At 33.7% G+C, this 72,089-nt stretch overlaps 4 protein-coding genes and 1 non-coding gene across 11 annotated transcripts; 3 read left to right on the forward strand and 2 right to left on the reverse strand.

The window, feature by feature from the left end:
• Positions 1 to 25,831: 25,831 nt before the first annotated feature.
• On the forward strand, positions 25,832 to 31,420 carry LOC118039463 (probable serine/threonine-protein phosphatase 2A regulatory subunit B'' subunit TON2). Its single transcript, XM_035046167.2, has 12 exons — positions 25,832 to 26,161; positions 26,412 to 26,503; positions 26,862 to 26,924; positions 27,027 to 27,125; positions 27,424 to 27,582; positions 27,712 to 27,783; positions 27,924 to 28,056; positions 28,714 to 28,778; positions 29,527 to 29,602; positions 30,163 to 30,264; positions 30,377 to 30,569; positions 30,956 to 31,420. Exons 1-12 carry the CDS (start codon positions 26,023 to 26,025, stop codon positions 31,191 to 31,193), a joined length of 1,431 nt encoding a protein of 476 aa, XP_034902058.1. The 5' UTR covers positions 25,832 to 26,022; the 3' UTR covers positions 31,194 to 31,420.
• On the forward strand, positions 30,715 to 30,830 carry LOC118039469 (small nucleolar RNA snoR104). The gene has a single exon (XR_004685924.1). It is a non-coding gene; the product is annotated as a small nucleolar RNA snoR104 (small nucleolar RNA).
• LOC118039464 (uncharacterized) lies at positions 31,351 to 34,234 on the reverse strand. Of its 4 annotated transcripts, none has more exons than XR_012170559.1 (6): positions 33,800 to 34,234; positions 33,402 to 33,527; positions 33,239 to 33,296; positions 32,585 to 32,838; positions 32,366 to 32,465; positions 31,351 to 31,768 (listed from the first exon to the last, which is right to left on the reverse strand). XR_012170559.1 is itself a non-coding variant. In XM_035046169.2 (5 exons), the coding sequence occupies exons 1-5, from the start codon at positions 34,159 to 34,161 to the stop codon at positions 32,438 to 32,440; spliced, it is 828 nt and encodes a 275-aa protein (XP_034902060.1). In that variant the 5' UTR covers positions 34,162 to 34,232; the 3' UTR covers positions 31,770 to 32,437. The 4 variants fall into 4 exon arrangements, 2 of the variants coding, with proteins under 2 accessions (XP_034902060.1, XP_034902059.1); XR_012170558.1 differs by having other exon boundaries at positions 32,366 to 32,476; positions 33,800 to 34,213; XM_035046169.2 differs by lacking the exon at positions 31,351 to 31,768 and having other exon boundaries at positions 31,770 to 32,465; positions 33,800 to 34,232.
• Positions 34,235 to 36,604: 2,370 nt separating this feature from the next.
• Positions 36,605 to 43,747, forward strand: LOC118039465 (anaphase-promoting complex subunit 7). Its single transcript, XM_035046172.2, has 19 exons — positions 36,605 to 36,786; positions 36,867 to 36,935; positions 37,007 to 37,057; positions 37,146 to 37,277; positions 37,574 to 37,636; positions 37,722 to 37,837; positions 38,482 to 38,566; positions 39,502 to 39,561; positions 40,249 to 40,294; positions 40,694 to 40,767; positions 40,855 to 40,905; positions 40,988 to 41,188; positions 41,269 to 41,313; positions 41,443 to 41,536; positions 41,708 to 41,853; positions 41,975 to 42,204; positions 42,351 to 42,411; positions 42,557 to 43,143; positions 43,244 to 43,747. Exons 1-18 carry the CDS (start codon positions 36,718 to 36,720, stop codon positions 42,641 to 42,643), a joined length of 1,680 nt encoding a protein of 559 aa, XP_034902063.1. The 5' UTR covers positions 36,605 to 36,717; the 3' UTR covers positions 42,644 to 43,143; positions 43,244 to 43,747.
• Positions 43,748 to 47,116: 3,369 nt separating this feature from the next.
• LOC118039466 (uncharacterized) lies at positions 47,117 to 54,247 on the reverse strand. Of its 4 annotated transcripts, XM_035046173.2 has the most exons (17): positions 53,957 to 54,247; positions 53,776 to 53,863; positions 53,508 to 53,598; positions 53,266 to 53,424; positions 53,068 to 53,145; positions 52,741 to 52,845; positions 52,073 to 52,139; positions 51,919 to 51,980; positions 51,545 to 51,684; positions 51,332 to 51,458; positions 51,120 to 51,234; positions 50,582 to 50,670; positions 49,669 to 49,752; positions 49,207 to 49,557; positions 48,360 to 48,875; positions 48,209 to 48,268; positions 47,117 to 47,634 (listed from the first exon to the last, which is right to left on the reverse strand). In XM_035046173.2, exons 2-17 carry the CDS (start codon positions 53,811 to 53,813, stop codon positions 47,551 to 47,553), a joined length of 2,166 nt encoding a protein of 721 aa, XP_034902064.1. In that variant the 5' UTR covers positions 53,814 to 53,863; positions 53,957 to 54,247; the 3' UTR covers positions 47,117 to 47,550. The 4 variants fall into 4 exon arrangements, with proteins under 4 accessions (XP_034902064.1, XP_073267264.1, XP_034902065.1 ...); XM_073411163.1 differs by having other exon boundaries at positions 53,776 to 54,246; XM_035046174.2 differs by lacking the exons at positions 53,776 to 53,863; positions 53,957 to 54,247 and having other exon boundaries at positions 53,266 to 53,344.
• Positions 54,248 to 72,089: the final 17,842 nt, after the last annotated feature.

The raw sequence follows: 72,089 nt of genomic DNA on the forward strand, positions 1-72,089 counted from the left end.
GATTATAAGATTGAATATAGAAGGGGCAATGACAACCTAGCTGCAGATGCCCTCTCTAGAGTTTCTCACAATGAGTTGGGTGTCTTAACCCTTTCTTCCATTTCCACCTCTATCATGGAAGACATTAAAAAATTTGGGACACTGATCAAAACCTGCGGCAACTTATAGCAGACCTCACCAAGGATGCTAGCTCACATCCCAACTACTCATAGGTTAACTACACGCTTATTCGAAAAGGAAAGGTGGTAGTGGGACAAGCACCAAACATGCAAAACCAACTTATCAGACTCTATCATGAATCTGCAGTAGGGGGCATTCAGGAGCTACGGTAACTTAAAAAAAATTAGGGCAAGTGTTCTATTGGAAGAAACTCCAAAGGCTGGTGAGGCAATACGTTAGGGAATGCCCAATTTGTCAACAAAACAAGGTTGAAAATGTCAAGCCTCCAGGTTTGTTGCAACCGTTACCAGTGCCCTATGCTCCTTTTATAGATATTAGCATGAATTTTATTGATGGGCTACCTAAATCAGAAGGAAATGAAGTAATCTTTGTGGTGGTCGATACGTTTAGCAAGTATACCCACCTTATGGCCTTAACCCACCCCTACTTTGCCATTACAGTAGCCAAAGTCTTTATAGAAAATGTGTACAAGTTGCATGGGATGCCAGCAACAATTGTGAGTGACAGGGACAACATCTTTCTCAGCCAGTTTTGGAAGGAGCTATTTAAACAGCAGGGGGTCAATTTGCAATACTCTACAGCCCATCATCCACAGTCTGATGGACAGACAGAGGTGGTCAATAAATGTATCGAGGGCTACCTAAGATGCATGACAGGAACCATCCCTGCACAATGGGGATGATGGCTGAAGGAATACTAGTAGATCCTAGAAAGGTTGAAGCAATGTTGAAATGGGAGAGGCCTACGAATGTGACTGAGATTCGTAGTTTTCTTGGATTGGCAGGATATTACAGGAGATTCATTGAAGGGTTCTCCACTATAGCTATCCCGATGACTCGACTAACACAGAAGGAGACAAAATAGGAATGGACCGATGAATGTGAACAAAGTTTCCAGGAGCTGAAAAAGAGGCTAACAACCGCACCCGTGTTAACACTTCCATCTGGGTCTGAAGGATTTGTAGTTTACAGTGATGCTTCAGGGAGAGGATTGGGTTGTGTTTTGATGCAGCACGGTAAAGTGATTGCCTATGCCTCAAGACAATTAAAAACTCATGAGATTAATTATCCGGTGCATGATTTAGAATTGGCAGTTGTTGTATTTGCTCTCAGAGTATGGAGGCATTTTTTGTATGGATCCCGAGTTCAAATATTTACCGATCATAAGAGTTTGAGGTATCTAATGACGCAAAAGGAGTTGAATATGCGGCAAAGACGTTGGGTGGAGTTAATTAGGGATTATGATTGTGTAATAGAGTATCATCCGGGGAAAGCAAATGTGGTTGCAGATGCCCTTAGCCGAAAAAATAAGATGATAGATGTTGTTTTAGATGACAATGATGAAAGAGAATTGCTTGAGTTGAGGAAGTTAAATGCTAAGGTAGAAGTTGGACCTAGAGGTTCTTTAATTGCCCAATTGCGAGTAAGGTCGATACTCCGGGATAAAGTATTAGAAGCACAACGAAATGATGACAAAGTCGGCAAAATAAGGGATAATGTGAAGTCAGTAGTTGGGACTTCCTTTCAAATTCTGGAGGATGGAATGATAGCATTTGGAAAATGAATGTATTTACCTGATGATGAAGCACTAAAAAGAGAAGTGTTGCAAGAAGCACATGAGTCTAGATTTGCAACTCATCCTGGGAGTACTAAAATGTATCAAGATTTAAAAGAATGTTACTGGTGGCCGAATATGAAGAAAGATGTAGCTAAATATGTGGCTAAGTGTGGTGTATGTCAGCAAGTAAAGGTGGAGCAGCAGAAGCCTGCAGGGCCTTTACAGCCATTATTGATACCTCAATGGAAGTGGGAAGACATTTCTATGGACTTTGTATTAGGTCTGCCTAAAGGGAAAAGAGGCAATAATGCTATTTGGGTCATAGTGGATAGATTGACCAAGTCTGCTCTCTTCTTGGCTATGAGAAAGACAGATTCGATTGATAAACTGGCACAATTATATGTAAATGAGGTAATAAGATTGCATGGAGTGCCAGTGTCTATAGTATCAGATCGGGATCCTAGATTCACATCTCGATTATGGCCAAGCATACAATGGGCTTAGGGGACAAGATTGAATTTAAGTACAACATTTCACCCTCAAACTGATGGGCAAACAGAAAGAACAATTCAAACCCTGGAAGATTTGTTGAGGGCTTGCATATTAGAATTTGGGGGCAATTGGGAGGATCATCTACCATTGGTAGAGTTATAATAACAGCTACCAGGCAACTGTGGGGATGGCACCGTATGAAGCCTTGTATGGAAGAAAATGTCGAACGCCATTATGTTGGGAAGAGGTAGGGGATAGGAAGTTAAATGGACCTGAGATGGTTCAAATCACCACAGAAAAAGTGAAAATCATAAAAGATCGAATGAAAGCGGCTCAAGATAGACAAAAGAGCTATGCAGATGTTCGAAGACGACCTCTTGAGTTTAATGTGGGTGATCGAGTATACTTGAAGGTCGCTCCCTGGAAACACATGTTAAGATTTGGAATGAAAGGGAAATTGGCCCCGAGGTATATTGGTCCCTATGAAGTCCTTGAAAGGATTGGATCGGTGGCTTACAGATTGGCCTTGCCCTCACATCTAAATAAGATCCATGATGTATTCCATGTTTCGATGTTAAGAAAGGTTGAAGTAGATCCATCTCGAGTCCTACCACAAGTTCCTTTGGAGATTGCAGAAGACCTGACTCTGGAAGTGAAACCAGTGAAGGTGCTGGATTATAGTGAAAAAAAACTGAGGAATAAAAAAATTCCTATGATTAAGGTGTTATGGAGAAGTTCGCAAATCGAAGAAGTAACGTGGGAAAGAGAGTCCGAAATGAGAAGGAAGTATCCTGAGTTATTCATAAATACTGGTAAGAATCTAATTTCGAGGATGAAATTTATATAAGGAGGGGAGGATGTAAAACCTCGGATAATATTATTGATATTAAGAAAAGTCAGGATTATAAAAAAAAAAAATGAGGAAAATGGATAAATTAAATTATAAGAATGATGATATATTTGAGAATTTGAATTAAAATGTTTTGTTCAAGTGTTAATATATATAAATAAATAAATAAATATACAGGAAAATGTTAATGAGATTTTTTTTTAGAAGTGAATTTCATGAAACTAAAAGTACCAACGAGTAACTTAGTGAAATTCAATATAACCCGGGCAAGATTTGGTATAAACAGGTATCAGGATTCGAGAAATTTTACCCAAAATCTTAAAAGTTACTGTTGAGGGATATAGAAGGCATTAAAAAAATAAGTGAAAGAAATAATGTGGGCTAAAGTATGTACACGGAGGGAAAGAAAAAAAAAAATTAGGGACATGGATGGTATATTTAAAAAAGTTAATTATATATATATATATATATATATATATATATATAAGTGAGTGCAAGTGTGTGCTGGAAGGAGAAAGAAAAAAAAAAAACCAAACTTACCTTTTAAAGAGGAAGAAGAAGCATTCGGCCAGGAGAGGAGTAAAAATAATTCAAGCAAGGAAAAGTTTAATACAAAAGTATTAAAGCTTTGGCTATTATTTGGTAAAGTGCCCTTACACTTTTAAATAAGATTCTTGATGAATAAATACTTTAAATTGATTGAACTTTGTGAAATGAGGAATTAGGGTTCATGATAAATTTTGGGGGAAATTATAATTGATTGTGAAATTGTGTTAAGATTGTTGAAGTGAGTAGAGAAAGTAGGAAATTATGGAAATTGAAGCAAAATTTTAGGTGTTCTTGAAGAAGAGATTTTTTTTGGAAAAATAATAATAAGAAGAATAAAATTTAGGAATTTGAATTAGATGATGAGATTGTGTAGGAAAGAGATGATATTAATGTTAAAGAGAGAATGGATCATGAAATTTTTTATGTTTACCTTTAATTTAAATTTTTGGTAAAATAAATTTAAATAAATACATTTAAAGAATATATATATTGTTTTGAATGATTAAATGTTATGTGTTACAATGCGGAAATTTAAGAATAGGAAGGAATTTTTTCATGTTTCTCTCAATTTTATTTTGGCAAATGAAAGGATAATTGGAAGGATTTTATTTATTGAGTGTTTCGATATGGAAAGTAGATTAATGATGTGATATACATGTCAATTCAGGAGAGGCTGCCAGGCCGACACCACAGCAGGGAACTACTGCTCGAGCTCAGTCGTCAGGTAATTACACGATACCTGAATTTAACATTAGACAATATGTATTTTTTTTTATCGGATTGATTGTGGTTGATATATTAGAAATTATTATGTTGTTTACTTGAGAAAATAAGATATGCGATATTATGAATTAATTCCTGAATGAAAGGGATTAGTGCCCTGGTGAATGAGCGTTGTAAGAAATTGAGTCCCTGGTTAATGGGATTAATACCATGGTGAATGGGTAAGTTGTTGAACTAATTCCTGATTTAATGGAATTAGTGCCCTGGCAAATGGGCGAGATGAATAATTAATTCCCTGGTTAATGGGATTTGTACCCTGATGAATGGGTGAAATGTTGAACTAGTTTTGGACTGATGATAACCGTGCTTGTTGAATGGACTGGTAGATTATTCTGAAATTTAAGTGATATATAATAATACTAGATGAGCAAGTTAATTTAATGATCTTTTGACAAAATTTACAAAAAAAAAAAAAGGGAAGAAAGAAAGAAAGTAGAAAGTGGAAATAATGTTATAAATGTCTTTTATTTTTATTTGTCTAATTGAATTATTGTATTAAATCTATTTTCAGGTACATCCCCCTACAGGACTGAACAGTAGATTAGTTCCTTATATTTTGTTGAATATCATGTTGTAATGAATGAATTTATCCTTTTGTTATGTAATATAATGCGTCTACAATTTATCGAAAGCTTTTTGTGTAGTATAATCTATATTATGAATTTCTTCTTTAATTATGAACTTATTTCGATTACAATTTCGTTAACGATCCTTATTTATAAATCTTTGAATTATGTAATGCGCTCCAGTTACCGTTTTTAGAATAATTCTTTAGATTGCATCCATGTAAGTATGGGATATTGAATTGTTTAGACATATGTGAATTTAATTATTGAGAAGTTGTGATGTAATGAGAGGATGATGTCCTGGATGATAGGACAAGTAAGAGATTTGTTAATTGGGGATTGTGGAAGAAGAGTCGATAACTTGGTACCTAATAATATAGAGGAAACTCTACCGAATTTTTTATTGATTACAGAAAAAATAAAATCCCTTATCTTAATTGAATTATCATGTCTTTACTATCTGTTTTGAATACAAATTTTCGGGCTGTTACATTTGGTATCAGAGCCCTGGTTTGGGTTCAAGAATTGAATTGGAATCTGATGAGTATCAAATTGGTTCAGGGTAGTGCACATAAGACAAGGTGAATGGCAGATCGCTCTCCAGCACGGGAACTGGTTCAAGAACCCGAGTTCGAGCATAGCGAGAGAGAGGATTCTTTGAAGGATTCAGTCTCTCACATACCTGCAGCGCCTCATCTAAGAGAGGTACCTCCTCCAACAACAGCAGTGCCAGCGACAGCCCCCGCGCCATATTCTGATCCGGTGTTTATAGCCCAGATTGTGAGAGCTGTAATAGAGATGATGCCTCAATTACCAGTACCGACACCTCCAGTGGCACCAGCAACACAGATACCGCAAGTTGCCCCTACATCGGTGGATAATGTGGTTACACTAGTTCGGGTAGTGAAGAGTATGCGGGAGTTGGGATGTGACTCATTTTCAGGAGAGCTTGATGCTGAGATAGCAGGTAGATGGTTACGTACGGTGGAGGACATTATGGAACAGATTTGGGTGACAGAGGATTTACGAGTAAATTGTGCCACCTATTTACTATCAGACAGAGCACGATCATGGTGGGATACAGTGCGATCTAGGAGGCCTGCGGGGTCTTGGACATGGACTGAATTTAGAGTTCAGTTTGAGAACCAGTTTTACTCATCATATCATCGGAAGATGAAGGAGCAGGAATTTCTAGCTTTGAGGCAGGAGGGTATGACAGTACTTGAGTATGAAAGAAGATTTCATGATCTTTCCATGTTTGCTCCACAATTTGTTCCCACCGAGCAATACATGATTGATAGATTACGGGATGGATTACGCCAGGATTTAAGACAAGGCCTAATAGCACTTAGATTTGGGACAACCAGAGAACTTATAGAGGCAGCGCAAGCTCTTGAGGCATGTATAGTTGAAGGGCAGCAAAGTCAGACAAAGGTGGGTAAAAGGAAGGATATTGATTTTTCCTCAAGTAGACCTCCTTTTTCTAAAAAGGGTAAGGGACAGTTCAACCAGTTTAAGAGGAAGGGAGGAGCAGTATCTAGGCCTATTCAGAGTACTGGTGCTGGGACTACTAGTAGACAACCATCTTTTCAGGGAGGTTCTACTGGAGGGACATCAGGATTAAATGCTTTATCTTATCCCCAATGTGTTCGGTGTGAGTAGAGACATCCAGGAGATTGTTCAGTGACACCAGGAAGATGCTATATTTGCAGGGCTGAGGGGCATAGATGGCGTGATTGCTCTTATTTAGGCAGAGGATGTCACTATTGTGAAGGACAGGGACACATCCGTAGAGATTGTCCACGAAGAGCTGAGTTCATACAAGGACAAAGACAACAGACCCAAAGCCAGCAACAGTCTATCATTGTGGATAGACCGGGTAGACCAGCACAGTCGGGGGCTAGTGGAAATAGAGGTTGGCCTAGGATGCAGGGTGACAAGACCCAGGGCAGAGTATTTCATATGACACAGGAAGAAGTCAGAGTCGCCCCAAATGTAGTAGCAGGTACTTTACAGTTAAATTCATTACCTGTACATGCATTGATTGATCCTGGGGCTACACATTCATTTGTGGCTAATAAAATTGTGGGGAAAATAGGAAAAAAAACCTAGCAGGGTAGATAGAGGATTTATGATAAGTACTCCTTTAGGTGAAGTTGTAGTCATTGATGTAGTCTACAAGGGAATTGGGATTAGTATAGATGGGCTCGAGTTGGGAGTAGATTTAATTCCCTTGGAATTACAGGATTTTGAAGTAATACTAGGTATGGATTGGTTAAGTGTATATAAGGCTCAAATGGACTCCTTTACAAAAACGGTGACTCTCCAGGGACCGAATGGAATGAGAGTGATTTTTAGAGGGGAAAAGAACGTTATACTGAATTACATCATCTCGGTTATGACTGCAAGGAAGATGGTTAAAAAGGGATGTGAAGCTTACCTTGCTTACGTGTTAGATTCGAAAGAAAAAACTGGAGAATTGACAAACATCCCTATAGTGAGAGAATTTACAGACGTGTTCCCAGATGAATTACCGTGGTTACCACCAGATAAGGAAGTGGAAGTTTCCATTGATGTACTACCCGGGACCACACTTGCTGCTCAACCACCATATAGAATGGCGCCTGCGGAATTAGCTGAGTTGAAAATTCAGCTACAAGAATTACTGGATAAAGGATTTATCCGTCCAAGTAATTCCCCCTGGGGAGCTCTAGTATTATTTGTAAAGAAGAAAGATGGGACCCTTAGACTCTGTATTGATTACAGACAATTAAATAGAGTAACAGTAAAAAATAAATATCCACTCCCGCGAATAGATGATTTGTTTGATCAACTTAAGGGAGAGAAGGTGTTTTCGAAGATAGATCTCAGATCCGGGTATTATCAATTAAGAATAAAAGAACAAGATGTGGTAAAGACTGCATTTAGGACTCGGTATGGACATTATGAGTTTCTAGTAATGCCATTTGGGTTAACAAATGCACCGGCAGTGTTTATGGACTTAATGAATCGGATTTTTCGACCTTATCTGGATAAGTTTGTGGTAGTATTCATAGATGACATTTTGGTCTATTCCAATTCATATTTGGAACATGAACACCATTTGAGACAAGTGTTATCAACCTTTAGGGAGCATCAATTGTATGCCAAAGTAAGTAAGTGTGAGTTTTGGTTGAAAGAAGTAGTTTTTCTAGGACAAGTAAGAGATTTGTTAATTGGGGATTGTGGAAGAAGAGTCGATAACTTGGTACCTAATAATATAGAGGAAACTCTGCCGAATTTTTTATTGATTACAGAAAAAAAAAAACCCTTATCTTAATTGAATTATCATGTCTTTACTATCTGTTTTGAATACAAATTTTCGGGCTATTACATTTGGTATCAGAGCCGAAGACGGCTCGTCTTAAGATGGGGGGATTGTAAGATCCCACATCGGAAGCGAGTGTCCAGAGCCAGGGCCTTATAAGTGCATGCTCACCTTGACTAGTAAGACGCGTTTTGGGAAGTTAGGCCCCACGATGGGCTCGCTTCTGCAAGAACAAACCCGTGCGGGCCTGTGGGACTCAAAGCGGACAATATCTTGCTAGTGAGGTGGGGTGTTACAGAGGTGGTCAATAAATGTATCGAGGGCTACCTAAGATGCATGACAGGAACCATCCCTGCACAATGGGGATGATGGTTGAGCTCCTGTGAATGGTGGTACAATACGAACTACCACACCTCTACTAAAAAACACCCTACGAGATCTTATATGGAATGGCGCCTCCAATTCACATTCCCTATACACCTAAGGACTCATTAGTGGAGGTTGTGGACCAGTACTTAACTCAAATGGAAGACATGTTCAAGCTCATCAGGAGCAACCTCCTACAGTCTCAAAACAGAATGACACAGCAAGTAAACAAGAAAAGGAGCGAAAGAATGTTCTCTGAAGGTGACTTAGTTTATCTAAAACTACAGCCATATCAACAACAATCGGTTCACAAATGAAGCTCTTACAAGTTATCAGCAAAGTATTACGGTCCCTACATTATCATCAAGAAAATTGGAACAGTAGCCTACAAACTACAATTACTTGCTACTGTTGTGGTACATTCGGTATTTCATGTGTCCTAGTTAAAGAAACATGTAGGCAATCATGTTGTGCAGTATGATATTCCTGTTCTTTCAGAGAAATCGCTACTGCATCCATAGAAAATTATTGAAAGGAGAATGGTTAAAAGAGGGAATACTGCAATAACCTAGTACTTGGTTCTATGGAAGAACTTACCTTTGACAGAAGCAACTTGGGAAGATACGGAGGAGTTTAGCTGGCGATTCCCTCAATCTCACCTTGAGGACAAGGTTTATCTCATAGAAGGGTCATTGTCACAAACAGAATAAAAGCAGGTGCGAACTTAAAGAGGGAAGTTGAAGTAAAGCTTGAAGTTTAAATACAAGACCTAACGACTGCGTTTTGTGCATTTTCATTTTTAATAACAGTAGCCCAGTTGGCAGGACCACGTGATTAATGCCATGCTGACAATTGCATTTTTGTCTTTAAATTCCCTAATGATTGAAACAAAATGTGTATGGAAAAATATAACAAAAGTCTTAGATCCTCTCCTCTGTCCTTTCTCTCAACACGTCCTGAGCGTGTAAACCCTTCTTCTTCTTTCTCTAACTTCCTTCTCCTTCGTTCTTTCATCATTCTATTCAAAGCTTCTTGTTAACCTGCAGCAGTCCTGAAACGTTGCGTTTCACGTCCATCATCGAGTTTGATTACATTAGAGTTGGAGAGCTTTACTTCTTTTGGTGCTTTAGATTCAAAAATAAAATACTGAACGGTGTAATGTTCTAGAGGATGGAGGCGAGCCAGCATCTTCGTCGGCGATGGAAGTGATTGTTCGCAACGAGGACTTGAATTTGGCCTTTTGAGGTTTGAATTTGCGGTTGCGATTGGTGTTAGGGTTTTACGGTGAGGCTTTGTTAGCGTTAGGGTTTTGGATTTTAGGGCGGGAAATTGCTTGAAGAGAAAAGAAGGTAGTTATTGTGGACTATTATGGAATGTATAATATATAATAAATATTTTAAGCATTATTATAGTGTTATAATTTCCATTTTAATTATTGTGTATTATTTTACATATATAAATAGAAAAGGATCGGCAAAATCAAAGTTAAGCTTATTAATTATTTTTAACTTGGTATCAGAGTTTTTTGTCATCAAAACTCCTCTCCCTCTTCCCTTTGTAGCCAGTTTTTTCTCTTCCTCTCCTAAATGGATTCTACTGTTGTTGCCGCTCACTTTTCCCTCAACACCAGTGGTGCAACCCAGCTATTAAGCCATCTACAAGCTGTTGTCGATGGTGTTCTTCCACAACAGCAATAACCTTCACTTGCAAAACACGTTAATGACTCCTCCTCGCATGTTTCTGTCATTTCTCTACACATTATAGGAACACAAACTCTAGCTATCGTCTCTCTATCTAACACCCACCAAGTTGTTTCATTGAAACTTACGAACACAAATTATCTTTATTAGCAAATATAGATGAAGCCCTATCTTCTTGGTCAAGATGTTTTTCACTTCTACGACGACTTAGTGTCGTGCCCCCCATCACATGTTTCTAATGGTTATGTTAGTTCTTCTTTGATAAACAACCCTTCTTTTTTTCATTGGAAGCAACAAGATCAACTTATTTTGAGTGCATCACTCACCTCTCTCTCTCCGTGGATGTGTTGCATCTCGTGGTAGATTGTCATACCTCGCAATGCATTTGGCGCACTCTTAAGAAAGCTTTTGCGTCTTCGTCTAATTCTTGCATCATGCAACTTCATGGTTCCTTTTAAGATCTTCAGCAAGGTGACTCATTGATTAGTATATACATGCAGTTAGCAAAATTGTTATTTGATGAATTAGTTGTTGTTGGCCGACCCATGTCTCTTGAAGATTTTAATCTATATATATTTTATGACTTTCGTGGTGAGTTCAAAGACTTGGTAACGAGTCTTATAACCAAGGCAGAACCGTTGTCATATGTTGACCTTCATAACCATGTTCTTACCTATTAATTTTTGCACAAGAACTCCCTTCATTCCATGGATGCAAATTCCTCTTTATTGTCTTTACCTCTGTTACCACAACCACCACTATTGCCAACACCACAACCCGCTGTTCATCTTGCTATGTCTTATCATAGCTTAAATTTTAGTCATAACAGGGGGCGTTCTTGTGGCAATTGACACCCCAACAACAACCGCTACAATCACGAGAACATGTTTTAATCTATTACGGACTGGAGGCCAAACAATTGGCAGCAGAACATGTGCAACACAGGGGCTGGACAATGGTTCAGACAATAGAATGTTGGGTGCCAATTGTGCTCAAACTTCAGCCACACAACTCCTCATTGTCCTCAGTTTCACAGCAGTACCAAACGACTTTCTACTCATCTTGCTATTGGGAATATTTTTACTGCGATATGGTTCCCTGACACTAGCACAAATCAACACGTCACACCTGATCTTATAACTCTGACCAATTATATAACTTACCTTGATAATGATCATTTGCATGTTGGTGATAGCAAGGGCCTTGATATATCACCTATTGGACATACCATATTACATTCCTCAAAACATATTTTTACATTATCTAACGTTCTTCATTTGCCTCATATTACCAAACCATTATTATCTATTTAAAAATTATGTCGTGATAATCATGTTTATTTTGAATTTCATGCTTATGTGTTTTATGTCAAGGATCTCATCACCAAGGAAGTTCTCCTTTCTGGTTAGAGCAATGATGGTCTCTATATCCTATCCGAGTCTTCTACCACGTCAATTCCTCAAGCTTTTTGGTCTCCTTACCTTTTCATGACTATTGATCTATGGCATCGTTGTTTGGGTCATCCTACCCCTTGCATTTTAAATTTGTTAGTTTCTAAAAATAAAATAGTATGTATTTCTATGCATTCTCTTGCTTAGTGTCAAGCTTGTATATTAGGCAAGTCATCGCGTCTATCATTGCAACCTACAGGTCATAAAACTATTGCTCCACTTGATTTAATATTTGGTGATGTTTGGGGTCTTGCCCTTATGTTTTTTTTTTCTAATGGTTCTTGTTACTTTGTTATATTTATTGATGCACATACCAAACATATATGGTATTACCCTCTTGTTGCCAAATCTGATGTGTTTTTCATTTTTCATCGTTTTTAAACACTTGTTGAGCGTTAGTTTTCACGTAAGATTATGTTCAAACTAATTAGGGTGGTGAATATCATAAGTTAAATTAGTTTTTTCAGACTATTGGTATTCATCACCGGTTAATCTATCCTCATACTCATGAACAAAATAGAATCGTTGAGCTTTGTCATTGATACATTATCAAAATCAGCCTCACTTTTTTAGGGTAATGTAGTGCAACATTATGGTTTTGAAACTATTCCTTTGAATCATCGGTATATCTTATTAATCACATGCTAACTCTTGTTCTCTAAAATAATCATTGTTGAGTGTCTGTGTCATCGTACTTTTGATTAGAATTTTCTGCAAACTTTTGGGTGTCTTTGTTTCCCCTTTTTGTGTCTATATCATGCTCACAAATTGGATTTTCGTTCCTCTTCATGTGTGTTCTTAGGGTATAGTTCATCCCATCTTGGTTATCGCTGTCTTGATTTAGCATCTCAACGTATTTATGCTCCTGTCATGTTCGTTTTCATAAAGATGTCTTTCCTTTTGTGAATTTTGAACAGATAACACATACACCAATACCCTTCACACAACATACACACCTCTTAACCTTGAATCCTCCCTAAAATTTTCATCTTTTTGCTCCACAACCTTGCCAAACCAGCACCCTTATCCTACCATTTACCGCAACCCAACAGACCCATCACTTGCCTATAGATTTTGTAATCACTCCATCACCACTTAGCTCTATTATACTGTCACCATCTGCTTTTTTTTTTTTCAATGATCATTATGCAAGAATAAGTTCTCCATCACCGGATGTTCATGCTTCCAGGTTTGCTATTGCAGTATAAACCAATTTTGCAGCAGGTTCGTCAAGGTCTGTTGTGTCAACTAGTACCTCTACAGACTCTCCAGCTGGTCTGCAATTTTGTGTAGATCTCTCATCGTATCCTCTTCAACAACTTACAAGTACACGCTCTTCTCCTCCTCAACCAGTTGTTTGTCAACATCACATGATCCTCCATCTTAGGCAGCCAAAGACAACACTGCCAACAACTACCACTGTCACTGCTACTCCCATCAATCGGGTAGTATCTACTCCTACTCATGAACCAATTGCTTTTATTGATATTAACAGGTATGAGGCTTAGCACAGTGCTATGCGTAAGAAAATTTAGGCCTTTCGTGCTAACAAAACTTGGAGCTTGGTGCCTTTTCATCCTTTAATGAATGTTGTTAGTAGTTGGTGGGTGTACAAAATTAAACGCAGAGTTGATGGCAGCATAGAGGTATAAGACCGCCTAGTTGCTAGAGGTTTCACATAGTATAAAGATATTGATTACTTTGAAACCTTTAGTCATGTTATCAAGTAGGCATTCGTCAAATTAATCTTCTTCGTTGTGGTTTCGTGTGATTGAAAAATTCATCAACTTGATATCCATAATGCACTTCTCAATTGAGTTCTTGACAAAGAGGTCTACATGAAACAACCTCTAGGTTTTGTTGATTATGTTCTCCCCTCTCATGTGTGTAGATTGCATAAGTCTCTATATGGTTTAAAACAGGCTTTATAGGTTTGGTACACTCGTCTGAATGACTTTCTGCTATCAATTGGTTTTCGCGCCTCCAAGGTTGATACCTCATTATTTGTCTTCTTTGTTGGTACTGATATTTGTTATCTTTTGATCTATGTTGATAATATTTTGTTTAGGAGTAACAACTCTCTTATGCTTAAACACTTCATACAATTGTTGAGTTTAGAATTTAAGCTTCGCAACTTGGGTACTGTTCGTTATTTTTTTGGTATTGAGATTCAGTCTACTGGTATGGGTCTTATGCTACGACAACATAAATATACACTTAACATCCTCACTCAGGCTGGTATGATATCTTGCAAACCTGTTGATACTCTTATCTCTACCTTTAAAGCTATCATACTGCCAAATCCTTTGTTTTCTGATGCTACACGTTTTCATCAAATTATAGGTGCTCTTCAATATCTCATTTTTACAAAACTAAATATTTGTTTTGTTGTTAACAAAGTCTGTCAGTTTATGCATGCTCCTACAGATTCTTATTAGGTTGTCGTTAAACGTATTTTGCATTATCTTAAGGGTACGACAAAACATGACCTACATATTACTTGTTGTTCTTCCTTTACATTACATGGCTTTATAAATACAGATTGGGCTTAATGATCAAAAATTTACGGGTGGTTATCTTGTGTTTTTTGGTCAGACGTCGATTTCATGGAATCAAGTAAGCAACGTACAGTTGCTCGCTTCTCTACTGAAGCTGAGTACAAAGCCTTAGCAAATGGCACTACTGAGGTTATCTGACTTTAGTATTTATTAACATATCTTTATATTCCATCTGTTTCAACTCTTATCATTTGGTGTGATAATCTTAGTGCCACTTATTTATCTGTGAATCTTGTTTTTCATGCTTGCATAACATATATTGACCTTGATTGTCATTTTGTCCGAGATAGAGTTGCAAAGAAGGAGATTCAGATTCGTTTTATTTTCTCTGAAGATCAACTTGCATGTCTTTACTAAGCCACTTCCTACTACTTTGTTTGTTGTTTTTCGTTTCAAGCTTTGGGTCGATCATTCATCCTCGGCTCGAGGGGGCATATTATAGAATGTAAATTATATATAAAAAAAATATTATAGGCACTACTCTAGTGTTGTAATCTCTACCTTAACTATTGTATATTGGCTTACACATATAAATAGAAAAGAATTGGATAAACCAAAGGTTAAGCCTTCTAATTATTCTTAACTTGGACAAGACTGTAAAAAAAAAATATTTTTGATACCACAATAAAAATATATAACTTGTATTATAAAAATAAATTGTAAAATTATACAATTATGAAGAAAATGTTTTTATGTATATTTTAAATATCTTAAAATATATGTTTCAAATAAATTTTTTTATATAATTTAAGTAATTAAAAAATACAATAGAATTATTCATATCTATAATTTTTTATTAAATAAAAATTAATAAACCTAAAACAAACAATATAACAATGTATCATATAAACTAAAACTAGTCTTATTATCTTCTTCTTCATTAACTTGGGTTTGAAGTCCACCCTTACTTCACTAAAAAAAAAACAAACAAGGAATATTCATCAATACTAAGTTTAAAAGTATTTTCTAAACACATTAAAAAAACTTTAAACTCCATAATATCTAATGTCACTAAATAAATTCTTATTAGTAATTAAAAAAAAATTCTATAAAAAAAAAATTTTCAACCAAAAAAATATAGAAAAATTTAATATGAAATATCCCATCGCACTTCCTACTATTAGGTCTCACAAATCTATTGGTTGGGAGTCTTCTTTAGTGATAAAAAAAAAAAAAAAACAAAAAAGAGAGGATAAAACTAGCATTTATTTTAAATTTCTAACAAACAAATATAAAAAAATCAAAAATTAAAAGAAATGAACCAAAAAGAAAAGCTTTGACTTAATATAAAAAAATGAATATGAAGCTGTTTTTAAATTACCTTCACAGCTACATAATATAGCATATAAATAATTCTTGGCTCCTTGCATCAAGAAACTCGCATAAAATATGGGAATAAGAAAAACTAAAAAACAAGTATGCTAACAGAGGAGAATGTACAACCATGCTAAGAGAGATAATGATGGTGAAAATTGTTATATATATATATATATATATATATTGAAACCTTTAAAAGGCAAGGTAGGGGAAGATATGCAAACCAAACAAGAAATTAAGAAATAAGGAGAAGAAAAAAAGAAAGAAATATTTATAGGTTATGTGTAGTTAGACCCTAGGAGATTGGGAGATAGTGAATGCAATTTATTAGAAAAAGAAATAAATATGTTAGAGAGAGGGATAGAGGGAAGTGAAGTGAAGTGAGGGTGGACTTCTCAAATTTAAGTTTATAGTACTTTTTATATTTTTGATCATCTTCCTTTTAAAATGTAAAGACATATGTAAAATCACAATTTACTTGATTTTTCTAAATTTTTAGGCTTTAATTCGATTTTATCAGTTCTTGAGTTTTTAAAACGATTTTCATTATAAGAACATATTGGCTTATAAAATCATATGATTTTACTAGTCACCTCATAATTTTAATAACATTGATTACATATATGGAAGCTTTTTTTGTACTTAACTGCTTACTAAATATCAAAACAATCTTTTACTTTGTTTACAATATTTTTCTTTTTCATTTTTTTTTCAAAATCCATGCATGATCCCTCGACTTTGTATATTTAGTTAAAATGGGTTCTTTACTTTGAATTGTGTCTGTTTGTTTATAGAATTACACTTTTCTTGAAACCACTTTTTTTATTTTTCAATGTTTGGTAACCTTAAAAAAAGTTGATAAAGGAGATAAAGTTTTTCAGTTAAAGAAAAAATTAACAAAAAAAAAAGTGTTTTTCTTTTGTTTTATATGGAAACATTTTCCAAAATGTTTTTTTTAAAAAAAAAAAACAAGGTGAAATTACTAAACACTATCTCATTTTTTTTTACTATTATTATTTTATATAAAGTAATTTAGGAAATTGAATTTTTTTTTATCAATTTCATCCTCCTTCAACTTTTTTATTTATCAGATTGGTCCCCTTTTTTATTGCTATTTGTTTTATTTGAAATAATTTATGAAATTTGATTTTTTTTTTTTTTTCAATTTTATCCTCCTTTAACTTTTTTATCTATCAAGTTTAGTTTCTGTTTTTTTTTATTACTATTTGTTTTATTTTAAATTATTTATGAAATTAAGTTTTTTTTTTTCAATATCATCTTCCTTCAGCTTTTTCATCTGTTAAATTTGGAATGGTATAACTAAACACTGGAAACTATTTTCTAACATATTATATCCATGACACTATCAAAAATAAAAAATAATCTACTTTCTAGGAATCTACTTTTCATGAAAACCATTTTTTTTTTAAATTACTTTTCAATAAACAAATAAGGCTGATTATAGAAAACATTTTCTTTTCTTTTTTCATACAATGGTAAATTGTCAAGAAGTATAATTTACCCAAAGTAATGTATATTAAAAGAAACACAATAAGTGGAACCCAATTATCATAAACAGTTGGTGTTAGTAAAAATTAATTTATTAAAAAAAGTCACAAGTGTGTGTGTATTACTCGGAACAACCTGACAGGTTAATGACATGAACCTCAGACCAAATCAACCCCTAATTTGCACTTACTCAACTATAATGAAAATTCATCAAGCAGGTTGATTTGGCCTAGGGCCGAGTTATAATGAAAAATCATCAAGCATGTGCAAATTAGGCCCTAGGCCAAATCAACCTGCTTGATGAATTTTCATTGTAGTTGAGCAAGTGCAGATTAGAGGTTGATTTGGCCTCAAGCTTAGGCCATCAACCGGGTGAGTCGTTTCATCTCTCTCTCTCTCTCTCTCTACAATGATGGGTGTTTACATTGATGTTGACCATTAATTTTCATGAATTAAAATTTTAGAGTTATTGAAATATTGGCCAAATCCTTAAGGAATTTTACAAACTTGGTGTAAATTCCAAAAGATACAAAGGAAAATCAACACATGTATTTTTTTAAAACCATGCTAAAAAATTTCTCTCTTTTTTTTTATAATTAAAAATGCAATTTATATAAGGATTGGGTCATATGCAACAAGTAAAAATTATAATTATTTTAGGGTTATATTTGGCAAAACTATATTTTTGTTCAAAACAAAACTGTCTAAACAGGCCTAAAGATGTTTTTGTCAAACATGCCCTCAAGCTAAAACTTCTTTCATCAAACAGTGGCAAACCAAACATAGCCTTAAGTATTTGACCTGGTTTTGACTCGACCAGGTCGACCCGAAAACACTAGTTCAATCATGAACCAAACGACAACACAAGGTTTAACCCAAAACTAAACTAGAACAGAGATTTAAATCGAAACAAATCAAAACTAAAAAAACACAAAAAAAATGTAAAATTTTCTAATAAAAACGTATCAAACATCAAGAGAAATGAAAAACATTCAAACTCAAACCCAACAACGTAAACATCAAATCAGACTAGATTCTAGGCCATAAAAAGCAAAGGTTTATTCATAATCAAGCATAAATTAAAAATCAAACATCCATTTACTTTGATTATTACTCAAATATCATGATTTTTTTTTTTTTATCAAAATAGGTTTTAGTTCAAAGCCAAAACTATAGTAAAACCCATAAAATCATTTTATTAATGCATGAAAACCCTATATTATATACTAATGATGATATATGAATTTGTAAAAACAAAAATCAAATCAAAGTGAAAATTAAAACTAGCACTCAAGACAATGTTCTTTGGATGAACGTGAAAAACATGAACCTAGATTGTCCAGAAAACCCGACATATACTGTCAAGCCTAGAAAATACACTTTAGACCTCTAGACCAAGCTCCCTTAGCCCCAACAAGCCACATTATCATAAACAAACAATTTTGAATAAAAAAACACTAACAAAAAACCTCGAATCATCAAGAACATGTATTAGATTTCAACTTCCAAAAATACAGTCTTATTATGAGCCAACAAAACATCAAAACTCAATCCAAAACTGACTCTTTAAACACTTGAGACCTAAACTAAACTCATGAATCAAGAACATGAATTGGGAACCTAGCAAAAAACCATCGAACACCTACTACTACCTTGGACAGATTCCAAGACTACAATTTTTTTATCAAAACCAAACACACAAACACCTTTTAAACATCCTAGGAACATTTATAACAACTTCAAAATAGGATTAATCAATCAAAATAATATTTTCATTCATCAATCTACATAAATGCTAATACATAGAATAATGCCAAAAAGATTCAAAAACAATATTAAACATTGAAAAAGGATGGGCAAGTCACATAGACTCCACCCTTGCGATGTCACGGTCGCACAAATTAATTACCCTAGCTTAAAACACACAAGATAGTATAGAGCAAGCAAGGGGTCGATCCCACGAGGAAGGTTTAGTTCAGATTTTTATGTTATACGTTATGCAATGGGGGGGTTTGATTTGCAATGATTTAAACTATGACAGAAATTAAACTAGCAAACAAAATCAATTGAAACTGAAATATATCAAGAAAACAAACATTGGTTGCAAGCACACATCCATCAACGGAAATTAGAACCGATCCTTGAAACGAAACTCCAGTTTATATTATGAATTTTATCTTTTCTTAATATTGGTTAATTAACGGATCCGCCGTATAACTAGCCCTAACCAACAAACAATCACAGTGTCCGCACTAATGATTTAATCCAATGGCAGCCTTAAGATCCAGATAAATTCAGTAATCTTAACAACCAAGTTGTCAGTTTGTGTTGCTTTGATCGAATGTTCTCCATAAGTTTAATAACGTAGTTCCGCTACAATTATCAAGCTTAGTTGCTTCACAAGTTTATATACCACAACTCCGGTTTTGATATCAAACTTAGCAATAGATTGTTCACAATAATAACTTAGAGTTCGTTCTAGTAATTAAGATAAACAATCATAGGAAATATGCATAGGAAAACAAACATACTTATTCATAACATAAACTGGAAATAAAAGGAAGAATAAATCTCACGGTTCTTGAAATCCGAAGGTTTGTTGTATCCTTGCAACCAAGAAAAGATGGAAGAATACATAATTTTTGATTTGTAGAGAGGAGAGTTTGTGTTTCTTCACTTCTTGCTACCACCTCCTTCTCTTCTCCCTCTATTTATACACAAATTGTAAGTAAGAAAAATTAAAGTTCAAGTGTGAACATCAATAGATGGTGGTAGTGTGAAGGCGTCTAGCAGCTGTTGCTATTGGCTTGAGGTTGGTGGTTGCCTTCCTTGACCTTCTAGAATATTTACTAGAGGAGTTAAATTGCTGGAAACACTTGTATGTTGGTTTGGATGCTTCTGGATGAAATTTGGATTCGTTTCTTCACGCAACCTGCTTGCTGGCAGAATTCAGCTGTCATCTTTGAAAAATTATATCTCCCTCATATGACATATTTTTTGGTTGAAATTTGGAGCTTTTATGGAGCTCTGAGTAAGGAATCCAACAAAATTGAGTTTGCATCAATTGGACTTCTAAAGCTCCAGATATTGAATTTTGAATGGGCAAAGGTCAACATTGGCAGACTGCGTGATTTGACTTTAAAGGATGTGATTTTCATGATCTTTCTCATTTTATTTTTCTTGCATTATATTTCCAGAAAGGTATGGATATTATCTTTTTAATGCCACTAGAATCACTTCATTTCGATCTCTGAAACTCACGCTCTGCACAAAATATCGACTAAACGTCAAATCTGCCAATTACCTCCAATTTACTCCTTTTTGTATCTTTCATCCAAAAGTGCCTTCAAAACATAAACAAAGAATATCAAGGTATTTTATATAAATAAAATATGCAAAAAACTAGTTAAATACGGGTGAAACTATCGAATAATATGGTTACATCAATTTCACCTTTGAGTTTCTACATGGTTATACCTTTTGCAATTTTGTTCGCTTTAGGTTGCTATTTTCCTTCTCAATGCGGGTGAAACTATCGAATAATATGGTTACATCAACTCCACCTTTGAGTTTCTACATGGTTATACCTTTTGCAAGTTTGTTCGCTTTAGGTTGCTATTTTCCTTCCTTCTTTCCCTTTCCCTTTCCCTTTCCCTTTTTATTCTTTCCAAAGCTTGCTAGACCTTCTATGTTAGGTCTTCGAACCTTCACACCAGGGTTTTTTTTCACAGAGTATATCCTTATATTTTTCTAGGGTATTTATAGGTTTTTTCTAGGTTTTATTTTGGTGGATTCTCTCAATAATAGACCAAAGCTTAGTCCTTTGATCAAAATGAGAGAGCTTTAGACAAATATTAATAGCCGGAACCTTTGTCCTTTAATGGTTTTTAAGGATGATGGATATGCCTAGGTGGTTTTCTCTTTCTTAGAGATGAAGACATGTATTTCTCACTTTCTAATATTGGATGAAAGATTTATAGCTCTTAATAAAAACTATCCAGGAGTTTTTAAGTATGAACACATGAAAAGGTTAGGTTGTTTTGCACAAATGGGTATCTCAGTCAAGGCTGACTGAGTTTACCACTTTCAAAGTTACATCGGAGAAACTCTAATGTAAACATCATCAGAGACCACCTAAACTTGATAAAGGAGATGCACACCTTTCTTTTTTATTTATCCTTGCTCTTTTTAGAGGTTTGCAGCTCCACATTCATTCGCTTGAAAATGCCAACTCGATCAGCCTAGAATATGAAAATGTAGTGATTGTGATTATGGAAAAGATGTTGGAGATTTTTATGGCAGAATTGAGATGTAAATGTCCAATTTTATAGAAATGAAGTTATAAAGGGGACGTCCTTTTTCCATTTGCAAAAAATCTCATGCTATTCAGAGGTCTAGAACTCCATAAAGAGATTTTGGAAGGTGCTAACCCGGTCATCAAAAACTGTCAAGGAAAGAGATAAACAATGGGTGAACGACATGTCGTCTAGGTTAAACCCCTATAAGTTAGGGTTTTTAATTTGTCATCTAAAGGATTTCATTTTAGTCCTTATTCTTCCAGTTGCTTTTAATTGCACCTATAATTACCTCCCAAACTCTTGATTTCATTTAATTTAACCCCTATCAAACTTAATCATTTATCCCAAAGTTTAGCGCAAATTTCATCCTGGTCTTTGATTTCTGATTTATGCATTTGGACTCTTAAATGACCATAAAACATTCAATGTTTCTATAATTTGGTTATTGGTTTTTAATTTCTTCAATCAAACCCCTAATTGGCTATCAAACTTTATTTTTTTCACAATTAAGCCCTAATTTGACCAATTAAATTTTTCGAAGTCCAATTTTAGTCTTCAAACTTTAATATCTTCTAATTAACACCCAAATTGACTCCAAAAAACTAATTTTTCTTGCAATTAGGTCCTCAATAAAATTAATTAAGCCTTTCAAAATCCTCATTGAGTCCTTGCTCATCCAAATTTGTATTTTTTAATTCCAAATAAAAATATTTTCACCAAATGAGTCTTTTGTCAATCAAAATTGGGTTGCTAATTTTGTACATTTTGGTCCTCCAACGTTTCCACCCTTTTACTTTCTTTATGTGTATCCTTTTGTATTTTTGGATTTTTCTTCTTTTTTTCTTGATTTTTATAGGGTAAAAAATAGGTAACAATAGATTTAATCAAAGATTAATCCTGATTCATCAAAACTTGGCCCTCTAATCAAAATGAGAGAGTTTTGGGTATGTTTTATAGCTGTAAGCTTTTTGCATATGCTCATTTTACAATGGTGGTTTTGCAACAAACTTGATTTTTAGAGATTTTGATGGTTTTCTCAAACTTGGAGACTAAAGATTTTGTTTCTAGCCTTTTGATCTTGAAAGAAATATGGCCAAACTTTGATAAGAACCCATTAAGAAGGCTTAAAGTGTGAACACATGAAAACTATTAGTGGTTTTGTGAAATAAGTACCACAACCATTAATGACTGAGTTACCCACTTTCAAGGCTCCGTTGAAGGAACTCTGATGTAAACATCATCGAAGACCACCTAATCTTGGCAGAGGGGAAACATACCTTTTGTCTAGATCCATCCTTGCTCAATTTGAAGGTCTATAGCTCCATATTTATTTATTTGAAAAATGCAAACCTAATTAGTTTATAATTTGAAAATGCAGTGATGGCTATTTGGAAAAAAAATGTTACTGAGTTCATTGAATAAAATGGAATGTCAACATTTGATGTAAATAACAAATCTTCGTAGAGGGGTGTTTCGTAGTTGAACGGTGGTAGTTATAGCCCTATAAGTGGTGAGAAACGCCACATTTATTCGTCTAAATATGCCTACTTGATCAACCAAAATTACCGAAGAAGAAGCTAAACAGTGGCTAAACGACACGTCATTTAAGTTAAACCCTAAAATTAGGGTTTTTAATTTGGGATTTGACGATCTTTAACTTTGTTCGAATTTAATCCCCAATATTGGTTATTTAACATGGAACATTAACACAATTTAAACAAATTGTTGGTTAATAAGAAATTAATCTCAAAGACTTCTAAATTAACATGTCTTGGAGAAACCCAAGACTCCCTGGAAACTTTTATCTCATATATGAAAGAAACAAACTTTGTTTGTTGATTATCTAATAAGTAAGTGAAAAGTTAAAACTGAGCTCAAATGACTCCCAAACTTGTTGAGGCGAAGGACCTAAATAAAGTGAGTTTAAGGCTTAAACTCACACGTGTGTAGCCTGGCTTGGCTCAAGTCTAGGTTTGACTTTATTGTAAAATAGGTTTTTGGGCCATAAAAAAATATTTTGTCAACTTAATTAGGGCTTGGATATGGTATATTAAGGATTATTTCTACCAGCCTAATCTTTGTCAAGATCCAGCCCATGAACAGAGAATCTATCTATTTTTTTAATAAATATTTTTTGCAAACCTAAACAAATCCATTATAAAGATTTTTCTTTTTACAATGTTTTTTCATGTTTCTACACACACTTCATTACCTCAGTTTTTAGCAAGTTTTGATTTTCCTCTCAAATATAAAATTTAAGTTCATTTTGTTAAGAGATATTTGAGTTTATTATCATATATATATATATATATATATATATATATATATATATATATATATATATATATATATTTGATTGCATGATTGTCATGACACAAATAATTTACAAGCTTATAGTTTATTTCTTGGCAATTAATTTTATTAGTGTGACAAACTAAACAATTCATGCTCACTAGTCTAATTAATTTTTCTTTATACAACAATCTCAAGGCTTTAAAGGTTATAATTAAAGGTTATAATTAGACTTTGTTAGATTTTGTTTGTTTATCCTAGGAAAAAAAACGTAAATTAACATATAAATAAGATTTTAGCATCTTTAATATATAATATAAATTTCTTTTAAGTTTTCTTTTCCACGTATGAATATTTTTTAATTGAATGTTTTGATCTATAATCTTTCATTTAGTTTATAGCTTATGACTGTTAATTTAATTCTAGAAGGTTATAAATATCTTTTTGTTAGAGCTATAATTAATCTTCTAAAACTGTTATTTTTATGCAATTATATGTTTTAATGCATATCATCTACAACTAAACTTCTAAAAAATTGTTTTTGTTCAGTTTATATTTATCATGCTAATTGTTTATTTTGTTTAAACTTGATATTTTGGCATGATGCATATTAAAGGGATATCATATTTTATTTAAATCTCTTATTAAACTAATCTTGCAATGTATGAATTTTTTTTATTTAATTTATTTACAAGCCTTTTTTTTAATTTGCATGTGAGGAGCCAAAATATTTATTTATAAATATATTTGTTCATTAAAATTTGGTTGTTCTAACCAATGTTGCTATGATAAGTACTACTTTAACCATGAATATTCCACCATCACTTTATGCATTTTATCATGTCTTCTACTTAAGATTTGGTTGTCCCAACCAATGTTGCTTTATTAAGTACTACTTTAGCAATGAATATTCTACCATCACTTTCTATGTGTATGATGAAAAACCTAAAAAGTTCAATGAATTGAACTTTAAGATATGACAACAAAAGATGTTATTTTTTCTGACCTCCTTGAACTTGGCAAAATTCTTAATTGGAGAAGTGTCAAAATTGTTGGATGATGAATCTAATACCGGTACTATAACAGTTGTGGATGCTTTGAATCACAATAATTTAGTGTGTATGAACTACATCTAGAATGAATTTAGCAATACATTATATTATGTGTATAATTTAATCGAGAGTGCTAAGCATTGTGGGAAGCTTTGAACAAAAAGCATAAGGTCAAAGATGCTAAAATAAAAAAGAAATCATAATAAAAAAAATAGATTTCAGGATGGTCGACTCAAGAACAATGATAAGCCAAGTTAAAGAGTTTTAGCTTGTTTTGCATGATATTCATGCAAAAGGTACGTCATAAGGTGAATAATTTCAAATGGATACAATCATTAAAAAATTATCATAAGTTTGAAAAGATTTCAAGAAATACCCCAAGTAAAAAGGCATGAAAATGAGACTTGAAGACCTTATTTTAATGTTAAGGATAAAAAAGAACAATAAGTTATCTCTTAAAGTAAATGATATGAAATAAGAGGTAAAATCCCACAATAAAAATCAAAAAATAACTTTCCATATAAGAGGAAAAGAGTTGCAAAAAAGTTTAATAATCAATCTTGCTTAAAGGTGACCTCACAAATAAATTTCAAAAATAAACTTATTGTTGCTTTAAAGTCAATCTAATCAATAATTCCAAGTAATGATGGAATGACAATAATGTTGCAATATATATATATATATATATATATATTTTTATATATATATATATGTTTATAAAATAATTCATGAACTTTTTGTGAACTAAAAATATTTTTCAACAAATAAAATAAATTTAAATATTAATTATAAAACATTTAACAATTCTCTTATAAAATATTTTATTCAAAATAAACACATTTTCAAAGCCAGTACAAAGGCTCGACTAAATTCTCAATTTATTCAACAACTAAAATTTTGAGTAAATTATGGAGTTAATTGACATTTCAAAAACTTACAGGTACCTTTTGAGATTCACAAAATTATTGCGGTCAAATTCGATATACCAAAATGAAAGTTGAAGAACTCCCTTTTCCCGTAACTTTCAAAATCTAACGGAAGAAACTAATAAATCGAAAAACCAAAGGGAGAGAGAGCGGTAGGGTTTTTGCCTTCTCAATTTGTAATGCACGTTATTCTAGGGTTTTAACTCGTGGAATCGAACTCCAAACTCTCCCGAGTCAACTCAGACAACTTTGATAACTGAAGTTTGGCCATGTACAGTGGATCCAGCGATGGCGAGAGCCACGAGGCCGCGCAGAGGAAGATCCCGCCGGCTTCGTCAATGCTTTGGGTCCGTAATCTCCGGCGGTTCATCGGATCCGGTGCCGGGCTCGGATCTGAAGCCCTCATGGGTCCGTTTCTCCTTGCCTTAGCTGATTTTGATTTTAATTGTGTGTTTTTGGAATTGTAGCAAAATTAGAGCTGTAGCCCTAAATATACATGTGAAACGTTAACTTAATTGTGTATTAGAGTTCTCAGTGTTTGCATGATTAGTGCTTTGCTTTGATGCAGAGAGATTTAAGGATAATAAATTTTTTTTTTGTAAAGATATATTTTAGGCATTTCTAAAATTAGAATCTAAAATTGGGTTTTATTATGTAGAGCTCGAGACGAAGAGAATATTGCTAGATATTTTCAAAGAGAAGCAACAAAAGAGTGCTGAAGGTGGCACGATACCAAGTTTCTACAAGAAGGCATGTTGCTGGAATTCTTTTGCTTGATTTTAAACTGTTTTCTTACTAGGATACATGGATGTTACTTCACAACTTTGATTTCAGTGTGTTCTTTTGTTCGTGGACAAATTCTGGGTTTTGCTTATTGTTATGGAATGGAGGAATTGTGTTGATTCAATGCTAGATTTTGAGCTGTTTATTGATTTCAGTGTGTTCTTTTGTTTGTGGACAAAATCTGGGTTTTGCTTATTTTTATGGAATGGAGGAATTGTGTTGATTCAATGCTAGATTTTGAGCTGTTTATTGTGATGGTATTTTTGTGTTTTCCCTTATCATTTGCTGATTTTCTTTTACCTGTTTTCATTTTTTCTTTGCTTAGAAACCTGAAGAAGGATCAATTAGTCATAGGGTTCAAAGGCTGGCAAAATATCGTTTTTTGAAGGTACTGTGTTTCCACTTCTGCTTGCTATACTTGCTACTTTTTGGTTGGCTGGGGATATACTGGTTGGCTTTGTTGGTAACATTATCCATTTGATTATTGCAGAAACAATCAGATCTTTTACTAAATGCTGATGATCTGGATGCAATGTGGGTTTGCTTAAGAGAAAATTGTGTGATTGATGATGCCACTGGTGCAGAAAAGGTTTGGAAGATTTGCTGTGTCAATCTGTTTCGGCATTACACCAAATGTTGTTAATATGTTTTAGCAGAATTCTATATTTCAGTTACTAAATCTGCTTTTGTTTTAATTTAAGAATGTCCTAGCTTAACATTATCAGATATTGGGAAGTTATGCTAAGCATTGCTTATCATGTGATGTCTTGGTATTTGTTTTTGGTAGATGCATTTGTTACGCTAGATTTATTCCACAATGTTTTGTTCCATGGCCTAATATTTTTATCACTTTAACCTAATTTATCTTCGGGATTATCATGTTGTAGATGAATTATGAAGATTTTTGTCACATAGCCTCAGTATGTACAGAGCAAATAGGCCCCAAATGTCGGCGCTTTTTCAGCCCATCTAATTTCATGAAGTTTGAAAAGGATGAATCTGGAAGAATTGCCATTTTGCCCTTTTACCTGTATGTGATGCGCACTGTGAGTACAGCTTTTTGGTCCCATGCTTTTATTCTCAACTCTAAAGTATCAGAATTTACACATTTATTGTATGAGCTATTTGTTGAAGTTAATCTTGGCGAGTGCTGATTACTGTTTATTGTTGTTCAGGTTTCACTTACACAGGCCAGAATTGATATGAGCGAGCTTGACGAGGACTCTGATGGATTTCTTCAGCCTCGTGTATGGCTTTGTGCATTTATTTTAACACTCACATTTGGCTATTTGTTCCTCCTACTATTAGATCTTTATGAATGCTTATTTATGGCAATTCACTCTTACAATCTTCTGTATAAAACAAGGATTACTTTGTCCTCTTTCAGGAAATGGAGGCTTATATACGAGGTCTTATCCCTAATTTAGCGCAACTACGGGATATGCCTGTTGCATTCATTCAAATGTATTGTCGCATAGCTGCTCACAAATTCTTTTTCTTCTGTGATCCTCATAGACGAGGTTTGCATGGCTACCCTCTTTCATTACAGCAGTGTTTTTCTTTTTCCAGTTATTCGACACTGATATTTTATTTCTCCTTCATTTATGCAATCATTCCTGTTATTTGATTGTTTCAGTAATTTTCATATGTTTGCTCATTACCATAACCTGTACGCTCCCTTTAAATGTTTTATTAGAATACAGAGTATGAATCAACTTTTTGGTACTTGTGCTTCTTGGTCTCCCCTTAACTAGCTAGAAAAATACTTGAAATTAAACTTTAGTGAGGATGGGTTTTCAAATTTTTTAGTTACTCTACATTAGATGTTTTTATTTTGCTGATGACCTAGGCTGATAATAATTGTCTGCAAATATCTTGAAAGGTTGAAGATAATATTTATTACCTGATGTTTGAAGAGTGAATTTCATAAGCTTTTGGGACTTGAAAGGGAAACTGACACATATACCGATCCGTCCTTTAAAAGATGTTAGTTTGATGTATGGAATTCTAGTCACTGTGAATAGAAGGGGATCAGTGAATTAAAATCTAAATGGCCTAATTGTTACCTCTTCTCGCCTGGTTTTCCTTTTTGTAAGATTATTTGTATTTTTTTAAGAATTTTGACTTTCCTTTGTACTGGCATTTCAGAGTAGTTAACAGTTAGTTTTTCTTTACAGGGAAATCCTGCATAAAGAAGGTGCTTCTTAGCAACTGTCTCCAGGAATTGATGGAACTGCACCAGGTGGGTGGATTATGGATTTATATGTTTGAACTTATAGTGGCATGGATAAACAATTGATAGTAGTTTCATGCCTGTTTGTTTTTCTTTTCTAATGCTAAAATCCTTTCCTTGATTCTCCATTTGTTTTGTGCCTTCTCTTTTCCTTCTTCCATGACCCTGTGGTTATTCCTATAAATGAAAAGGTTGCAGCAATTTTGGACATTCTTTCTTAACATCCTGAAAGTTAAAACATGGAAATATGGAGGAAAACCCAGCAGGTCTTGTTGATGTATCATGTGTAGTATATATACATGAGTTCTACTATAAGATAAGTTAGGAACTAACTAAAAGATACATCTAATGAATACAATCTTATCAGAACCCATACAGCTAAGGAACAAATACCCTATCAGATACATGAATTTGTTGCTTTCAAATTCTATCTGTTACTTTACCACCAATACTGAAAACAAAAAATTTGCTGCATCTTCCGGAGTACAGTGGAACACTGGGAAATGAAACTTGTTTTCCTAGAGATGATTTTCGTAGAAACAGAATTGACTTGAATGTTGACATTGCTTGTTACAGGGGAGCACCCAATGCCCAGTTCTTGCCTGCATTCTTTATGTGATGAATAACTAGCTATTAAATGCATTGTAGTCTGCCTTGTCTGTTCTCTTTGGCCAGTTAAGACACTAATTTGTGTAAATAATCCCAATATATTTTGGTTTGGATCCATTTTTTGGTTCTAACTTTTTTCTATAAATAGGAAAGTGAGGAGGAAGTCACTGACACTGAACAAGCAGAAAATTGGTTTTCTTTGATGTCTGCACAACGAATATGTGGTGAGCGCTTTTAATTTTTTGCAATCCCTATGTTTTTTGTTTCCAAACTACTTTTGATCTGGTGGATTTTTTTTTTTTTTTAATAGTTTCCCATGTCCCCCCCCCCCTAACTCTTCCCTTTACCTTTTCTATTGTTCCCGGCATGCATTCTCTTATGAGCCTTCTTAACTTTGAGATTAAGCATCAAGTAGAGATCAGTGCAGTTTAAAGCAATGTGCATGTAGGTTTTGTAGTCATCTAATTATCAAATGGTAATGCGATAAGCTTTTGACAATCATCACAAAAAGACAATGGCAATATAAGGGTAGATGATTGGTAATAGCTGTTACAGTCCAGGGCAGAGGAAATAAAGAATGGAGTGTAGAGGCTCTCTTTTAAGGCTCATCTGTTTGTACAAGGTTTATCAATTGAAATTGCTTGCTGTTAGTGATGTAGAATGATTGATTGAGTTACAATGTGTTGACATGAAGAATTAGGCTTCAGGAAATTTTGTAATTTGTCACAGGAGCATAAAGTTTGGGACTTAGTTGTATATCTAATTACTGTTCATTCCTCCGTAGATATGTTCCTTGCCCTCGATAAAGATATGAATGGAACACTGAGCAAGCAAGAACTTCAAGAATATGCTGATGGTACGCTGACAGAAATCTTTATTGAAAGAGGTAGGATTTTTTATTAGTTTATCAGAATCTATAACCTTTTGATTTCTTTTCCTGGGAATGTAATTTCTCCAGAGGTTGCTGTTTTCATTCTTAGTTTGTTATGCTTTGATAGTGTTTGATGAGCATGTCCGCCGTGGAAAGATTGGTGGAGGGAATACTCGGGAAATGGACTTTGAAAGTTTTCTCGACTTTGTTTTGGCATTAGAAAACAAAGACACCCCTGAAGGGTTAACATATTTATTTCGTTGTCTTGATCTCCAAGGACGGGGATTTCTTACCACTGCTGATATTCACTCACTTTTCAGGTGAACATTCTTTCAGCATTTAAATTAGCCTGCACTGCATTGTTTCAATTTTTTTTCCTTCATTTTCTTTGGTTGCCAAGAGTTTATGAAACAAAAACTTTCATCACGAGCAACCAATTTTGAAATAACTTATGGAAGTAAAGAAGGGGAGCACCTAAGAACTGAGATGCTACCCGATACAACCTTCCTAGAGAAAACTCTGCAGTTTCCTGCTTGTAGTGCTTGAGCAATTCTGCAAGCCTCAAATGTTCAGAGACATGAACCTAGATATCAGACTGAAATGCATATAAAGATCGCAATAACCTTCTTTGGGATGTCATTGCTATTTTGATTTTACAGTTTCAGCTGTTGGTGGGCTAACATCGTCCTCTTGAACATTTTAACAGAGATGTACACCAGAAATGGATTGAAGGCGGTAACTATGAATTGTGTATTGAGGATGTGAGGGATGAAATATGGGATATGGTCAAGCCAGCTGACCCATTGAGTATTACACTGGCTGATCTGCTGGCTTGCAAACAAGGTGGGACTGTAGCCAGCATGCTTATAGACGTACGCGGTTTTTGGGCCCATGATAACAGAGAGAATCTTCTCCAGGAAGAGGAAGAACCAGAAGAGGAATGACATCTGCTATCTAGAAGCCAGCCATCCATGCACTAACACAAATCTGTCTCTTTCCTTGGGATTCACAGGTTTTTTTTTTTTTTTTTTGGTGCGCACTGTTAGGTAAACTATATGAGCGAATTTCATGTAAAAAGATGCAACAGCTGTGCATTCAGATAGTGTAAAGCAAGCATGTATAACAGTAATGCATTCTGATAGTGAAAAGCAAGCACTGGAATTATTGTTCATTTGCCCAGTCCGATTTCTGGATTCAGAATTCAGAAAGAGTTGTTAGATGTGTTTCCAAGCCCATCTCGTTTAACTGTCAAGTTTCTGAGAATAAATCCCTAGGCAAAAATTTTGAGCTTCAATTCATGGGGTTCTTTCAGTTTCTTTTGTTTCCAGATATTAAGACCTTTGAGATGCCTGTCGTTTGTTGAGGCAACGGCAATGGAGGCAACAATTTGATATCTCTTTCAGGATTCCAGCAAATCACATTTGTCACCTTATCTCAGCTTCTTGTTAATAATGTTAAGAACAGTTGATTTCATGTGATTCTCATCGGTGAATAATGTACCAAAAAGCTAGACGGATGTATGCGTAAATGTTATCAACAATTCAACATGATCAGTCTTTCCAGAGCAAATGGTATTCTCACAAGGCTTTTCTTCTTTGGAGATGCAAGAAATAATTTGCATTCATGCAAAGACAAACGGATTAAACCAACCAAGAGAAAGTAAACAGAACAATTCATGGAAAAAACCTAGCAGGTGGAATGCTTGTCCAACCCGTTCCCTCCCCGCCTGCCTTGATATAAAGAAGATCAGCCCATTCCATGGGAGACCATTGAGAAACTGCAAATTCAATGTAATTACTTGGCAGGACCAGCACATCATTTCTGTATCCTTTTCTAGAGAGCCCTGCTCCGACATTTACCGCTGGTAAGATCTTCAGCATTGCATCTCACATTCCACCCTCCATTCAAGCATCTTAACCCACAGAATTTGGCTCATTCTCCAGCAACAAGCTGAGCTCCCTATGTGATTATTCATGCAATTGAGCAAAATGTAAATGTTTGAGAAATCATCCAGGTGAATTACATGTAAAACCACAATCGGCTTTCAATTAGCAGTCTTGGTGCCTCAGGCAGTCAGGCTCCCGGCATAAATTTAAGTGCTCCTCGAGGTGCAATGATGCTAAAGACAAATGAAAGTCCCAAGTCCCAGTTCCACACTTAATCTGATCGTTAATATTCAACCACCGTGTCATAAGTTTCTATGGTAAGCGAACTTTCTGCAAAACATCTAGAGAGCATTTTCTTCTCATTATAATGTTGATGTAAATTCTACATTATCTTAAAAATGAAGAAGCTGAAATACAGAAAATGATGCAATTGTATTTGAATTGTATACCTTAGTTCATGCCAAAACGTGTTGGTCCAACCATGCAAAAAACGTCGCAGTGGTTCGAGAAAGTGGTCTTCTTCACCAAGCTGATCTGACTGAACATCAGACCTGCGTTCAAGGCTTGCAATAAAAAGAGAGGAGGCAAGATGAACGATAACAGATGGATCTGGGTCCTCAAGGATGGCCTGAAGCTCCCTTTGAATCCATGGTTCTATCCTGTGCAGTATCCTTTGTTTCATGCAACCATTTCTTGATATAATCTGTATGTTTAAAAACATGACAATAGAATCAGTAGGAAGAAACAATAAAATCAAACAGAATTCAGCCCTCTTCCATGCTAAATCCTCAAGCAAATCAATGACAGCCTTGAACCAACAATCTGGAATCCACTACAAGGAAAATACAATTTTAACAACAAACGGGCACCAATTTTCTCACAAACAAAGAAATGGTTCATAATATTTCCTCTAGAAGGGAGATGAGTTCAGCAAAGCCTGTTAGCCTAATGCTATCAATTTTCCAAAACAAACAACAATGCATCATGTCACTCGGGAAAGAAAAAGTAGCAAGCACCCACCATAATCCATAGTAGGAAAAGATTGCAAACAAGTGCATGCAGTGAAGCAAAGTATCACAAAACTATGATTTTGAGGAGAATACCTGCTTGAGGCAATTCCTCGAAGATATAGGAACAGCATGCAATCTTTGATTATATATGCTGCAAAAAAAAAAAAAAGGAATCAGCATCATATCGACCAACAAAAGCATAGTCGTATTCAATAATCCTCTCTCAAATTGACAAAACTTGGGTCAATTAGGGTACCTAGCACGCCACTGAAGCTTTCTTTGAGTAATGACATCAGATCCCACTGATCCTGGCAGTGGCTGTCCAAATCTTCGCCGGCATGGTAATGGCCTACTTCTCCGACTAGCAACATTCAATCCAGCTCTAAAATCAAACAAAGAAGACATGCTCTTTTTAGATTCAGATCTTCAAAATCAATTTAAGTTTTTTTTATTAAATTTCTCTGATTACATCATGCCGAGCCATACTATACGAAGATAAATTTAATTTATCTAAAGCATCTCCATGTAATGGTTTTATAAAAAAAAATTTTAAAAATAACATTTATGCAATAAAAAATACAATAAATTTAATCTCGATTAAATCACATAAATATCAACTTAATCATCATATAATAGGACATGACTAAACCTCACCGTTGCCTAGAGCTCAAGATATCTAGCGGAGTGACCCCTCTGCTCTCCTTGACCACCGGTAATTTCTCCGTCGAGAAATTTCGAGTGGAGAGAATGATTCTACAGAACCAAGAATTGAACTCCGAATTACAGAGAGGACACTTCCGCTTGATATCGCTCCACTTGCGGATGCAATCGAGACAATACGCGTGTAAGCAAACCCTAATCACCGCAACTCTTCGGTAATCTTCTTCGCCACCAAAATCTTTTAAGCATACTGGACATGACTGCCCCCGTATTGCTGGCAAAATTACTTTCGATAAGAACTTCTCTTGACTCTGTCTCTTTGACCTCCGCGAAGCAATCGAAGACGACGATTCCATTCCGGTAGTGATGCCTAGATAGTGGTGGCCTGCCCTCCTCCGTTTTATAGTTTTAGTTTCTGTAGAGACGGCTTGTCGTCTACTTTGGTTAGGGGGAGGCAACCGGTCGGATCTGGTTTTTTAGCCCGTTATCCCAATGATACAGTTGCAAAACCTGATCAAGCGGTCGACTCGACACGGGTTATGGATCGAAAATGTCAAGTTAAATAAAAAATCACTTAAAAAATTTGTTTTTACAGTCTAGATATTTTTTTTTTTTATAAAAAAATTATCCTAACTCGCTTTTGTAATAAATTTATGAAAGTGACTTTAGTGAACATTGCAATATTTACAACTTATGTATATAATATACTTTAAGAAAATATATTAATTTAATATGTTTTTTTAAAAATAATTTAAAAAATATATTCAACCCAACAACATCCATATCAAATAACCTAAAAAAAATCATTTTTTTCTTAGACAATGTTTGCTATTGTGGTTCAGAAGCATTTTATTTTTTTATTTTAAATTACTATATTTTTGATGTTTTCATATTATTTTAATATGCTAATATCAAAACTAATTTTTAAAAAAATAAAAAAAATATTATTTTAATGTATTTTAGAATGAAAAACACTTTGAAAAGCAGCCACTAAAACACTTTCAAAACTGTGTTTGGTATTATGGTAGTTGTTGTGGTTATGGTTTGAAAAAAGTTATTTTATAAAAAAGTACTTTTGTTGAGGTTGGTTTGGGAAAATATACATTTTGTTAAAGCTGTGGTTAAAATTGAGGTTAAACAAAAAGTAGTTTAATGTGTTTGGTTTAAAAAATGTTTTTCAAATTGAGTTTATAAAATAATTAAAAAAGACATATTAATATTGATAGTTTTTTTATTGAAATATTAGCGATTTAACTAATGCTATTACATCATAAAATAAACAATATTTTATTTAAAGTATTTTTTTTATTATTACATTAAACTATGTTTAATTTCATCACGTATAAAATCTATTCAACAAAGACTATAGTTTCTATGATTTCTTGAGTGTGCAACAACATCATATAAAATATCATCAGGAATAAAATTGGGATTGCGATCAAATTCTACAAATGCTATACCATCATACGATCTCTTTTCAAATGTAATTATGTAGTGCCATAAAATCATGCTAAACATTAGTTTTTTCATATAAAAATCTGAGAAATGTTTTGGGTTTTTTTTTACTGGGTCACACCCAGTTCAATGCATTTAGGTTTGGAACAGACCTGGTTCAATATATTTAGATTTGGGCCGGACCCAGTCCGACCCATTAATAATGGAGCTGCTTTTCACTATTCACGTAGCATAATAATAGAGACATTTTGAAGAAGAAGAAGAAAGAGAAGACCATGTCTTTACTATTCTTCAACGTGAACAACGGAGTCTTTATTGTTCACGTTGCAGAACAATGGAGACATGGTCTTCCCTTCCCCTTCCCCTTCCCCTTCATCTTCTTCTTCTTCCATTGTTTTTCAAGGTGAATAGTGGAGACATGGTGTAGAAGAAGGAGAAGGAAAAGGAGAAGAGCTAGTTGAATCCTTCCTCTGTTTTTCTACAAGGCACGCCATTATTTACTGTGTTATAACACAATTGTAACAAAAGCAGTGGGAAGCTGCTTCGATTGACCCTGCATTCCAAACACAATAAAAAGACGGGCCCTATGAACAGTAAAAATTATTCTTTCCATTACCAAACATGTAGGAGATGCGTGTTGTTTGAAACGCAGCCATAGCCACGTAAACAAATGGCACCTAAGAGTGTATTTGTTTTTAATTAAGATAGCTTTTGAGGTTGTGATTTTTAAAAAGATAAGTTAAAAAAAAAGTGTAATTAGTTGGATTTAGATGCGTGTTTAATAAAACTTGTGGTTGAAGTTTATGTGTAGTAAAAAACATGTATAAAATGTTTGCTGGAAACGTAGTTGCGATTGATTTTCAAAGTGTTTTTATTTTGGAAATGCATCAAAATAGTATATTTTTTTATTTTTTAAAAATAATTTTTGATATTATCGTATCAAAATGATCTGAAAACACAAAAAATATATCAATTTGAAGCAAAGAAAAAAAATAAAGATATTTCAAATTTTTTCAAAAGTGCTTTTAAAATGCAAAAACAAACAAAGTTTTACAAAATTCAATTAAAAAAAACATGTAAAAATTATTGCACAAAAACTATATTTTAAATTCAATTTTACCGAAAACACAAAAACGGATAAAAAACAAACATAGCCTGACTCAAGACAAGGAAATGAAGTCGGGCAATAAAAAACCTGCCCCTATTCCTGTCGGGTCACATAAAAATAAGGTTCTTCTTGAGCCCAGACACCCATTTCATTGGGTCGGATCCAATTTAAAAAACGAGACAGACGACGTGTCGTCTAAACAGAGCGGGCAGGGGTTTTCCTTCCAGCAAGAGCACGAGAGGAGACACATGTGGCTTTTCAAAATTCAGCCCCAAAAGCACACTCTCTTCTCTACAGTACTCGCATTACAAATTAGAGCTTCAGTCTCCGTCTGGTTTTGGGTACAAAAATGGATGTGCCGAAGGATCAAATCACAGCTCTTCTCGATCACGAACTCTACAATTCCGCTCAAATCCTCGTAATTAATACTCCATTTTCAACCTTTTTTTTTGAAAAATAAATAAAAATAAAAAATAAAAATATAATTCGCTTTTGCAGGGTAGCTTTCTGGTATCATCAGCTACAGTTAGTCTGGAAACCAGCCCTCAGCTCAAAGCCGAAAATCAGGTTTTTCTCATTTTTATTTTTATTTTTCAAACTTTGATAAAATTTTTTATGTGATTACGTTTTGTTTTCAGATTCTCCTTGGAGATGCATTGTTTCGCGAGAGAGAGTTTCGCAGAGCGATTGTGAGTTTTTTTTTTAGTTTGAAGAATCTGGAATTTAATTATTTTGCGTTTTTAATTTTTTTTTCTTGTTTTTATGAATTTTTTGTAGCATACGTATAAGCAAGCATTGCATTACTACAAGATAATTCCGAAACAGAGTTCGACAACTTCTCGAAGTTCGTTATCGAACAGGTCTTCTTCTCCGAATTCCTTTAACATTTCAGCCATTAATGAAAATGAGGTACATTGATTTATCTCTTTTATACACATACATTGATTGATAGCGCTCTTAGAAAAGAAAAGATGGATGGAGACAGTGGAGATAAAGGGACAAGTTTCTCAGTACATCTTGTTTTGAAATTACAAAAACTTGCTCCAAAACTATATCTAAGACATATTTTTTTTCATCTCGTTGTCTTTGTCTCTTCAACTAAACACGTTTTTTGTATCTATGCCTTCCATCCTAGAACAATAATCAAACGCAACCATGGTATGGTGTATTTTGAATTTTTACAGTTTTATTTGTCTCAATGGTAGGTGAAGTTCAAGATCGCATCATGTCACGCCACATTGAATGAAACTAGAGCTGCACTTGTTGAGGTCTTTTTATGAAGTGTATTTTATTGTTTAGTTTTTTTTATGAATAATTTCTTGCTTTCAATTAATTAGGTTGTTTGTTTTGAAGATGGAAGGAATTCCGAGCAAAGCAAGAACTTTGCAGATGAGTTTATTGATGGCAAAGCTTTATAGAAGTTCTAGACATACTCGCCTTGCTATCAGTTGTTACAAAGAGTGCTTAAGGTGTGTCAAGTTGCATTGCAATTTTTGTTACAAAGGCTGGATGCATGTGGTAGCCTCCCCTTTGGTTAAATTCCAAATACTCTATTTGATCCCTGGTCCCGAATCCAGCACCAGGGAAGTTTACTAGCTAAGATAGCTTGCATCCACCGAGTTGCTTTCTTATGTGAATTTAGATTCACCTACTTGATAAGCAAATGTAGACAGATAATTTAATATATATATATATATATATATATATATATATATATATATATATATTTGCTAATCTTTTTCTTATAAATTTTGTGGTATGATTTCTGTTAGTCCTGTCATGTCATATCTGGAGAGTCTTGAAACAAATATTGTGCTTCTGATGATGGTTTCACTTGATTGAATTTTGGAGAAACTTGTTGGCTCAGAATTATTTAATTAACATATTGTGGTTCTGTGGACTCCTGTGTACTTAGGACCACTCCTCTCTTTCAATGTTCAATATGTTTTTTACCTCTTTTAATTACTATCTCATACATTTTCAGTGACTTGCAAACTGTTGTACATGCTTGTTCACCTATTTGTGTTAAATTAGCAATTCTTTTTTCCTTTATTCATACTATAGAGATTATTATATTCGATTTATATTTTTCTTTTGGGTGCATTGTTGGCAGGCATTGCCCTTTTGTCATCGAGGCTATCATAGCTTTGGCAGAACTGGGAGTTGCTGCCAAGGATGTTATTTCTCTTTTTTCACAGGTTCGTTATGGATGATGTTCACTCTTTAACAAGTATGTGAGGAATCATGTTTCACTTCTATCCTTGTAAAATCATTTTTATCTTCATGAATGCTGACTTTTTTTGCTTTTGCAAGTCCAGTAAGGCTTTGTTGAGCTGTTGTGAAGTTTTACTTTGTCATATTTATGCAAGGTTACATGGCACAAGAATTCATCTAAGTGAAGACTTTGACTTACAAATAAATTGTCATGTTGTTCCTATCAAAACATTCACAGTTTATATACTGTGGAGGAAATAGTTCTCGCTTATTTAGTAGAATATTTGGCTTATCTAGGATTCAATTTTTCAAAAGCATGAAACCATATAGTGGCAAGTTAGTTGGTTTCTGCTTCCCATAAGATTTTCTCTCAATTTCATAGTGAATGATTTGATGTTCTGCAGCATTGTCGAGTTCATGGAAAAATAAGATTTTAAATGAATCTGCATGGCTTCCTTTTCTTTTTACCTTGGGGTTTGAAATGTTTGGATTGTGTTTACTTGTGAGAGTCTTCAAAACTCCCAGGAAAATTTTAAAAGAAATAGAAAGCTAAAGAAAACACGTTTACTAATTGAGTAAATATTGTTTTCTTAGAAACATGTGTTTTCTTATTCTCCACTTTTTCAGAAAATTGAAAACACCAAAATGTTGTTTTCGAAATTCTTCACTATAAAAACAAGGGTCTTGTTTGGTTTATCTAGTGTTTTATGGTCATTCCTTTTAATATTTTCAATTTATGCCAAACAAGGTCCTTGTTTTCTATTTTGGAAGAATTGTATCTAATAAACATGTTTCTTTATTTCTCCACAGAAAAATCTCTTTAGAATATATAAGAAAACTAGAGATAGAGATTAAAAAACTATTTTATGAAAGTAAACACAACCTTGATGTCTTTAGGGCTCTTCTATTATGGTTGCAGGTATCAAATAGAAGTGGGAGAGCTCCACTTGATCATACCGATTCTACTCGCTGGCTTCAGGTAAGTATGGCATGAGACAGATTACATTTGGGTCTGTTGTGAACTGCTAACAGCTCAATGGTTCTTCACTATCAGCATTTGTCTTCATTTCCCACAGTAAACCTTTTTCCTAAACAAAACGCTTCTCTGGTGTTACGTTTGTTTGAATGGCTTTAAATTTCAGTCTTCAATCAAAATCACCATTCAAGGAAAAGGGAGAAAAAAAAAACAACTAGATGTTCATTCTTGTGTCATGGAAACACCATTCTTTTCCTTATGAAATCAAACATGTACTGTACAAGGATTGTCATTTTGTGCACAGTAATCACCTTGGGGTGAGTGCTGAGCCAGTTTGGCATTGTGGTGGCTAAAAAGTCACTGCAGCTACAACTCTGCACAAGCCTTTTCTGGTGCTTTGCAGAAAAGGCTTGTACTTCCATGCTATTGGAGCTTTTTTTGACACCATCACCACAAAGTCAAAACACAGAATGATTTCCTTGTCTATACTGCATGGTTTGCTATCACCCAATCTGGAAGAACAAATGAACACCCTTGTCCAGTGGCATTCTTGGTAGTATATATCATGGAAAAAGAAAATTACTTGAAACATTATAGTTTATATTATTAATCAGTTACCTTTTTAACGACTGGTTTGCATTGCATTGTTTATGCCAACTTACTATATTATAATTTGTTATTTGTATGCAGCGCTATGTTGAGGCCCAGTGCTGTATTGCTTCAAATGATTACAAAGGTAAAATAATTATGTTTCAAAGATATGTCTGCATGTTTGTTTGCTAATGCATGCATATCTGCTGCCAACACAACTAGGTTTAGATGGGGACCTCTATTGTTAGCATCCTGACCTGATATAAAAGCAAATAGATTAGTAAATAAAGGGGGTATGTTAAATGTTGATCAGCTGCTATTAATTGATTATCTTAGTGAATACAATCCCAAATATTTTTAGGTGAATACAAAAGAAATTTTATATAGCAACTGTAGCAAGTTCATAATTTACTTTCCTTTCTTGGATTTCCCAATTACAAGATGTGTTTTCTTCTGTTGCTTGCCACGTCAGCTTTAGTAGTTATTGATTGATCATTGATACATTATGGTTCTCACTCCTAGGCTCTTTCCTTTTTGTTGGCAGGTGGTTTGGAGCTCTTTGGAGAACTCTTGCAACGTTTTCCAAATAATGTACACATATTACTTGAAATCGCAAGGGTAAGAAATGCTATACTATAATCTGTGCAACCTGGCTAGATGTATTAATTGTTTATGTTTTACTAATATGTAACCTGATGTCTTAAGGCTGAAGCCATAATTGGGAAGAATGATGAGGCCATAATGAATTTTGAGAAGGTATTAGAAGTTATGTTTTCCACATTGAGGAACTGTTCATTGTCTGCACATGCACAAACATGCTAAGTTCATGAACTTGCAGGTTCGATCAATTGATCCGTATGTTGTAACTTATATGGATGAGTATGCGATGCTTCTAAAGACCAAAGGTGATTTTTCAAAGCTAAACAAGTTGGTGCATGATTTGCTGAGCATTGATCCCACAAGGCCAGAAATTTTTGTGGCTTTGTCTGTCCTGTGGGAAAAGAAGGATGAGATAGGAGCATTGTCTTATGCTGAGAAGGTTAGCTAGCTTTTGTTATAATATGAGTCTTTTCTCCATCTTTGTAATGTCACAATTCCACCGATTCTTCTTGCAACCAGAGCATCAGGATTGATGAGAGACACATACCGGGTTACATTATGAAGGTAAAAGATATTTTATGTCTGATAGAACAGATATTGTTTTGATCTAAGTCTTCTTTGAGATTGTTGTGGGTTGATGCATGTCTGGTGTATAAATCTCAACGAACATTATAATCTTTTCTCTGATATCAGGGTACTTTGCTCTTGTCACTAAAGCGGCCAGAAGCAGCTGTAATTGCTTTCAGGGGAGCTCAAGAATTAAGAGCCGATCTCCGTTCATATCAAGGTACAACTGTACAATCTGTAAGGAAAAAAAAAAAATAATACCAAGAACAGAATTTCAACTATCCATCTGCATAATTTCCATGTATATCTATGACTGGCTTGCACATGTAAACCAAATGGAACGGTAACAAGGAAAAAAATCCAGGAATAATTGAATCAATTACAATTTCAGGTTTGGTTCATTCATATTTGGCATTCTCCAAAATTAAAGAGGCTCTGCATGCTGCCCGGGAGGCAATGAAGGCCATGCCTCAGTCTGCAAAGGCACTAAAATTAGTAGGGGATGTACACGCTAGTAACTCTGGTGGAAGAGAGAAGGTAAAGCTGTAACAGATATTAATTTCCTTTTCTTTTGGTTAAGGATCACCATTCATCATCTCATGTGTGCTCATCTCTAAATTTATGGTTAAAGAAGGCTATCTAATGTCAAATTCAACAGGCAAAAAAGTTCTATGAGTCAGCACTGAGGCTGGAACCTGGTTACCTTGGTGCAGCATTAGCTTTGGCTGAGCTTCATGTCATTGAGGGTCGAAATGGGGATGCTGTATCTCTGCTTGAGCGATATCTCAAGGATTGGGCAGATGACTCTCTTCATGTCAAGTTGGCTCAAGTATTTGCGGCCACTAATATGCTACAAGAGGCTTTGTCACATTATCAGGCTGCATTAAGGTAGAACATTAAATATACACTCAGATTTATTTAATCTAGAATCTGAGATTCCTTACCTGAATGTCTGCGTGCTTTTATTGTTGATTCCCAACAATGCATCGCATTGCATTGCTGATAATGCCCATAATTTAAAACTGTGGTTGCAGAATAAACCCACAGAATGAAGCTGCAAAAAAAGGACTAGAGCGCCTGGAAAAACAGATGAAGGTCTGTATAACATTTTTCGTTTTCAGTTTCTGCACTGTCTAACTAGTGTCTTTGACCAGGCAAAATGTACTTGGTAAATTGACTTGGGGTGAGGTTGGTGTCTTGGAGAAAATCCTATTTTGCAACTAAATGTTACTTACTGCAGGGAGTGGATCCAGATGCACCTGAAGAAGATGAAGAAAACGAGGTTGAGGATCCCGATGGAGACCAAGAAGAGACTGATCTTTTATAAAAGTAAAGCCAAAGAAGATCTTGTAAGTTTTGTATGGGATCAGGAAATTATTTCCACCAAGATTGTTGGTCGAGAAAAAGCGGTCACTGGTGGACTACGGCAAAAATTTCCATGCAGGCAATGGACCGAGCTCGTATTCCAGCAATTAGAGCATTCAAGTTACATAGAACTGAAAATCAAGGTGGTTCTGTAGAGCTCATTTGCTTGATGGTGTAGGAATGAGAATCATTTATTTTGTTCAATATGTTGTTTGTATGTCATTGTTTCAATTGTGATCTAGAGTGGGGAAAGTTCTGATTCCAGAGCCTTTCAATCCTTAATTTTCAATGTGTACACGTTTTATTTTCTGGTCCTAAATTCAAAGAAGTTGATACTAGAAATTACTTGGCGATAAACTCTTGAAGGCCATTGGTTTATCTTTCAAATCTATATATAGCCGTTGTAATATCAGAAAACAGGGATGCAAAGTGTCACTATCTCTTTACTACAGGATGATCAAGGTAATTTGTCAAGTGGTTTTCGTTCTGGATTTTAACTGTAAGGCAATTATTATGTAAACTTGCAAAATAATAATCTTTTCTGCTGTGTTTTATGGAGCAGGTATGCTATGAAGCGTAGGAGTGCGTCAATTTGGCAAATGACCAAACAGGCTAAGAGAGGAAAAGGAGAGTGGCTCCATCACTATTTTAGAACAGTCCATGCTGACGACAATGAGAGGTACAAGAATGCTAGGGTTTGCAGGCAATCAGCTATTAATACAGGAAGGGTTGGAATGACAGTTAAAAAAGCACTGAGATGTAAAAGACTTGAGACATTCGGCTGATGCACAGCCATCTTGCTGTAAAACCTATGGTGAGAATGTGGGATGAATGGAGGCATCAATGCTGTCGATGATATGTCTGCTACTGTAAGTCAGCTTGTTTGGGTAACTTATTATCATTCTATGCTTGCTCTTGATGGTGTTCATATGATAAAAGATTTCATTTGACCTGTGTAATTTTAATTTTTGGATTTGGTACTCCTTTTTTCAAGGTCTCTATGTTAATACATTCAAGCCCAAACTAGAATACCAAGAGAGTTAATCAATTCAATAACTTTGCAGAATGTTCCCTCTCCTAAACTCGGCAGAAAAAGCCTCTTATACATAGAAGGTTATTTTGCTATACAAGAAGTCTCCCCCATTCCCTAAAAATCAGCATCTATCTATGATAAGATAATCTTTGATAAGATTATCTTTATAGTTAATATTGAGAGTCCTAATTTGTATATATTTTTAAGATTATATATGGTAACATTCCCCCTCAAATTGATGCTGGTAAGTCAACCAACAGTAATTTGCCAACAAGAAATTGATGTCGCTGTCGAGTCATAGCTTTAGTGAAGACATTAGCTATTTGGAGATCTGGAGATATGTGAAGAAGAGATATCACCTAATTTTTCAAGGTGTTGCGAATAGAATGACAATCAACCTTAATATGTTTGGTGTGTTCATGGAAAACATGATTGGTAGCAATCTAAATAGCATATTATCAACATGAAATGGGGTAGAGTTGACATGAGGAAACCTAAGCTCTTTGAGAAGACTGTGCAGCCATACAATTTCAGGACAAACAATAGACATGGCATGATACTTGATCTCATTTAGAAACACGATCTTGTTTCTTACATTTTTAAGAAATTAAAGTATCACCTAAAAAATATATCAGCTTGTAGTAGATCGACGTGTATTTGGACATTCAGTCCAATAAGCATCATTATAGGCAATAAGTTGTAGAGAGGAGCCGAAAGGGAAGAACAACCCATGATTAGGTGAGCCTCGAAGATAGCGGAAGATGCGTTGAATTGTTGCAAGATAGAGATGCCAAGGAGAAGACATAAACTAACCGACTTGATGGACAAAATATTATATATTTACAACTAAAGCATTGGACAACATGCATATTTCTACCTTTATTTCTCCATGTGCTGCATAAGCCACAAAAATAGATGCACTAACATTTGCCCTATGTTCTATAGCCGCTTGAGTTACAATACGTTGCTCCTCACGAAGAAGTTCACTCAAACAGGCGTCCAGAGATGGTACAAGATGATGATTCATCAAATTAGAGAGTGTAGTTTCAGAATAAAAACATAGCTTCATCAGAAATTGATCTCTCTTCCTTGTGTTGTGCACTGCTTGAATAACAAAGAGAGTTGCAGCAGGAACATTAACATAAACAATATCTAAATAATTAGCCCAAAGATTTTGAAAACCAGAAAGTATTCCTCAATAAAGAGATTTCCCTGCATGAAGTTAGCCATCTCATACTCTAATTGAAAACGCCGAGTTGTGTTATCCTGATTGTAAATCTTATTTAGATAAATTCCATATAGTAGCAATAATTTTATAACGCCTCAAATTAAAAACAAGATGAGATTCTATTAAGCTAAGGATCCAGGTCATAACTCGAGCATCCATGATTTTCCATTTAAACAAAGCATCTACATTTATTGGTGCAAGATTACTCCCATTTATATGCCCCCGCAATTTTTCTCTTTGATGAATAATTGAAATTGAAACTCCCAAGGAGAATAATTTTTTCCATTAAGATGGATATGAAACAAGTCTAGCTTATTAGAAGACATGATACAGCTGAAAAGAAATAGATTTTGAAACTGAAACTGACAAGGAATCAGTGCAATGGAAGAGGGATACACACCAAATTTTGAAGCCAAAATTTGTCGAGAATAGCAATATAGAGACTACTATGAAACTATTAAGAATAGCAGCAGAAAACCAATATCTGAAACAGACAAGAGTTGCACCAGAAACACAATATCTAAAACGAAGAAGAATGATTCTGAAACTATCAAGAACACCAAAGAAGGAAGATCTTAAGCTGCCAAGAATAACACCAAAGAAGCAAGAAAAATTTGCAGGTTTTGAAACCAAGAACTGCCAAGAATAGCAGCAAAGAAGCAAGATATGAAGTTGCCAAAAGTGCAGCAAAGAAGCTAATCTGAAACAAGAATAACACAAAGTGGAAATAAGGATCCAATAGCCGCATCTTATCTCTCGCCTGCACAATCTCCACTGGGAGTAATATGAAAAAGACGGGTCCAAGATGAGTAAGGCAACAATAGCAGAAGCCAAAGGAAAAATCAGGACAGAGACAGGCAAGGATTTGGAAGAAGCTTTGATACCATGTTAATACATTCAAGCCAATACTAGAATACCACGAGAGTTAATCAATTCATTAAATTTGCAGAATGTTCTCCCTCCCCTGCACTCGGCAGAAAAAGCCTCTTATACATAGAAGGTTATTTTGCTATACAAGGAGTCTCCTCCATTCGCTAAAAATTAGTATCTATCCATGATAAGATAATCTTTATAGTTAATATTAAGAGTCCTAAATTGTATTCTTTTTAAGATTATATATATGGTAACACTCTAACTTGAGTACATGAAAGATATTGATTCGATGGTGCGTAAAAGACTCGCAACGTATTTGTCGCAAACATGGATTTTTAGCCCCAATAGAACCTAGGAGAGGAGAATTTTCTGGGACTAGCTTGTTTTCCTTTACCTGCCTACTTTCTTTTCTTATTTACAAAAATTTCATTTGCTCATTTTCAACATTATTTATGTGCACTGTTAAAGCATCCACAGATGACAATCATCTGTAAATTGGTCAGCGATAAAATGGTTGTTGAACCTAGATTAGCTTGAGATGTCAACTTGGTAACCTGATGATCTGGAACCTAGCATAGGTTTGGCCTTTTTTTTTAGTCATTTTAGATACTCGCCCAATTAAACTTGGGCAATTAGATAGCTTGTGAGCTGGCTATCTTAGTCAAACTTAGATTAGATCTTGCCATGATAGTTCCAAGATCATTTAAAAAAAAAATTATCCCAATTTACATGGTTTGGTTTTTTAGTTAGGGGTGATAATTTTCAGTTACATTCAATTTTTATTTTAAAAAAATATCCAAATCAAATTTATTTATTTTTAAATTAAAAACTAAAACCAGTTTTTGGTTCTGTTAGTTGAAGTAAAAAACCGGAAAGAGCCAAACCAGCCATAATTTTTCTCTCCAACAATCCGAAGAAACATGGACATCATCTTCAATCAGCTGCCATTGGTATTCCTACCCTTGTGCCTCACTAGCACCTTGATACTAGAGTTGGTTTTGGAGAGGTGGAATTTGGTTATATCAAGCGGAAAGAGATCCAATTGGTCCTCTTGCCAAATGTTGGAGACCAACTAATCAATGCAAGAAGAACGGGTGGGGAACTGAAAGTTGAAGACGATGGCTTATTTAGAGATTGAGAAAAAGCTTGGGGGAAGAGGGCGGCTGGGTTTAATTTGGCTTCTAGGGTTAGAAGAAAAGTTTATATATATTTCATTTTTCTAGTATTGGTTGAACTGGTTTGATTCAATCTGGTTCAATTAACCCATCATCTGTGGATGCAATTGAAGCTTGTGATACAGGTTTCTTCACACGTGAAAAATCAGGATAATTCCAGGTTCAACGACAAACATCTTTTAGGTGGTCAAATCAAGGCATAGCCTCTTCAAATGACCATTTTATTGGTTCAAGATTAATTTCCCAGACCCAAAGCAGCAAGATTTGAAGTTCACACCTCCACCTTCAAAAGAGCTATTGTAGATGTAATATATTCTAGACACCAGCTTGCATTTTCTCCAGAAGCCCGAGAATTATTAAGCAATGAACAAGCATGGTTCTAAACTCTTCTTAATATATTTACAGGGTGATATTGCAACAAAACGATTCTCCATCCCATGCACAGCAGCAAACAGGCTTGTATAGGAGGAAAGCTGTTTTGGTCGAGGTTGACGAGCTCAATGGCAGCTATCCAGTTGGTTCTTGCGTGGTATGCCCTCTGCCTTAAACAACTATTTTCCTCACTGCACATGGAATGGCTTTCTTGGGGTAGATGTTCGGTTTTCCATAGATTGCAATCTTTGTTTCAGATGAAAAACTTCAACCTGCATGGCAGCATGATAAATGCAGCGCGGTGTCCATGAGATAAATTAAATGAGGAAGATTTAAAGCAGAAACAATCTCATTTAAACCGGCCATTGCAGTTGTTTCAGACATTGGTTGATACAACCATACAAGTTAATGTCTAATCCAGGACTTTAATGATGTTTCTAAGGTTAAACATTAAGATTTGATCTGGAATATGAAGAAGAACCACGAGTATTACCAGGAAGGATAGACAATTGATTTAACTGGACCTCTATGCATTCAATCAAAAAATGGAGCTGGTAACCTGGACTATTTTAATGTGGGAATTTATCCCGGGGGGAAAGTGCAAAGGGGAATTCGAGTATTCTCTCTAGAGTGCTCAGGCATGGGCAGCCGTGCTAAACTGGACAACTCAGCTAAAACAATTTTGCTAGATTTGGTGTTTGATGCACTAATTAACCATTTAAGACAGAATGGCTGTTCAAAATAGCAAGATCATGAATTAAGACAGTGAAACATCTATCACGAAGAATAAATCTTATCTTTTGTTATTCCATTCACCAAACCCAGTATTTAGTTTAGAATTATTACCTGTAGTTGGAATGCTCTTGCCCTTTCTCCTGCAAGGACTCCCCTAGTTGAGTGTAGCTCCTACGACCCATAGCCAATCAGTAAAAATGACTGAAAAGGACCAATCATCATGATATGGTGGCCACTGACAAAACTATCACAAGTACAATACCTTCTGAGTATCATCCAAAACAGCCTTCAGGAAAGCCACGTCATGTTCAAGCCTTACATTGTCAGAATGGACAATATTTGATAAGCTGTTGGCCTCTTCTTGAGCTAGCTCAACACCAGTCAGCTTTTCTTTCAACAACTCTATCTCTCTCACTGAGTCTACCAGCTTTTTCTCCATCTCTTGTCTGCTCTTCAGAATGGAGGATAGGTTTTTCTCTGCTGCTTCTCGACCTGCCATTGCAGCTGCCAGTTGTCCTTCAAGTATACCATTCTTTCTTATTAGAGCAGCTATTTTTGTTTCGTACAATTGATACATACTTTCACGAGCCCCTCCTGCAGTACAATCACTCTCCGGCGATACTACATCCTCGTTATCTACTGAAACGTTTCCAATTCCTTGGTTGTGGGAGTTAGGAGTTTCCATTTCAAATATGCTAGACATCTCTGCATTAATTTTACCAACTGGATTGTTAGGCTTGATCGATATATCAGAATGATTACTTCGGTGTTCAGCAGCCTGAAATCAGCATAATGACTGTGTTAATGATAAATATAAGCATCCCTTGCAATCTTACCCTCAGACAATGGCACAGAAAGGAAAGGAACAGTTTTACAGTATTTCCATTCTCTTTCTTCTCAATGGGTGATTTGACCAAGATATTTATACCTTCCACAGTTTAACAGTAATATTTTTTTTCTTCAACGTAAAATAACCAAGACAACAAAATTTAATTGCTATCAAGTATGAAGAACATCCAAAACTGACTTTGGCATTGTTTGAATTCATAAATAGTTGAGGTTAAAAAAAAATAACAAAGACAGTTAATTGGTGAGAAATATCAGTTTACCGGCGATGAAGAATTATCATCTTCTAAGTTCCTTGCTGTCTTAGCAGCTATGCGGTTTTCTTCCTCGTGGTGAAATTCCTTGCGATGGGAGACATTTCTGGAAGCAGAATTTGGATCAACAAGCAAGGAATCTGACAAAGATTTCCTACCAGAACCATGTTGTTCAATTGCAGATGCCAGATTCTGTCTTGCAATGGAATCAGCTGAACGCTGAGAAGAACAAGTACCAAGTTGAGCAGCCAACACTGTAGATGATGAGCGCTTTTCAAACGGCGAACGACCAGGGCCTTTACTAGGAGCAGAATGACGACCTGTGGATGATTCATTCTTCTCAATGCCCATTACTTCAACCTTAATAAAACATAAGGCAAAGTTAATAGTTTAGCAGATATGACTACGATCTCCAGCTAACCCCAAAAGCAGAAATGATGTCCATATCTAATAGACATTTCAGCTGCTAACCTGATTTGATGGCTCCTTTTTACTCCCACCAAAAGCAACAAGGAAATCCTTTTCCTTGTGCTGCACAAGTACCAGGCTGAAACCCTGAGATAGAAATAATATTTTTGAGAGAACCTATGATAAAAAGAAAGAGGAAAATGCAAAAGAAGTGCATCCTCATGCTCTACAATCTTGAAGAGATATTGTAAACAACAAATCTGGTGATATTAAAAAACACTTGAAACCATACTGAAAAGAGTGTCTTTAACCCAATATTTTGAAGCATTTATGAACACAGGATTCAGAGTCTTGTGTTACAGCATTCTCTGTGATGACTAAGGATGAAGATCATTTTGCCAAACATTTAGGAAATAATACTAAACAATAATTTTTTAATACACATCGGAATGATAATAAAACTCAGAAAATCCACATAACCTTAGTGTGATAAAAAAAACCCACCTAATCTTGATTAAATTTGTTTCATATGCATGTCAACCTTGCATTTAGAGTCTGCATCATTAGAGCATTTATGCATCAATAACAAGTTCCTTGTGCGCATCATTCATTTCTCATATTTACCTTTTTACCCCCCTTTTCTTGCTTCAAGGGAACAAACACCAAGAATTTATTCACAAACAAATGATGGGAGATGCGTATGCATACATAGCATCTGACTGGTTGAGGCTGGTGATTGATGCACATTTAGAAGATTTTCAAATGGGACAAGCCAAATGCATGGTTATCCAACACAGATTGCTTAAAACAAAATTCAACCTATTGTTCCGCATAGCATCAGGAATTGGTATTCTTAATTTCTTATGGTCTAGAGGCTATAGTTCACCCCCTCAAGGCAGATGAGCATTGAATCCACATCTTTGTGGATTGTTCACCAACTAATAAAAGTACAAGGATCAGTCATTTTATGCTTCACCTTGTTGGTGGTGATAGAAGATGGGGGTGATGCAAATGCCACGGACCACTCCATTTTCAATATATCATAAATCAAAGTTTCTGAGTGCCCTGTAGATATTAAAAGAAACAGGATTCAGCAACATAAACAGAATACCAATGAAAGCTACGTAACTTTTTTGTAAAGAGAAACACAGAGAAAGAAATTAAGTAAACAAAGCAAGCATGCTAACAAGTTAAGTTATGATTCAACTTACAGAAGAAACACCAAACCAAGAACTCCAGTATGCAGTAAGATAATGAGCTAGAGATACAAAACACATGGCATAAAAGCTTATTTATCCTATAACACTGACTCCAATCACTATCAACCAAACCAAGAACTCCAGTATTGATGAATAAAACATGTTTCTCCCTTTGAAGTTAAACAATTACGAGAACTTTAGGATTACATATGCAACTCTAACACACACATGCAGTTGCATATAAAGTTGCAACTTATCAGAAAAAAAGATCAAATGATGGAAGGAGAGCATTTGCTTCTTAGCTATGAGGCATACGTTTTTTCCTACTTCCTCCCCCTGCTATGTACCATTTAGTTCCACATAAAACTCCACAACATCCAGCCCTTGGTGATGGATGGAAGCCCCGTATCTTTGTTCTCGACCATACCATCTGAGAAGAAAGATTTTACATATTAAAATGTAATATGAGATCTATTTGTTTAGTCTGCAACAATCAACATGATGGAATTAAGATTGAATTTACACACCGTCTCAAAATCAAGTGAATATAAGTCATTCAGAGTCCGGGACTTGGAAGTTCCTCCAAATATAAGTAGATTTTTATCATCATAAAGAGCTGCTACATGGTTGGATCTCGGAGATGGTCCAGTTCCTCTGTTCAGACAAAGCAATGGCTATTGAAACCTTCATGAATATCTATATTGTATAGATTGGTAGATAGGGCACCAGAACCAACTCACGTGCAATGCAGAGGGAGCCACGTGAAAGACTTGAGATCAAACATGTGCAGATCATTTAGTTTTTTCCTTTTAGCATCTTCACCCCCAAATAAAATTAAAACAGAGCTTGCTCGGACCACTGCGTGACCATTGCGGGCAATCTGCATTAAGAAACAATTTTTTGTTAAGAAAGTATATGCTAGTTTGTGTAGAGTTCCACTTGCTCCCCATTTTGGTTCAGATTTTCCAACAAACTGCAATCTCAAATAGATACATTGAAGAAATAAATGAGGGGTAACATGCTAGGGCTTGTAATGAATTTCCAGTAATGAATCTTTGGACACAAGGGTCTGAATATAAAATGTCATAACAAGCTAGATTGTCTGTGAGGGTACCGGTATATCTCCCTTTGCTTCAACAAGTGACCAACACTCAGTTTCTGTGTCAAATGCCCACACTGCAAAAGCAAAAAAGACATTAGTGTAATTCCAGATCATGCATGAAAACCAAGTAACAACAACATGGTTGTGGTAAACATAGAGATCTAACCAGAAATTCGGTCACTTGCTGGATCAGTTTTTCCTCCAATAAGAAGTGCCTTCTTCCCCCAAGAAACCTAAGGCAGACCAACAGCAGAAAGAAACTTCAGCCACTAGTAGCTTTCAAAGCTCCACAAGATGAAAAGTGTATGCATAACAACAGTAAAGAAATGCAGAAGCAGCTAGTGGAAGTTCTTCATTATGAAAAGCTCATGTAACACATGCACAAGAAAGAGGAGATAATAACCTTTTTTATTCCATTTGTCACTCAATGGATCTGTCCTTTTATATATTAAAATTTCAAATAAATGTATCATCCTGGAAAGCATGGAGAAATATGTTGTTTGTTTCTTCCAATCTCATTAGGATTTCAGTTATTGTCTAATGGATCAATCTTCTCGGCTCAGCGTACAACATATCATCACTCAAATTTTCTTTGCTGGGCATCAGTAATTTTATTCCTAACTGCAGTGAACATGAACATTTGTGATAAAAATTATTTCTATCATTTTGAAAATAATTTGCACCCCAATTTTATTTATTTATTTATCTAAATGAGTATTTAACTGGAAATATCATCCTATGCCAAGAAATATAGAGAAATAGTAAGGTTCAACATTAAAGGATGCAAAGCACAACAAATGCAGTTAGAATGCTAGATAAGCTACATGACTATACCAGACAGTGGCCTCTGCAAGCAGGGATCTTCAACGGCAAACTGCTGGGTGACAAGTAAAGCTTTGATGAAATTGAAGTCCAGGTGAATTGGTCAAATTTAAGCACCTGAAAAGAGAGGAAAAAAAATGCATATCAGCCTCCATACCAAAGTTTGCAACTTCCTGAAAATTCAAGAAATTCTCAAATGACATATTTGAATGATCACAGTCTAGATTGCCAGGTGACACCATTTCTTGGAATGTAAATGATGTGTCCTGTTTATTCATTTAACTCTGGACGCAGTTATCGCCAATAAAAAACAATGGCATGCGAGAAAACACTCTCTACCTGTACATCATCTAACAATCCACTTCCAGATTCTCCACCAACCACTATCATCTTATTCCCAATGACGGTTGCTGCATGCTATTCAAGGAAAAATAAGCGAAGTCCCAACTTCCAACACACCACAAATAAGGAATAAAATTATCAATGCACTCTATTAAACACTCCAAACAAGAAAAAGCACCCATTAAATAACCTTACATTGAAACGAGGGGTAGGTTTATCCCCGGAAATAGACAACACCATCCAGTTCTCAGCATTATTCCCTGCTGTCGAGCTACTAATCACCGGCGGAGCAGAAGAGGAGCAATGATAATCAAGGTCATCAGAATTACTAGCAGTAAGTGCAACACCTTCACTCTACACACACAATTCTAACATATAACCACAGTGCACAAATCCCATTAATCGCAATCCACAAAAACACGAGCTAAGAATCTTACATTAGCATTATTATTACTAATAATTCGCTTTGGGGGTCTAATAGGACTCCTAATCCCTGGTGACGAATCAGAGAGTTGCACCTTCTTGACCCTGAAAGTAACAAGAAACAACACATCATTGGCATCTAAGTTTAGAAAAAGACCATAAACAATCTAACTTAAAATCCCAACTGAAATCTATTGTCTTCTACAACTCTCAAATCAATAAATTAATTTACAAAAAAAAAAAAAACGCAACAATAAAAAAGATAAAATAAAAAGAACCCACCTGCCAAGTTTCATGCGTCTTTTAGAGAAACCAAACATTTTTGCTCAAGAACAGATCTTTCTGCACCACTTCAACAGCTTAAAGAGCCCTTTAGAAAAGAGAGAAAGAAAAGAAAAAAGGAATCAAGAAAGTAGCTACATTACCATCAACAAAAAGCCCCAAAATAACCTCCAACACATACTAGTAGCCAAGACAAGCTGTGGAAGTAGAATCCACAAAAACAGAAGAAAGAACCAAAAAGACTTTCTAGTAGTTACAAACTAACATAGAGACACACATAACAAGTTAAGTTGTGTTTGGTTGCCAACGAAAAGGAACGAAAGATGAGACAACGAAACGAAAGAAAGACTAATGGCGGTGTATTTTATTAAGAAAAGTGAGAAATGGCAGACTGGCAGTAGATGATGAGGAAGATATGTGCAGTGATTGATTTCTATCTCTGAGCTTTAACTGAGTCGATAGAGAGAGAGAGATGGAGACTCACATGTGGTTGGTTTTATTATTTAAAACATCATGAAAAATAATTAACACTTTATATATATATATATATATATATATATATATATATATATATATATATATTTTTTAGCAGTAGTTTGCACTGTTCAGAAAGAATTATTTGCCTTGCCCATTCACGTTGTTTACGGCCGATTTTTACCTTTAATATCCTTTTGTTTTTTTTTCACTTCGGTAATCAAACATATTTATTTACAATTTCATTATCAAAAATATATTAACATGCGTTTACCTGTAAAAAGTATTAACATGTTTTTTTTATCCCTTTTAAGAGTCCTGTATCGTGTAAAATATTTCACTAATGTAAAATATTTTACGTGTAAAATATTTTTTATTATAAAATATAGTAGTAACATGAGAATTTTTTTTGGATTCGAGAAAACCTTATTTATCAGAAAATGCATTTTATGAGTCCAGATAAACGAGTAAAATCCCGGCTGTCTCAGGATCTATCACCTTCTGTGTAAATCTTAAATTCTTTACCACCACGCCACAACCCTTAAGAACAATAGTAACATGACGATAACAATGAAGAAAATAGTCATGCTATCAGCAAATGAGAAGTTGATTGTGACATAATAATTATAATTAAGAAAATAATGATAATGAGATTGTCATGATGATAGTTAAAAAAAAAAAAATAAAGATAATATTAATGATCAAGGAGTTAGTGGTGAGATGATCATGTGATAGTAAAATAAAAGTTGTAAAAATAATGTTAGAGGAGAAGGAAGTTGTGGTGATGATAAAATAAAAGTGATAATTGAAATAATTGGATGAATGATATTTTAAATGAATTACTATTTATAAAATATTTTATAAAATTTCATGAGTTGAAAATATTTTTAGGCAAATAAACTAAGTTTGAAGATTTATTATAAAATGCTTTACATTAACTAATATTATTGTAAAATATTTTACAGGATACCAACATGGAGAAATATTTTTTGTGAAACAAATACAGGAAAATATAAAAAATATTTTATTGTACAATATTTTATTCAAAATAAATAGACCCTCGGGTCCTTTAAGTTTTTTCACTTCAATTATTAAATTTTATTTCTTTTGCAATCTCATATTTGCAAAATTATATTAACATGATTTTATGTGTTGAATTTTTTTTTTTAATTTTCTCACATATGCAAAGTATTTGACAATATTTCTTATTTTCTAGTCATCGAATGCAGCTAGAAAATGAATCAATAGTCAACATATTATTTACTCAAGTGAACTACTCGTGGTTTGTTATATTGAAAAAAAAAAAAAAAACACTACGTGTCTTGTGCTAATTAAAAAAAGAAGAGAGATAATTAAAAAACTTAGGTACGAGAGAAGGTGAAAGTATTTAAATTATTATTGATATATGCTATTGTGATTATGTATTTTATTTTTACGTGACATTACAACCCATGTACCTTTTATTTTAAGAAATATTAAATTAATATTTTCTTAAAATAACATTTTTATATCGAAATCACTTATAAAAAATATAAAATATAATATTTTTTTATATGAAAAACAATATGAAAAAGCAAATTTAATTGCATCACAAAACATACTTTCATTCGTAAGTATTTTTTTAACTGAGATAAGAAGATGTGGCTGTGAGAAGATTTTGTTACGATAGCGATTACTAGGGTACATGGATGACCGTTGTGTGTGTAGAGGAGAGAGTGAGGGAGGGAGACATGCACATTTATTGCGGGAGACAAGTGGGCCCCAGGAATGGCTTGTCTCGGGACTTGGGTTTGGACAACGTATCGATCGAATCTCTTCGACGTTTGTACAGTTGTTGTGAAGGGTACATGTAGGTTTTTGACCCTGTCCTAATTTCTCATCTGAGGAGGCATCATGGACCGAGAAGGAAAAAGAAAAGAAAAAGAAATTTAAATTTAAAAAAAATATCATACGTATTATTACAAAAATGTATCATATGTCCAAATTAAACTAATTATATTTTACTGAATTCTTGATTCAAGAACATAAACAAATCATAAGTATATTACAGAAGGATATAATAATTTCTTCTTACAAATGTATAATAAACTAAATCAATAAAATATGGAAATATTGCTGAACTCTAATCCTAGCTTAAATATATACAAAATAATTCTTTTTGGGAGTTTATTTAGCACATATATAGTGTATAAAGACACGATGATGTGATTTTTAATATTAAAAAAACCATCCATAACAAAAATTAAGATTTATTAGTTTATTTTTAGTAAATATATTTGTTTGGTATTTGGAATATTCAAAACATAATTTTGATTTTATTATCACAAATAAAATAAATTTATAATATAATTATGAAAGTCATATCAAACCTAAGAGAAATTTTATTTAATTTTCTTACAATATATTGAAATAAAAAATAACGGGGGATATGATAGGAAATTTAATGAAAATTAAAATTTTGAAAAAAAACGTAAAAAATAATTCAGTGTTATATGCTCAGTTCAAAAGAGATTTGCTCATTCAATGAATTAGATTGATCATCGAAGTAAAATAAGTATTTTTTTTAATTCAAGCAAATAATAAAGCAAGAAAGATCAAGAAAGTTTAAATTAATTAGAAAAAAGCTCCTAATTAATTCATTAATGTCAATTAAATTAAAAATTGAAAAGCAATTTTTATATTTAGTTGCAAAAGCTTTAAGAACAAAAAAAAAAAAGAACAAGTACTCCAAGCTATCACTAAAAAACTTAACGATTTTCACTTGTTTTATTTTTTTAACCTTTTAAATCTTGAAAACAAACCAACATTACAGATTAAACTCAAAAAACAAAAGCCATAACTGTCTCAAAATTAATTAGGTCATAACTATTACATCAAATCACTCTTTAAATGGGAAACATAGGTATTTTTCTATTTTCTATAGAAAAATTTAAGTGTATCAAGTTCGACTAGAATTCAACTAAGTTAATACAAGTATAAATTCAAGAATTCATATTGAACTAATTATTACTTTAACATCCATCCATCATTTAAACATGCATAACTATGAATTACTATACTTCTTTTCGAATAGCTTCCTAATGTTAGTTTCTTACTTATACTTCCTAAATGTACAAGTACCAAAAGTAATTATCTTTAGGATAGATTTATTAAAGTTTACTTATAGTACAAATTACATATATGTAAAAGATATTACATCCCAAGAGAAAAAGATCTAAACACAAAAGCCTATATCTAACGCTCCGCATCACCTCATGAAATACTTGTATACATAACATTAGTAAAAAAAATAAGTAAAATTAAACATTAACAATGGTAAAAAATATTATGTTCACAATTCTTTAAAATATATCAAATTGTCTTTCATCACTAACTTACCACATTCCAACATCAATAGTCCATTCATAATTTATCAATCCTATACTTATAGGTTTTCGACAACCAACACTTATTGCTTAATTTTTAATTTGGTAATTTGCAAATTTATTTCAAATCCGGCTAACTGTCCTCAGTAGCCAACAAATATCAAGTAATTCCATAAGAATTACTTCACATCCAACTAATCTCATTTATTAGCTAATAATTCTGGTAATTCCATACGAATTACCCAACATCCGGCTATTCTTTTTAATAGCCAACAATGCTTGTAATTCCATACGAATTAACTAACATCTCTATTATAACACAAACGAGTTTCTTCCTCTTTTTCATATCAATATGTTAAAAAAAACCCATACCTAATAATGAAACTTTGAATTTTAAATGAAAGTGATGAATCACCTACCGTCTGCTCGTGATGGCCTAGCTCTTCCTACCTAATGCCCTGCTCTTGAAATAACTCCTGAATAAATCAAATTACATCACATTATTAATTCATTAATATTTCTCCTATGTGCCTAAATTTGAGGCACATAATATCTTCTATTTAATTTGGTTTTGCGCCAAAAATTTCCATTCATTTGTCACATCATTCTCAACATATAATTTTAAGCAATTTTGTTCTTTTAACTTACTTAAAGAATTCTTCCATAAACTATTACTACCATTTATTCACTCATTCTTTTAACATTCTTATAAATTTTCTTCACTTGTTCATGCTTTGAATACTTTAAATAAGATGAGGAACATCATTTCTTAAACATAAAACAATCAAAACCTCATCTCTCTATTTCCTTATCCTTAGTTACAAGTTCATTCTTCAAAATTATCCAATTTCTTTACTTCTCACATTCACTATTTCTATACTATTCCACCTTAATTCTATTATGATTACTACTTTTCTCAAAATCCTCAAATTTCTCATAAGAACCCTAACTTGAAGAGTCAAGAATATAAGAAATTAAATCAAATTTAATTGTCATTGTTTGATAACTTACTCAAATAAATTAAAAAACGCTTCATTCAAGTAAGAATCTTAGTTTTTTATGCTTGCCAATCTAAGTTCTCCCAACTTCTCTTCACCTCTTAGTGTCGCTGACCCTCTCTTCTTTAATTTAATGTTCTAAGTCTATTAATCTTATGAGTTTCGAAGCTCTCTCTCTCCCTTTTTCTTGTTTTTCTCTTGATTTCTAATGTTTTTCTCTTGGTTTTTCCCTTCTCCCTTACTTTTGTCTCCTATGGCCAACCAGTTCCCCTTGATAATAACCTATAAATTGTAACAATTTAATTAATTTCATTCATGTCCCTTAATGGTAAAATTTTAAGTTTTTGGCATAAAATACCGATACAGGTTGTAGCACCTGACATCGCGGTGGCCTTAAAAATTTTACATGGAAAGAACAGATTTCTAGCATCTTGTTCTTTTAGGGGAAAATATCTTGTTTTAAGAAGTCGCCACCTAGTATTATGATCACTAAGAAACCTAACTAGTCAATAGAGATCTTATTGTTCGGGACTGGTTACGCAAAATGGAAGATATTATTACCCCTTAAACATTCTGCCTGAGACAGACTGCATTGTTGATTTTGTTTTAAATTGCTAAATGTTTATTAGTTTATGCTATGATAATTTGCTTATAATATTCTTGACTCTGGCGCTAGTGAATTAACCACGGATAATTCCAACTCTGACGTTGGTAAATATTATGTAGCTATAAAATAAATGTTAAATCAATATTTTTTTTATTTCTAACTCTAACGCTGTTGAATAAACAAATAAAATAAAATTTATTTTATTACGCATTCACATATTATATTTTTTTTTATGTAGCTAAATAAAAACAAAATACAATTAAATCAATATTTTTATTTCTGACTCTAGTATCAGTGAATGAACCAATAAAATAAATTTATTTTTACGCATGCACATATTTTTTTATTTTTTCCAGCTAAATAAAATAAAATACAATGAATAAAAATAATATAAATTTATTGGTTTATTCACTGACGCCAAAATATTAAATTTAAATTTATATTATTTTTATTTATACATATAATTTTTATTTTTTTACTTTTCTATTTATTATTTTTATTTTTTTAGGCTTAGGTGAAGACTTAGCCTATGGGGGCTGGGTTGGACCCAGCCAGCTCCGCCAGTGACCAGGCGGCTTTTACCCGCCAGCGTGCGTGAATTGTTCACGCACGCTGGCTACAATTATTATGTAATTATATTTGTAATGCACAGTGTTGGGGAATTATTTTGCAAAAACTGAAGACACTTACCTGGGAGCAAAATGGAGGCGATGACGTGTTGTTCCTCTCTTTATTTTTCAAGCTTCTTCCTCTGGTTTTGGAAGTCGGTGCTGGAGAAGAGGAAGCTGATTGTGATGCTGGTGCTTTTGTTTGTGGGTTTCTAGTTTCCTTGTCCTCCTCTCTGCGTCCCTTTCCTTGTTTTGCTGTGTTATTCCCTGTCTTTCTCGGTCTCTCTCTCTCTCTTTATGTCCTGGGTTGCCCTTGTGTCTGTCTGTTCGGGGGGAAGGTGGTGCAACCAGAGTCGCGGCTAGCACTAGTATGGAAGAAGACGATGATGAAGGTGTAGTAGCAGGCCAGAATTTGCTCTTTCCTCTGTATAATCTTTGTTTATTCTCCTGTCCACTGTTTCTTTTTTTCTTTTCCTTTTTTTTCCTCTCGGTTCCTTTCCCCCCAGTTTTTCTTCTTCTAATCCTCCTGGTTTTTTCGTGTCCCTCTTCCCCTTGGCTTCTTTTTCCCGTGCATGGCCTATCTCTGGCTTTTATAGAGCCAGGGAATGCCATGCGGTACACCTCTAAATAATGAGGTGACCGACCGTTTGTAAGAGTAATGAGGGACTAAGGATCGTGCAGTGTCCGTTTCTGGTTTGAAGAAGATGAACAATATCCTTTGAAAGGGCGTTGTTTTGAGATGTGAAATGGCCATTTGCATTTTGGCCCTTGAATTTTTGAAAGTTTTGCAACAAAGCCCCTAGTTGAATTGTAATTGAACCCCTACATTTCGGCGCCTTTTACAAGCTAGTCCTTGAACTCTAATCTATTGCAATTTTGCCCCCAATTAACCCCAAACTTTGATATTTCTTCAATTAAGTCCCTGATTTAATTAATTCCAAGCTCAATTAAGTCTAAAAACTTATCAATTCTCCAATTAAACCCTTGATTTGATTAATTAAATTAATTCCAAACTCAATTAACTCTCAAAACTTATCAATTCTCCAATTAAGCCATTGATTTTATTAATTAAACTAATTCCAAGCTCAATTAAGTCTCAAAACTTATCAATTCTCCAATCAAACATTTGATTTGATTAATTAAACCAGTCAAAAGTTTAAGTAAATCTTTAAACTTCCAATCATGTTGTCCTTAACCCAAATTTTAATTTATTCTTCATTTATTTCATTTTTACTTGTTTTTCATCATTCATCATTTTTTTGTATCATTTTCAGTAAATAAAATAATAATAATAATAAAAATAAAAGGATAAAAAATTAGGTTATGACACATATTAGACCACCTTTTTACCCTAGTTATTTTGATTTTCATTAATTTACGTCCTAGTAGATTTATTTTATCATAATCCATTTTCATTCAGTATTTATTCTTGTTTCTGTATTTTCTATTTTTCAGCTATTTTCAAAATTTTATTTTTATTTTTTTTTATTCATTTATTTCCATTAAGGTAATCATTCAATATAGCTACTTATCTAACATTTATTTTAGTGTCTTATAAAATTTTGTTTTATCAGGGCTTCCATGCTTACCACAAAAACTAATGTGAACCCTAGCAGAACTTAATAGAATTCACAAACCTAAGATTTATCTAATCCAAGTTTGAGTATGAAATTAAGCTTATCACAATGGAAGAGTTGCTCCAAGGCAACAAGAATATAAACCACCCAGTCACAATGCCTATACTTGGAGATGAGCAAAAAAAAGTATAATATCACTAGCAAAGATTGATAAATTCTTTGAAGAGTTGAAGTTCAATTAAGAACCAAGAGAGAATATTTTTTTATTATGCAAAAATATTTTTTTTAAAAAAAGAAAATTCTTCACAAAGAGTACTTATACTAGAAAGCTAAGTAACCCTGGTTTTTCTAATGGGTCACACATAAACCTAATTTAAATAATACCCAAACTAAATTAAAAATAACCAAAACTAATTAAAATAAACAAGTTTGAAACTTAAACAAGTGTTGCCGTTCAAAAAAATGATAGATCAATAGCCCAACTAATTAAAATAAGACAAGGTCGGCCTTACTCGTAATCTACTGGCAGTATCAAAACCCAACTTCAAATGAATGGTTTTCTCTTCTCTTAATGAATTAGAAGATGTGTCATATATAATTGGAAATTTATAGAAATCTAGTTTCTAAACTAACTAAAATCACATCAAAATTCGACAGGTAGCTCCATTTATGATCAAATTATCCAATTTGAGTCTTCTTATTCCAATCATTGTGTAATGGCCTTGGTTCCACCAATAAGCACTTCTTGAACATGAATCAAATTAATCAAGGTTTGCTCTTCATTATTTATTACCCTTTTGAAGTCCACCTTAGCCTATGTATTTTGAAGAAATCCATTGAAAGCCTCTTTGAACCTCTTAGCCCTAAGCCTTGTTACTAGACCAACTAGAAAGTCTAATGGATCCTTTGGTGTTACTTGGATTGTATCATTCCCTCTCTCCTTAAAAGGATTTGACCTCGAATAATCACCTACATCAAAGAAAGAGAGATCAACAACATTGATTGTAGCATTAACACCATACTCACTTGGTAGATCCATTTTATAGGTATTGTCATTAATCCTCTCTATGATATGAAAAAGACCATCTCCTTGAGGCATTAATTTAGATCTCCTTTGTCTAGGAAACCTTTCCTTCCTCATATGTATCTAAACCCAATCACTTGGTTCAAACCTCACTAATTTTCATCCTTTATTAGCCTTAAATGCATGTTGTTCATTTTGTTTCTCTATTTATTGCCGAATTTTTGCATGTAAGTCCTTCACCACCTGTGCTCTTTTTTTATTTATTTATTTATTACTATTAAGACTAATCCTTTTATCAATAGGTAAATGAATCAAATCCAATGGTATTAAAGGATTAAAACCATAAATAATCTTAAATGATGAATAATCAGTAGTAGAATGCATACTATGATTATATGCAAATTTAATAAAAGGCAAACAATCTTCTTAATTTTTAAGATTCTTTTGAATGATAGCCCTTAATAATTGAGTTAAAGTCCTATTTACAATTTCAGTTTGACCATTTTTTTGTGGGTGATAAGTAGTAGAAAATAAAAGTTTAGTCCTTAACTTGCCCTATAAAACCTTCAAAAAATAATTAAAAAACTTAACATATTGATCATACACAATGCTCATAGGTACACCATGTAGCCGAATGACCTCTCTAAATAAAATATCTGTGATATTTGTTGCATCATCAATTTTATGGCAAACAATGAAATATGTCATCTTAGAAAATCTTTCCACAACAAAAAATATGGAGTCTCTTCTTTCCCTAGACCTAGGTAAATCCAAAATAAAATCCATAGAACTATCAACCTAAGGTTTCTTAGGAACATGTAAAGGTGTATATAACCTATGAGACTTTACTCTAGACTTAGCTTGTCTACAAGTTATGTATCTATCACAATTTCTTTGCACATCCCTTTAATGTTAGGTTAATAAAAATGTTCACGTAAAACTTCTAAAGTCTTAGCAATTTCAAAATGCCCCATTAAACCTCCTCCATGAGCTTCTCTTACAAGCAATTCATGCATAGAACAATTAGACATATATAATATATTATTTTTAAACAAAAATCCATCATGCCTAAAAAATTTGTCCTTTGCTGAAACTCTACACTCAACATATATGGTACCAAAATCATTATCATCTGGATATAATTCTATAATATACTTAAATCCTAAGAAGAACATACCTTTATGACAAATCATTTGCAACCACATTTTTATGAACTTGCTTGTACTTAATCACATATAAGAATGTCTTAATAAATTCAATCCACTTGGCATGTTGCCAATTTAACTTACCTTGGCTTTTCAAATATTTCAATGATTGGTGATTCGTATGTATCACAAACTCCTTTGACTGAAGATAATGTTGCCAATTTTCCAAGACCCTTACTAATGCATACAACTCTTTGTCATAAGTTGGATTATTAAGAATTGCACCATTAAGTTTTTCACTAAAATAAGCAATGGACCGTTTCTCTTGCATTAGAATTGCACCAATACCTATTTCTAAAGCATCACATTCAATTTCATAGGCTTTATTAAAATCAGGTAAAGATAACAAAGATATCGAAATTAATTTTGATTTCAACAAGTGAAATGCATTTTCTTGTTCTTCACCCCATTTGAATCTTACTGATTTCTTAATTATTTCAGTCAATGGTGAGGCTAATGTGCGAAATCTTTAACGAACCTCTATAAAAACTAGTCAAACCATGGAAACTCCTAACTTTTGTAATTGATTTAGGTGTAGGCCATTCTTGTATAACCTTAACCCTAGTCTCATCAATCGTTATGCCTTTTATACTAATAACATAACCAATAAATATAATCTTATCTATGCAAAAGTCACACTTTTGTAAATTAGCATACAAGGATTCCTTTCTAAGTACTTTAAGAATTGTCTTAAATGTCTTATATGCTCATCTAATCCTTTACTATATAATGAGTAAATAATCAAAGTAGACAATCATAAACTTACCAATAAATGCACACAAAACTTGATTCATTAATCTTATAAAGGTGATAAGTGCATTAGTAAGTCCAAAAGGCATAACTAACCACTCATACAAAACCATATTTAGTTTTAAAAGCAGTTTTCCATTCATCACATTATTTAATCATAATTTGATGATAACCACTTCTTAAATCAATTTTAGAAAACAAATTAGAACCATGTAATTCATCCAACATATCATTTAATCTAGAGATATGGTGTTTATACTTTATAGTAATATTATTGATGGCTCTGTAATTAACACACATTCACCAAGTATGGTCTTTTTTTAGCACTAGAAGTACAGGAATTGCACAAGGACTTATGCTCTTTCAAATGTAATCCTTTGACATCAACTCCTCCACTTGCCTTTGTAGTTTTTTAGTCTCTTCTAGGTTTCTCCTATAAGATGGTTGATTAGGTATAACTGCTTCTAGCATAAAGTCTATTTAGATGCTCAATTCCTCTAATCAGTGGTAAACCATTAAGTATCTCATTTAGAAAGATATCCTTAAATTCCTGCAAAAGAACTTTAGCAAAACTAGGAACACAAGAATTCAAGCTATCATAATTAAAGTATGTATCCTTATACATAAGTAAAGTCATAGGCATATTAGAAAAATAAGCATGTTTAATATCATTAGGTTTTGCATAGAAACTAAGGTGTTTCCTAACTTTTTTTGTACACTCTTCTTTTCTCACCTTTACTTTCTTCTCTCCACTCAAGGCATCTAACCCCCCCCCCTTTTTTTTCCCATTTGGCCAAAACCTTCTTCGCACTTCCTAGTGGTGGAAACTTTGTCCTTTTGTTTTTCCAACTCATGGCTCACTTTATTTTCACTCTTTTGCACTTCCACACCATAATGTTTTGTCTAAAGTCGTTCTAAATCAAAGTCCTTTTATAACCTCATTTGATCTTCATACACTTACTTAGGTGATAATGGTGCAAATGTACTCTACCATCCTTCTCCAAGGAATATCTGTTCTTAAACCCACCATGTTTGAATTTTCTATCAAATTGCCAATGTCTCCTTAATAATAGATGTGTAGCATGTATAAAACAACATCACATAGGACTTCATCCTTATACTTGCGTACTGAGAATGTAACGAACACCTGTCTATTCACATTAACAACACAACATTCATTCAACCATTGAAGGTGATAGTGTCTCTTATGCCTTATAGTACTCAAACCCAACTTTCTAACCAAAGTTACAATAGCAACAATAACACAACTACCCCTATCAATGATGAAACTACATACCTTATTTTGGATTTGACATCTAGTATGGAAAATATTCTTGCTTTGTTGCTCCACATCATCTTCTTTAACCTGAGTACTCAAAGCTTTCCTTATCACCATGAATTGCCCCTCATGTGTATATTTAACATCACTATCATCCACAAGAGGTGACATATCATCACAATTAGACGTCTCACTAGTAGATTCAATCTCTCTATCATTCCTCAAAATCATGATTCTTTGATTTGCATATTGTAATGCATAGTGCCCAATCTTCGACATTTAAAACACTTAATATCTTGATTACGCTTCGTTTGCACTTCGGTTTTAGACTTTTGTTCAGTGGCTGAAACTTCTTCTTTGGGTTGCTAGGTTCGGCAACTTTAGGAGTCACTATTGGCTTTGATGTTGCATTACCCTCTTTTCTATAATTCATGTTCCAACCTGAAGAAGAACTTGAATAAGCTCCTAGTTGTGCACTACTCTTTCTTTTCATCTGTTTCTCCATTTTAGTAGCTAAATATACCAAATCTTTTAAGTCCACATAAGGTTGCAATTCCACCATATTAGTTTTGTCTTTATTCAACCAACTCAAAAACCTAGACATTGTTACTTTTTCATCCTTAATAACATTGGCTATAATCATGAAAACCTCTAACTCTTTATGATATTCCTCCACACTTTTGAAACCTCGAGTAATAGTTTGTAATCGATTAAACAATTCCCTATAATAATGATCGGGAACAAATCTTTTTCTCGTAATTGTCTTCATCTCCTCCCATGTACCAACAACTCTCTCTCTCTCCATTCCTCCTATCTACCACTAATCTTTCCCACCAAACCATAACATAATCAATAAACTCTACAACAACAAGCTTAACTTTCTTTTCTTCATAATAGTTATGGATATCAAAAATCAGCTCTACCTTTTTCTCCCATTCTAAATAAGCTTCTTGATCCATCTTACCCTGAAAAGTTGGAATTTTTAACTTAATACTACCCGAATTCCTATCCAAATCACCCACATCATCAAAATTGCCCTTGCAACCAAATTTAGTTCTAGGCCGACTACTCTCTATCTTTAGCTGAGACTTATTGAGGACATTCTTATGTGTACAAAACCCACCACTATGGTTAAAGACATCATTTTTGGCTTCCTCTTCAGAGTTTCCAGCCACACTTTCTTTCATCTAGAGGTGAAAACAACCCTTCTTGATTTTTTCCTTACTTCTCTACCCTTTTTGCTAAGCCCACTTTCAACTCTAGTCTTTAATTTCTCAAACCTACTTATCATCTCCTCAAACATAAATTCTATTTGTTGGTGTATTTCAGAAATCCCCTTATCTGAAGTTTTAGTTTTTTGTGATACACTATCTAAATACATGTTTTATCATGAAAATATTAGTAATAAAAAAAATATATCTCACACCAATCGAGTTTCACATATCTTGTTGGCTTTTCACTCTAATATGCTCATTACATCTTTTTTTTTTTTTACTTAGCCTTACTTTAATTATTAAAAGTAACTAGCAACCTATCAAATAAATCAACAAATTTTACAGTGATCTTATAAAATAAATTTAAGACTCAAGAATGAAGACAATTATGAAACTTTAAAAACGAAACTACAATGATAAATTCATGAATAAGAATGTAAATTTGTGTGAGTATAATGATGATATGAAGACGAAATACATTCAGAAAGAACCATCACGAATTTGAATTATCAAGAACTAAAGATTTAATTCAAGGAAATTTAAGAAACTAAATAAATCAATTAAACTACCCAATTTATTGAGAAAACACAATAAAGACACTTAAAGATTCATGACTAACATAATTGCCTAATGATCAAAATTTTAAGCAAGCAAACCTGCAGCCAAAACTAAAATTGCGATTTTGTTTTTGTAAACTTTGTCAAGTATAGGCAGAAACATATATATTATGATTTCTTTTTTCTTTCTTTTATTTTCTTTTTGTTTTTTTGTAATATATTCGATAACAAGAAAAATCAAAGAGATTAATAGGGGTGTGTGCTGATTTGCTCAAGAATGCATTAATAAGAACACAAGATTGTGATAATGTGTTCAACAAATCAAGAAGATGTAAGAGCCCTAAATTTATTTATTTTTATCTATGGCCAAAACTTTTAGGAAGAAAAACAAGAAAAATAAAGACATAAATTGAAAGGATATAACCTAAGATTAGACTTGGCTCTAATACCAACTGATGGAACTTAATGGAATTCACGAACCTAGGATCTATCTAATCAAAATTTGAGTATGAAATTGAGCTTTTCACAATGGAAGACTTGCTTTAAGGCAACAAGAATATAAACCACCTAATCACAATGCCTACACCTTGAGATGAGCAAAAGAAGTATAAAATCACTAGCAAAGATTGATCAATTCTTTAAAGAGTTGAAGTTTAATCAAGAACCAAGAGAGACAATATTTTTTTTTTAATTTTGCAATAATCTTTTTTTTTCTCGACATCGTCAATTTCTTCATCATATTAGGAGATCAATCTTGTTCTTCCATTTATGTTTAGATTTTCACCTTCAAAATGATTTTATTTGACCTAGCATCCTTCATAAACATTGGATTCCTAGATGTGTAGATGAGTTTAGGATTTTGAATTGTATGATTTTGATATTTGAGGCTCAAGATATGCACATTTAAATATATATTATGAAAGCATAGAATCTTGCTGCAACTAGGATTTTAGCTTGATTTTGCAGGTCTTATTAAAGGTCCACACAAACTTGGATTTTTACTCATAATACATTCATGGAAAGCTTGATATGTGTATTTTAACTTTGATTCAACTCATGTTTAAATTACAAAAGTCTAACTTGGTGAAAAACCCGCCATAAGAAACCAAGTTAGAAACATAAAGAAAATGTAGAATTTCATGTCTTTTAACAATTTGTTCACAATGTCTTTTAGGCATGCCAAAATCATAAAAATAACTTTAGTAAGATCAAATAAGCTCAAAACACATTAAAAAGCATAGTGTATATTTTGCACTTATTAAATTCCCCCATACTTAGCTTTTGCACATCTTCAGATAAAATTTCAAATTTACTTTTCCAACATAAAAAATGTAATGCCATCAACGAACAACAATTAAACTCTCAAACCATCATAACATATCATGAATGAAATTCCAATCAACTTAAAATTGTTTATCAAGCGTTTTTATTTCAGAATAAAACAACCAAATAGTAGACCTCACAAGAATAATCACTCAATTCTCATATATTTGAAAGGTAAGTATTTCACTCAAATTCATTACAATAGAAATAATCTACCATAAGCTTGTGAATCATCTCAGTCTCCATTATTTAGATTACATGCATCTCATAAATCATAAGGTGTAGCACCCCCGTTCCGGGATAAAACAACAATCTCATGTCAACCAAAAAACAGTATAGTAATATATATATATATATATATATATATATATATATAAATATCATTATGGATGGATAAACAAAAAAATATAAATACATAGTCATGAAATATGGTTATATGAACTACAAAGTTAAGTTCATTCAATCAAGTTTAAAAATTAATTATACAAATTAAGTTATACCAATATTTTTATGTTTACAAATACAAGGACATACCCCCCCTAGAACCTAAATTACAAGAAGAGAACATAATATAGGATCTACTCCTGTCGTGCATGCGATGATCCTGAAAAAAAAATTAATATTATTGAATGCTGAATATCACATAATTATAATAACACGAATATCTAACAATTTTAATAGGGTAACATACATTCATATTTTGTTCACTTCTCCCTTCTAGTTTACATTAGAATCTCTTCCTTATTTAACTATTAATAACCGTTCCCTGTTCCATTATTAACCTCCATTCCAAACTTTATAAGATCAAACATGATTATTTTTATTTAACACATTACCGATACCGTTTTCATTGTATCATCATCATCATCCCATAAGAGTCGATGCAAGGTGATCATTTTACCCGGGATCCTAAAATAAACTAAATGTATGCTAGCTAATTTATGGTGATCACCTTACCTAGGATCCTAACATACACTAAATGTATGTTAGCCAAGGTGATCCCCTTACTTGGGATCCTAACATACACTAAATGTATATTAGTCCAAACATGGTGATCCCCTTACCCGGAATCCTAACATACATTAAATGTATGCTAGTTTATGCCTCAAATCACACTTTTTATTTTTTCCTTTGTCAGTGATAATTTCATCACTTAGCAATTCACACAACAACCTTTCCCCTTAAATACATATACATTTAGTAATTCACATTTTACATCAGTAATATATATTAATCATGGAATTTAACTAGAAGGTATAGGTGCGATTCACCTACCTGCAATAGAAGCTCTACTCGTGCTTCCTTGTTGTTGTTGTTGCACCACATCTGTGGTCCCTCTTGCAAATCACATGTTCAATCTTAAAAATTTTCCACACTCAAGGATATGTTTTATAATAACCATATCAACAACCAATAAGTCTTTCTTTCAATAATTTCTTAATATTTTACATTTTTCTCATTTCACCCATTAATATTATTGTTCTTTGTCCAACCCCAGTTATCATTCCTTTCTTTATATTTGAACTGTTTCTGTTTAACTCTCGAACTGTCACTGTCTAGACATTGAACTGTTACTGTCTAACCTCTCTTTAGATTTTTAACTATATTTGGAGTTATACAACTCTGATTCAAGCGAGACCAGTCTCGTTGAAAGCTAAGACATGAGGCTACAAGTTATCTGGGGAAAGAAGAACTCAGTTCTGCCTTTAAGAGAGTCAAAATTTCTAATCAATAAACATTTGGACTGTTACTGTCTCGTTTTTTGAAATGTTACTGTCTGACCTCTCCTCAGATTTTTAACTATATCTAGAGTTATAGAACTCTGATTTAAGCGAGACCAGTCTCGTTGGAAAGTTAAGACTTAAGGCTATAAGTTATCTGAAGAAAGAAGAACCCAATTATACCTCTAAGACAGTTAAAATTGCTTATCATTTGGATTGTTACTGTCTTGTTTTTTGAATTGTTACTGTCTGACCTCTCCTTAGATTCTTAACTATATTTGGAGTTATAGAAATCAAATCTATAATTTAACATCCAGGTATCAATTTATACTTGACTTTAAAATGACTCATAAGACCATGTTTGGAATATCTTATCGAGTACGAATCAAGGTCTCGATCCCTCCTTTTCTTTCTAATGACTAGCGACCCCCCCTCTTCTCTTCTTGTTAATCCCTTGCCCTCCATTGTTTATTCTACCTATAACCCTTAATCTTGGATGGGATCTTGAAATTTTGGTGTTTCTCTCTTGATTTGTAAACATGGATACAAAAACTCCCCCTTTTCTTTCTTCAAGATAGTTTCAGATTTGTTTTGTTTTTTTTTTGTAAGAAGAAGAGTATTTATGCTCTATAATTATTCTTATTTACATTTAGGCCTCATTTTCTTTAAATGTATTCGTTTTGCCCCCACTTCTTTTTAGTTTAATTTATTTTCTTTAATTTAATCTAGCCTTGATTTTCTCGGGATTTACATAAGGTCTTTCCAGCTGATGTAATGTGGCTTGATTCAAGGTAGGAAATCTTTGGTAAGATAGCTTAAAAGCCGTAAAAATCAATGGAACAAAATACCCAAAATAAGACATATAATTTTAAGAACTCCCTCCAACAATTTTGAACTGGGAGAACATTAAAGCTATATTACCAACAATTTTGAACTGGGAGAACATTAAAGCTATATTACCCTTTTTTATTGGAATATTGATAATTTAACATAACAAAATTTTAGTTCAAACTAAATGACGATCCTTTTCCATTCTAAAACTTTAAACCTTCACTAGAATTGTTTTTGGAGGAATCAAAGATATAAAAATTAGAACAAATTCCTCAATTTTCCATAATAATATAATGTGGCTTATATATTTTTTTTCAAAGTAAAAGCTTGTTCCCATGAACTTGACATAGCCCGTCCAAATTTAAGACACCCCCACACTTATGTATAATGCTCCATTAATTCTACAGCTTGGGTAAAACATTGTTTGGTTTACGACTTTTAATGCGAGTTTATAATCAAAGAAAAAGTCTATCAATTTCAATAGGGCCTCAAATGAAAAAATGAATTTTTTTTTTCAATAAGGTATATATATAAAAAGAATACCTTAATCACGTTCATGTATGCATGTAGAAGTATGGTCTTGATGAGAATTAGAGCAAGTTCTAGAGAAACTAAACCAATGGAATAGAATCATACATGAAAGGAAAATAAAGACCAATATAGATGTGTCGGTCATAAAGCTAAAAGTCTCGCAAGCTTGTGTCTACTAAATCTAATTACTTTAGTCCTAGAAAAATAGCTTGACTAAACAATCCTACGAAGCAAGATCACCATTCAATCA

This window comes from Populus alba, chromosome 8, assembly GCF_005239225.2.
Source record: "Populus alba chromosome 8, ASM523922v2, whole genome shotgun sequence".
NCBI lineage: Eukaryota > Viridiplantae > Streptophyta > Magnoliopsida > Malpighiales > Salicaceae > Populus > Populus alba.

Coding starts and splice junctions, on each gene's coding strand:
- LOC118039463 (XM_035046167.2), top strand. CDS start 26,023: ATGTACAGTGGATCCAGCGATGGCGAGAGCCACGAGGCCGCGCAGAGG. Junction 26,504..26,861: donor TACCAAGTTTCTACAAGAAG/GCATGTTGCTGG, acceptor TTCTTTGCTTAG/AAACCTGAAGAAGGATCAAT. Junction 28,057..28,713: donor CTGTGATCCTCATAGACGAG/GTTTGCATGGCT, acceptor TTTTCTTTACAG/GGAAATCCTGCATAAAGAAG.
- LOC118039464 (XM_035046168.2), bottom strand. CDS start 34,161: ATGGAATCGTCGTCTTCGATTGCTTCGCGGAGGTCAAAGAGACAGAGT. Junction 32,839..33,238: donor CGAGGAATTGCCTCAAGCAG/GTATTCTCCTCA, acceptor TTAAACATACAG/ATTATATCAAGAAATGGTTG. Junction 32,477..32,584: donor ACGTTTTGGCATGAACTAAG/GTATACAATTCA, acceptor AATGCTCTCTAG/ATGTTTTGCAGAAAGTTCGC.
- LOC118039466 (XM_035046173.2), bottom strand. CDS start 53,813: ATGTTTGGTTTCTCTAAAAGACGCATGAAACTTGGCAG. Junction 53,425..53,507: donor TTAGTAATAATAATGCTAAT/GTAAGATTCTTA, acceptor TTGTGTGTGTAG/AGTGAAGGTGTTGCACTTAC. Junction 48,876..49,206: donor ATGATAATTCTTCATCGCCG/GTAAACTGATAT, acceptor TGCTGATTTCAG/GCTGCTGAACACCGAAGTAA.
- LOC118039465 (XM_035046172.2), top strand. CDS start 36,718: ATGGATGTGCCGAAGGATCAAATCACAGCTCTTCTCGATCACGAACTC. Junction 41,189..41,268: donor CATTGTCTTATGCTGAGAAG/GTTAGCTAGCTT, acceptor TCTTGCAACCAG/AGCATCAGGATTGATGAGAG. Junction 41,537..41,707: donor CGATCTCCGTTCATATCAAG/GTACAACTGTAC, acceptor TTACAATTTCAG/GTTTGGTTCATTCATATTTG.